The 51,654-nt window shown below is 49.4% G+C and overlaps 1 protein-coding gene across 1 annotated transcript; it reads right to left on the bottom strand.

Moving 5' to 3' along the window:
- Positions 1 to 45,653: 45,653 nt before the first annotated feature.
- Positions 45,654 to 51,346, bottom strand: LOC134562161 (serine/threonine-protein kinase pim-1-like). The gene is made up of 7 exons (XM_063419586.1): positions 51,330 to 51,346; positions 50,732 to 50,849; positions 47,543 to 48,148; positions 47,363 to 47,413; positions 46,813 to 47,179; positions 45,997 to 46,176; positions 45,654 to 45,760 (listed from the first exon to the last, which is right to left on the bottom strand). Exons 1-7 carry the CDS (start codon positions 51,344 to 51,346, stop codon positions 45,654 to 45,656), a joined length of 1,446 nt encoding a protein of 481 aa, XP_063275656.1.
- Positions 51,347 to 51,654: the final 308 nt, after the last annotated feature.

Genomic DNA, 51,654 nt, shown 5'->3' with positions numbered 1-51,654 from the left:
AACACCGGTTCCAGTTCCAGAGGGAGGAAAGACTGAATCTAGGTGAGACCGATCAAAAACCCAGATCATGGGGGGGAATGTATCCCAAGAGCAGTTACATATTTTATCATCTCTGCAGAGCATCATTGGCGCACAGCCTGCGGCTCTATCTAATAAGGAGCTACGAGCTCTCTTGAAATGGATTCGCCTTAAAATTCCACAATGTAAAACGGAACTACTGTTCCAAACGGAATTTTGGAAAGAGGTGAACAAAAATTATATCAAAAAGCCACAAAGAGAGATAAGATAGCTCTCAAATTATTGGCACCAGCACGAGCACTGCTGGAAATAATAACACAACATACCAGGGAGAAATCAAACCTCCCACGGCAGCAGAGAGGCAAAGAGGAACCAGATTCTCAGGCCTCTGAGCAGCAGCCACCCCAAACCTCGACCATAACCCCAGAAGGTGGAGAGAATGCTGAAGATCAGTCTCTAGCACTTCCCCTAACTCCACCACAATCTATAAGTCTGCCCCAAACTTCATCACCACCTCCAGGTAAATTACAACTCCTTATTCATCCTGCTTGGCAGAAGCACCTTGATATGATATTTTATGAACTTGGTTCCTCTGCACACGAGTATAAACCTAGAGAGAGACATGTAAGTGCTCCAGAGCCCAAACTTCATCGCCCATTCAACGCCCCACCCCTCCCCCCGGCAAGGAAAGCGAGGCGGCCTGCCCGCGGTCCTTCCGCGCTGCCCTCCCCATCCCCCACTGCAAAACAAGGGAGGGAGGGGGAAGGGCGGGGGAAGGAACACCAGCCACACCGCCAGGGCCGGGGGGGAGCACACAGTGCAGGCAGGAGCAGTCCGCAGACTCCCGATACGGGGAGGGAAACATCAACGGGGAGGAGGAGGGGTTCGAAACAGAGGAGGAAGAAATCGAATGGGGAGAAGGCGAACTTTCACAGTCGCCTTTTGTTGCCATGAGTTTTTCCTAGCTAGTGAGCGTTTCATATTAAGCAGAAGGTTTGTACCTTCTCACGCTCTTTTCATGTAAACACCAGCTATGTTCTATAATCATAGCCATTGTTTTCACATTCCATGCTGGGACAAACAAGACTGTGTGACAGTCTCCTTGACCAATGCGGTAGAGAGGTGGGGATACCACTCTCCAATCCACGGTCACCCTGCTACAGGTATATATTAGGTATAATAAACAAAGGGCGAGTCTTCTGCCCTGCATCCTCTGTCTACCCAGACCTGTCTTCCCCGAGTCTCATTTCGTGGTAGGCCTCGCGGTGATAGCCTTTGAAACGATCAGAGCAAGAAAATGAGGAGGATGAAACACTTCTGTGCGATTTTCGCGAAATAAAACTTACTCCAAAAAACGCAGGGCAGACTCAGCAGTTGCCCGTGTCCGCACAGCTCAAGCTGGAGGCAAAAGCGGACACGGGCACTGCCGTTGTGCTGGGGGAGGTCGTCAAGGGGCGTGAATGGGAGGGGTCGCCTCCGCGCACTGTGAAACCGGGAGAGGCTGAATTGGATCGCGTCACATGAACGTCCGCGGAGCCCACTGCTCTCGCCATGCAGCCGGAAGCGGGAGCCATTGTCACCACAATCCGGTTTGTGGCAGGGCCGCACCACATCAGTGCTCATGGGGGGACGGGAAAGGCGTTGGGCCACGTCACTGTGCGTGAGCAAAGGGAGGTGGGGTTGCAGAACGTCATTGTGCAAAGGGAGGCAGGAACGGGGCCAGAGCAGGGAGGGGATTGCCCCCTGGGCGCCATCTCCTCGCAGCAGGCGCAAGCAGCGCCATGCCCACCTCCTCTACCAAACATCACACAAAATCAACATCCCACCTTGGCGCACAACCAAAATTAAAAGCAAGTATGCAGCAACACGGTCACGCTGCAGCGATCCAATCAAAACACTACAGACTCACTGCACCCAGCCGGTGCAGCGACAGTGCCACCTGGTGGTGAAATTCTAAAACTGCACCCAGCCAGTGCAGCAACAGCGCCACCTAGTGGCAGAACCCCAAAATTACACCATTTTTTCCCGATTTCATACAAAAGACAGATTTCTGTAAGAAAAACGACTCCTAAGCAAAAACAACAACCTCCAAAGCAACAAGAAGAATTTTTACCACCTTTTAAAGAAGATACAGATTTTTATATCCCACAACCTGAAGAAGAAGAAGAAGAGGAGGAAGAAGAAAAAGAAATAGAAGAAGAAGACATGGAAGAAGAAGAAATAGATAGTGATGATGATGATGACATCATCAGAATCACAGCTTCACAAGGAATTCCACTTGCATCTCAAGCAAATCTACTTTCAAAAGATTTTATAAAGTAATTCTTCCTTCAACTCAGAGATTGTGCTCAGGAGTTCTCTCAAGATTCTCCTGCAGAATTTTTTCAACCTTTTCCTCTGGCAAAAGGCAGCTACACAGCAAAGCCAAAGCAATCTAGTCAACAAAGAAGAGCCTTTCCCAAGTGTGCTGCACAAGGACAGCAGTTCTTCTATGCTCAGCAAGAAGGGGGGAGGAAGGTGTCATATCGTGGCAAGAAGCACAGCAACTGACTCCATATCATCAATAGATTTATATAGATCCACAAGCATATGAAGCAACAGATTGGAATGAAATTAAAAAGAAAGCATTAAAGGAAAAACACTTTGATATGACTTTGAGATGCAGGAAGTATTGCAATGCCAGTGACTTTTGATGCACAGCGTCAAAACCCAAGATGGGAACGACTAAATCATGATGTAGTAAGAGACTTAATGAGAGCAATGGGTGAGAATGGTATTGGATCACCCTACTTCAAGCAGCTCTTGAAAGGTACATTCAACACATACGACTTAACACTGTATAATCTTAGATCCATTGCTTCAATGACTCTTACAGACTCACAAATCCTGATATGGGATGCAAAATGGAGAAGAGCCCTTGGAGATCTCAGAAACAAGTATCAAGGAGGGCCAAATGAAGCTCTCACTGTGGCAGAAATGGCAGGAGACCCACCAAATGACAACCCACAGCAGCAAGCCAGAAACTTACCACGAGGGGTGTTGACAGATATCAAAGATGCAGCACGTAAGGCAATCGTGCAAATCCCACCAGCAGGAGTTCCCGAGAGCATTTACACTGACATCAAACAAGGTCCTTCGGAACCCTTCACTTCATTCGTCGATCGCCTCACACAGGCAGTGGACAGACAAGTAAATGATGAAGGGGCAAAACCGTACCTACTTCAAAGTCTCGCTTTTGCAAATGCCAATGAAGAATGCAAGCGCATCATCAGCGCCATGCCAAGTCAACCCTCTCTGACAGATATGGTGGAAGCATGCAGCAAAGTGGACACACCTCAACATGTCGCATCAATTCAAGCAAGCCTTTTGGGGGAGCAGATCGACAAAATTCTCAAAGCTCAGAATGAGAACTTCAAGAAGTTCTTGCAGCACTTCATCAATCCAATTCTTCGGAAACAACGGCAACGAAATTTTCCAAAGCAACATGCTATAATTGCGGCAAACAAGGACATCTCAAGATACATTGTCCAGAGCTCGCAAAAGCCACGAAACAGATAGGCCTTTGTCCAAGATGCCGAAGAGGAAGACATCTTGCGAAGAAGTGTCGCTCCAAGACAGATATAGACAGAACACCTTTACCAGTTCCGGGAAACTTGAAGAAGAGCGCGAGCCGCCAGTGCGCAACAACACAAGTGATAGTGATGACTCCAAACCAGGTTCTGCAAAACACACAATTCTTGGGGAATGTCAATCAGATGCCCTCAAGTCGGGCAATCTGCAGGATCCCCAGTGAACCAGAATTGCTGCCGCCAGCGGCACGATGCAACTTGGCAGCTTCCAAACTAACATGTTTTTTCGATGGGAATCATGCAGTGATCTCCACGGGAGTCACTGGAACATCTTTCAAGAGACAAGAATTTTTAATCATAGGTAAAGATAGGAGCAGCATTCTAGGACTCATCATATACCCTTCCATTGTCTCAGCAAATCGTAATGAAGAATTGACAGTTTTAGACACACCTCTTCGAACACCACTGGTCATTCTGGAAAATACTTCAATAGCCAAGGCCATTGCTCTGCCATTCCATGATGCAAAACAGGTCATGCCAGTATTCGGCCAACAAGACTTTCCATCTGTGGAGCATGTGGAAATTCATGCTTCATGGGTGAAGCACATAGGTCGGGATCAACCCATCATCACCTGTGAGTTGTCCTATGGTAAGAAGATGGTCACAGTCAGTGGAATGCTTGACACAGGGGCCGATGTTTCAGTTATATCGTACATCTTTTAGCCCAGAGAATGGAATTTGATTGCACCACTGAGTTCTCCCTCAGGCATAGGGGGAAGCTCCTTGTGTCTGCAGAGTGAGAACGCAATTGTTGTTTCAGGACCTGGTGGAAGGACTGCAATTATCCGCCCATTCATTGTGCAAAAACCCATCACGGTATGGGGGAGAGATGTTTTGGCACAATGGGGCGTGAAATTAGACATGGATTTTCAGTAGGGGTCACTGTGGCACTCGCCACTTTGAAACTGATTTGGAAAACAGACAACCCTGTCTGGTGGATCAGTGGCCCCTTGAATGGAAAACACTGAGTGCACTCAAAAATTTAGTTCAAGAACAGCTGGAAAAAGGACACCTCAAGCCAATGAACAGCCCCTGGAACTCTCCACTGTTCGTGATTTGCAAGAAAACCTCAGGCTCATGGAGACTGCTTCATGACCTTTGAAAAATCAACGAGGTCATTGAAGAAATGGGTCCATTGCAACTTGGACTCCCAACTCTCTCAATGATCCCAAGAGATTGGCCACTTGTGATCATTGATCTCAAGGACTGCTTTTTAAATATCCCACTTCATCCAGATGATGCTCCTCGATTCGCATTTTCCATCCCAAGCATCAACAGGGAGGAGCCCCTGCAAAGATATCATTGGGTGGTTCTTCCACAAGGCCTCAAGAACTCACCAACGATATGCCAATGGTTTGTGGTGCGAGCCTTGTCCCCAGTGCGAGAGAAACATCCAGAAGCAAGGATTGTTCATTACATGGATGATCTGCTCATCGCAGCACAAACACAACAAGAACTGCAAAAAGCTCGTGACAGAGTGATTGCAGAAGTGCAAGGCGCAGGATTGGAAATCTCCACCTCAAAAATTCAGAAGATTGCGCCATGGAAATATTTAGGATGGAAGATCACGGAGCAAACAATCAGGCAGCAGAAGATACAGATCAGAACAGAAATCCACACTTTACAAGATCTGCAACAACTTTTAGGAGAAATCAGCTGGATGAGGCGAATCTTGGGAATCACGAATGATGAACTTGCACCACTGTTCAATCTTTTGAGAGGGGACTGCAGCATCAAATCTCCCAGAGCTCTCACACCTGAAGCTCAAGAGGCCCTAGAGAAAATTGCGAAGATTCTCGAACCAAGACAAGCACATCGCTTCGTAACATCACTACCATTCTTTCTTGCAATATTAAAAGAAATACAGTTGTGCGGGCTGATTTTCCAGTGGGACGTGTCACGAAAAGACCCGTTGTTGATCATCAAATGGACTTTCTTACCCTACAGATCCTCCAAAACAATCCTCACAAATTTGGAAATGATAGCTCAAATTATAATGAAAGATAGGGCAAGACTGTTGGCTATGGCAGGCAAAGACTTTGCTACAATTTACCTGCCTCTGAAAAGAGTAACTCGATTGGGCATTGCAGAAATCAGAAGATTTACAAATTGCATTGTTAGATTATCGAGGTATTTGTACAATTCACTTTCCAAGCCACAGATTGTTGAAAGCAAAAATAAGTTTAAGAGACAAACCAAAAAAAAGTGAGGTGCCGTTGGACGCCGTAATGGTGTTTACTGACGGCTCAGGAAATACTCACAAACCAGTAATCACGTGGCAGAATGAAACTACAGGAAAGTGGGAGTCAAATGTATAAACAGTGCAGGGCTCGCCCCAAATTGTAGAATTGGCAGCAGTAATGAGGACTTTTGAATTGTTCCAACAACCCTTCAATTTGATCACAGATTCAGCATATGTTGCAAATGTGGTCAGGAGAATTGAGGGGTCACTTTTGAGAGAAGTCGACTGTGGCAGTGAGCAAATTAAGTTTATTAAGTTTATTGTAATAGTTAGTTTTATATACCCTGTTCAGCCTCATGGGCATTCCTTTGTCTCCCTCAGTTGTGTTAATGCATGCACCCGCTGCTGTTATGTAACAGTCCATTATTGGTCCATCATTTTTCCTGCTGTTGTGAAACTCATCCCAGTTATCCCTAGTTGGTCCAATTTGATTTTCCCACCTGTGTAACCGCCCCGAAGACACTTTCCATTGGTTGCTGTAACTTCACCACTCCCTTTCTCCTATCCGGATAAAATCCCGGGTCGCCGAGTTCTCCCGCCAGAATTGGGAGTCAGTGACCAGGTGCAATAAATCCTGTCCCTACCTCAACGGTCTCCTCCCTCCCTGTCTCTGTCTGCGTCACTTTATCCATCGCTGCTGAGAAGATTCTCTCGGAAACCAAGAACCCCCTACAAGAATCAGCCCAGCCTGCGTTGCTCGCTGGCTGATCTTCCGTCACTGTACACGGTGTCTGGGCTAGTCCGAGGTGCAGAGACGCAGAGGTCTCAAGTGGCACCGTGACAGTCGACAATGAGATTTATACACATTCTTACTTTGCATGAGATCACTGTTGCAGGAAAGGAAACATGAATATTTTGTTTCACATATCAGGGCACACTCCTCTCTTCCAGGATTTTTAGGAGAAGGGAATGCACACGCAGACAAACTGACAATGCCAATTTCAAAGACTCTGCCAAATATCTTTGAACAGGCAAGGCTGAGTCATGCATTTTTTCATCAGAATGCACAAGCACTGATGGAAAACTTTTGCATCTCTAAAAATGAGGCTAAGGAAATCAAAAGTGCATGTCCGGATTGTCAGCTTGTGCAACCCCCCACATCCATGGGAGCAGTCAATCCAAGAGGATTGCAGAGTCTGCAGTTGTGGCAGACTGATGTAACAAAATACCCATCTTTTGGAAAACTTAAAAATACTCATGTTTCAATCGACACATTTTCAGGCAAAATTTTTGCATCTCTGCACGCAGGTGAAACAGCACAACACACATGCAGACATTTTTTACAAGCATTCGCATCACTAGGTGTACCGCAGGAAATTAAAACAGACAATGGTCCAACATATACAGGAAAGGTGCTTGACAAATTTTTGAAAAGATGGGGTGTCCGTCACACCTTTGGCATCCCACATTCTCCAACAGGTCAGGCAATCATTGAGAGAACACACCATACATTGAAGTCCCTTTTGGACAAACAAAAAAGGGGGGAGGCGGACGCAACACCTCACGTGCGCTTGAACAAATCTTTATATGTGTTGAATTTCCTGAACGGCTCTTTTACAGAGCCCACTCCACCAATCATTAGACACTTTTCAAAAAGCTCTCAGGTGAAATTGAAAGAGAATCCTCTGGTCCTGGTCAAAAACCCAGAGTCAGGAAAAACTGAAGGTCTGTTCAAATTAATAACTTGGGGCAAGGGTTATGCTTGTGTTTCCACAGGAGCTGGACCAAAGTGGATGTCGGCAAGACACCTGAAACCCTATCGGGTCCAGAAGCAAGCAGATGCAAGTCCTGGAAATGGAGAAGCAAGCAAGACTTGAGCTGGTGCCAAGACTGTGAACATCTCCTCGCCTGGCGTGCAAAAGACTTTGGGACTCGGGGTTCTTTTGGGACTTGGGTGGTGTTGGATCTCAAAAATTCCCAGGAAGAATGAGGTTTTTAAATATGGAGTTTGATCAGGTGTTATTCCTGTGCCTCATTCTCTCACCGATTGCCTTAGGCAATGTGGCAGATCTGCCAATGATACAACCAGGAGAAAATGTCTGGGAAACTCTGGCCAATGTGTCAGGGTTGGACACCATCTGTTTGACACACTCAAAGCCAAAGAAACCTTTCTCAACATGTTTAGTGGGCTTGCCAGTGAATGAATGGCCGATCCCAACAGCAGATGAATGGGATGCTTGGGTAGAATCCCTTCCTTAGGCCCCTTTTGAACCTCAGGAACTGGAAATTCTTGGATCGGTCAGAATGGGATTTTGTGTAAAATTCAGTCCTTTTGGGGTGACAGAAAACACAGTAATAGATGTCACACCGAATCAAATAATCTATAAGAATGCATCCTCTTGGTGCAATTACACCAAGGTGCGGAACAAATCATTCAGCCATGATGGTCCAGCGCAATTGCCAAAAGGGATCTTTTTAATTTGCGGGGACAGGATTTGGCCCGCGATCCCTGCACAGGTGACAGGTGGTCCATGCAGCATGGGGAGACTTTCATTGTTAACACCCAACATGACATTGTTGAGAGAGCAAAAATATAGAGGAAAAAGAGGCATCAAACAATATGATCCAAATTGTGATGGCTATGTTCACACCTGGAAAAAGGCTCAAAGAGTTTCGGTAGCTATATTTTCAGTGCATGCAGCAGCAGCAGCCTTGAAACAATTGGATCAGATGGGCTGTTGCTTGAGCAAAAACGTCCGATCCATCTCTCTCACACTGAGTGAGATGTTAACTGACACTGACAGTGTGAGACGAACAACTCTCCAAAACAGAGCAGCAATGGATTATCTATTCCTGACACATGGACACGGGTGTGAGGAATTTGAGGGAATGTGCTGTATGAATTTGTCAGACCATTCCAAATCCATCCATGAGAACATAAGGCAATTGCGGGAAAGTGTCAACAAACTTGGAGAAGTCACTGGATCATGGCTGGATGGGTTGTTCAATTGGTTTCATTTTTCATCATGGTGGACGGAACTTTTGAAAGTTTTGATATATTTTTTGTTAGGGCTTGTGAATCTTCTGATGTTTGTGTCGTGCTTGCTTCAAGGCATACGGTGGGCCATGAGAAGAGTTGCCAGAGAAGTGTTTTTAGTGCAAACAGGAGGGGAAGATGTCAGAGTTCAGGACATCCCTCTGGCCACTCTGAAGGGTTTGGAGACTGGACAGGTGGATTTGGGATCTGTACAAGGGGGTCAGCCAGCCTCACACAGAGCCCTGCAGGACACTGCTCTTGATCCCTGGCCATGGGAGTAAATAGTCACATTGTATGAAGAATCACAAGCTGAAAGAATTCAAAATAGGTAGTAGCTAGTTTATCATAGAATTTAAATGTAGAAGCTAGGATTTTTAGTATATGGGTCTGAAGAGACAAGATGGAAGAATTGGGGAGTGGCCCCTGTCCTCCTTGTTCTTGCTCTCATCCCTATCTTCTACTGAGTTGGATTTCAAGGATTGGTTTAGAGTAGAAATGACATGCTAACATAGGGAGTAGGTATTGGTAAAATTTTGTATATAAAAAGTACGTTTTGGATGGTGGTTGGGTCAAGGGTACCATACATAAGGTCTGGGACCCTCTGATCTGCCCAGGTCGGCCGCGTGTCCCACTCTGTTGGGGACGCCTTGCAGAGCTGGGAAAGAACTGAGAGATAATGAAAGAATAAACAACCTTGGAAACTGTCCTGGGGTGACAGGGCATTTTCATACTTTGTATCCCAATCGTGGTTTTTTCTATTCCCGTGCTCTCAGTTTGTTTTGTCTATAGCCGTGCCCCTCCCCCAGCTGCTTGCTGTGGCTTACTTACTGCTAGCTTTAGGCTCGCTTTGCTGGCTTTGCTCTCTTGCTTTTTGCTATTTTTCTCTTTTTGTTTTTCCCCTTCTTTCCTTCCTCCCCTTCCCTGAAGACATCGGACCTGCTTCGGACCTTGATTCAGGAATGTCAAAGGACTCCCCCGGAGTTTGCATCTGACAGAAGCTTTGGCACCCTCCCCAGCAGACTGCCCAAGCCATTCGGCCTCTCTTGGACTGGTGAAAACTTTTGTTGTCATCTTGGGCTGTTTTTCTTGTGTTGGGGAGTGTTTTTTGTGGTTTCTTAATAAACAAGTTTTTTCCACTTTTCCTCCGAGGAAATTTCTCCCTAACCCGGTGTCAGGGGCGGGGAGGAGTTGTGGAGGTTTGTTTCCTTTAAGGAGCTTCTTTGGAGATTTTTCCCCTAATTTGTCCTAAACCAGGACAATTATTTTTGGTGGCCCGTACGGGGAAGTTGACCATACAAAGTGGAAAAAACTTTATTCTAATATTTTGGTCTCAATTGTTTTGTGGGCATATTGGTATGTCTCTTTTTGAAGTTATAATGTCATTTGGAGTGAAAGCCTGCCTGTATTTCTGGTCATTAGGGTTCTTTGAAGTTTTAATACCTTTGTGGTCCCTAGGTTTATTTTCTTATCCAGAAATAGCTCCGGTATTGTCCCTAATGCGTAGCTTTTGTAGCAGAGGGGCACTAACCAGAATATTCTTCAGGCTGGGCTTGGTTGTGATGATTTGCAAGAGGTTTATAAAAATGTTATCAGTTCCTGTTGCCATGAGTTTTTCCCGGTTTTGTTGAGCGTTCATATTAAAGGAGAAGTTCGTACCTTCTCACGCTCTTTTAATGTAAACATCAGCTATGTTCTATAAACATAGCCATTGTTTTTACATTCCTTGCCAGGACAAACAAGACTGTGTGACAGTCCCCTTCACCAATGTGATGTGGAGGTGGGAATTCCTTCCTCCAATCCACAGGCCTCATAGTAAAAGTATAAGAGTAGGTTTTTGTAAATAAACCGGGTCTTCTGCCCTGCTGCTGTTGTTGCACCCAGATCTGTGTCTCCAGTCTGTTTTCCTGGTTAGGCCTCCACGGTGATAAGTTCCAGGAATGTATAGTTTGTGGTTGTGACTGTGTAATCAGTTTGTTAGGGGAGAAGCAGGGGAGGAGGCTTTTCAGCCTTTGCTTTCCTTCTTCTCCTCTGAATTGTTTACATCTCTATTAGAAAATGTTTGGTTCTCCCTGACTGCCAAGGACACCATCTTTCTGGCATTTAATTTAGTAAGCTTTCTTTATACTGTCTGCAGTTTATATAAGATGAAGGCTGAGATTTCTAGAGGGGCTGGTGAGACTCCTGATTTAGGAGTAAAACCAAGGGTGAGGAATTCTGAGTGGTGTGGGAAATGGGAGGATATGGGCCGAATTTTAAAGGAATTTTCTGATCCTATAGTCTGGGACTTTCCATCTGAACAAATTCAGAACCCAGCTGAGGTGGTAAAGTATCTGAAAGAGACGTGCCATGGTAACACTAAGGAGGAAAGGATCATTGCAGTGAGCTGAGCCCCGGCACATGCTTATCGCACCCTGCTAAACACTGTAGGGCAGCAGATAGAGGAAAGGGAACAGGGAGATAAATTAGTTACTGTCCCAGTCACTCAGGCTGCAGCCAACATCCAAGGCTCCAGGCCAGTCGTTAAATCAGAGAGTAAGCCCCAACCAATGGCTGTTGCTGCTAATACAAGAGGTGGAAAGTGTAAAAGCAAGACTGACCGAAGGGTGGAGGATGATGATGATCCAAGAGAAGGACCATCACCAACATCAGAGACCACACCAAGTGGCACAGATTCCGAAGCCAATATCGATTCCTCCTCCCTGAAGGACCTTCGAGGCCTTAGGAAGGATAATAGGCGACAGCCCGATGAATCTATAATTAGTTGGCTAGTCCACCTTTGGGATGCTGCAGGCGAGGCTACAATTTTGGATGGCACTGAAGCGAGGCATTTAGGATCCCTGTCACATGATCCTGTCCAAACCATGATGAGGGGGGCTCGCCCTCACAGCCTCTGGGAATGGATCCTGGACAGCGTAGCACAAAGATACCTGTGTGCAGATGACCTCTATATTCAGCAGACACGGTGGAAGACCATAGAACAGGGGATCCAATGCCTGAGGAAGATGGCAGTGGTAGAGATAATTTTTTCAGATGACATAACAACTAGGAATCAGGACTTCATACCATGTACACCTGTAATGTGGAGGAAACTTGTGCAACTTGGGCCACCTGAATATGCTTCTGCTCTAGCAATAATGAAGTGGGATGAGGTATGTGAGACTGTGCTTGATATGGCAAAGAAGCTTCGGGCATATGCGGATGCTGTACATGGCCCAACTCATGCCAGAATTGCAGCTGTGGAAACACGACTGCAGAAATTAGAAGACAAAATAGAGGAAAGTCGTAAGAAACTCAAGGAAGAGATTAAGGAGGACCTCCTCCAAATCTCAGCTGTACAAATTAGAGGCCCTAGTATCCAACGCAGACGTTCCTCTGTTGGGGAGAGAAGGTACACCCCACGAGCTGAGTTGTGGTTCTTCCTACGTGAGTCTGGAGAAAACATGAGGAGATGGGATGGGAAGTCTACTGCTGCTCTGGCACAACGGGTGCGTGAATTGAAGGAAGGTAGGAAAAGGGAAGCAGCTCCAGTTGCCTGTACTCGAACTGCCAGGCATAATGATGATGATGACTTGTCCGATCCCCTTGAAGGAACCTCCAAGACATATGTCTCAGGAAAGAAGGATAACCAGGCTTAGAGGGGCCCTGCCTCTAGCCAGGTAGAGGTTAGGGAAAACCGAGTTTTTTGGACAGTGTGGGTTCTATGGCCTGGCACATCAGAGCCACAGAAATATAAAGCTTTGGTTGATACCGGTTCTCAGTGTACCCTAATGCCATCAGAACATGAGGGAACAGAACCTATTTCCATTGCCGGGGTTACAGGGGGATCACAAGAATTGACTCAGTTAGAAGCCAAGGTGAGCCTGACTGGGAAGGAGTGGCAGAAACATCCGATTTTGACTGGTCCAGAGGCTCCGTGCATTCTGGGCATAGACTATCTCAGGAATGGCTATTACAAAGACCCTAAGGGACTCAGGTGGGCTTTTGGAATAGCTGCCGTGGAGGCAGAGGGCATTAAGAAACTGAACACCTTGCCTGGACTGTCAGAGAACCCATCTGCAGTAGGACTCCTGAAGGTAGAAGAGCAACAAGTACCTGTTGCCACCTCGATAGTGCATTGCTGGCAGTATCGAACGAATCGAGATGCTGTGATCCCCATCCACAAGATGATTCGAAAGTTAGAGAGCCAAGGGGTGGTTAGTAAAACCCACTCACCCTTCAACAGTCCCATCTGGCCTGTGCGTAAATCTGAAGGAGAATGGAGATTGACCGTGGATTACCATGCTTTGAATGAAGTGACTCCACCACTGAGCGCCGCTGTGCCGGACATGCTGGAACTCCAGTACGAGCTGAAGTCCAAGGCAGCGAAGTGGTATGCCACAATCGACATCGCTAATGCATTTTTCTCCATTCCTCTGGCTGCAGAATGCAGGCCTCAGTTTGCTTTCACCTGGAGGGGCGTGCAGTACACCTGGAACCGACTGCCCCAGGGGTGGAAGCACAGTCCCACCATCTGTCATGGACTGATCCAGACTACGCTAGAAAAGGGTGAGGCTCCAGCACATTTACAATACATTGATGATATCATTGTGTGGGGAAACACAGCAGCAGAAGTGTTTGAGAAAGGAGAGAAAATCATCCAAATTCTCCTGGAAGCTGGCTTTGCCATTAAGAAAAGTAAAGTTAAGGGACCTGCTTGGGAGATCCAGTTCCTGCGAGTGAAGTGGCAAGATGGACGGCGCCAGATTCCTACTGATGTCATCAACAAAATCACAGCTATGTCCCCACCAACCAACAAGAAGGAAACACAAGCTTTCTTAGGTGCTATAGGTTTCTGGAGGATGCACATTCCTGAATATAGTCAGATTGTGAGCCCTCTTGGTTACCCGTAAGAAGAATGATTTCTATTGGGGCCCTGAACAGCAGCAAGCCTTTGCCCAGATGAAGCAGGAGATCGCTCATGTGGTAGCCCTTGGCCCAGTCAGGACAGGACCAGAGGTGAAGAATGTGCTCTACTCTGCAGCCGGGAACCTTGGCCTGTCCTGGAGCCTTTGGCAGAAGGTGCCTGGTGAGACCCGAGGCCGATCACTGGGATTCTGGAGTCGGAGCTACAGAGGGTCTGAAGCCAACTACACCCCAACAGAGAAAGAAATCTCGGCCGCATATGAAGGAGTCCAAGCCACTTCAGAAGTGATTGGTACCGAGGTACAACTCTTCCTGGCACCTCAACTACCCGTGCTGGGGTGGATGTTTAGAGGAAAGGTTCCCTCCACCCACCATGCCACCAATGCTACATGGAGCAAGTGGATTGCCCTCATTACACAGCACGCCCAAATTGGGAAACTAAATCGTCCTGGGATTTTGGAGGTAATTACAAATTGGCCTGAGGGTGAAAGTTTCAGTCTCACTGGTGAAGAGGGAGAAGAGCAAGTGACCCGTGCTGAAGAAGCTCCACCATATAACCAACTGCCGGCAGAAGACACACGCTACGCTCTTTTTACTGATGGTTCCTGTCGCCTTGTGGGGATGAACCGGAAGTGGAAAGCAGCCGTGTGGACAACATTTGTTGTCATCTCGGACTGTTTTTCTTGTGTTGGGGAGTGGTTTTTTTGTTGTTTCTTAATAAACAAGTTTTTTCCACTTTTCCTCTGAGGAAATTCCTCCCGAACCCAGTGGTGGGGGAGGGAGTTGTCCTAAACCAGGACATCTAGGCGTCCAGATAGACCCCTGGGTAGGCTTCGCCAATTCAGGCCCATCCAAGAAACTTGAGGAATGGCTCCATCGGATTGGTGATGCACCACTCAAACCTCTTCAGAAGGTGGATCTACTCAGGGCCTATACCATCCCAAGACTGATATATCTAGCTGACCATACAGAAGTAAGATCTGGGCTCCTCGAATCCCTTGACCTGATGATCAGGAGGGCGGTCAAGGAGTGGCTTCACCTCCCACCTAGTACATGTGATGCCATCTTGTATTCGAGGTTTAAAGATGGAGGGCTAGGCCTCATCAAGTTGGCGGCACTGATTCCGAACATCCAGGCGCAAAGATTGTACAAATTGGCTCACTCTTCGGATGTGGCTCTGGTCCCGTTTCTGAAAGGTGAACATCTCGGAAGGACTTTTGAAAAATTGTGGTTGCGAGCTGGTGGGACAAGAGAGTCCATCTCACCGATCTGGGAGCCTATCCCTGAGAAAGAAGGAACGGTAGTAGGAGATGAGGCCTTGTCAGAGTGGGAGGCCCCCCGCTCCCGATTCCACTCTCCGAAACCTTGTGATTGGAGGAAGGTGGAGTTTAAAAGGTGGATACAGCTGGTTGTCCAGGGACACGTTATTGCAAACTTTGAGAATGATAACATCAATAATCGATGGCTGGTACAGTACCGCGGTATCCCTCATAGGAAGTTAATAATGGCGCTGCAATTAAGAGCTAACGTCTACCCGACACAAGAGTCCCTGGCTAGGGGTAGGCAAGATGTCTGCATTAGATCCTATAGACACTGTGGCACTGAGTATGAAACAACTGCCCATGTCATCGGAAACTGTCCAATAACTCAGAATGCCAGGATTAAACACCACAACTCCATCTGTGAAACTCTTAGTAGAGAAGCTAAGAGGGAGGATTGGACAGTGTTTGAAGAACCACACTTGAAGGATGAACAAAACGAATTGTATAAGCCAGATTTGATCTTTGTAAAAGGGGGAAAGGCACTGGTGGTGGATGTGACAGTCAGATATGAGCACAGCAACTCATCCTTGAGAGAGGCTGCTGCCAAGAAGGCTAAGAAATACCAACACCTTCTACCTCAAATTCGGGACCTTACAAACGTGACAGCCATCCAGTTTGTAGGCTTTCCCTTGGGAGCGCGGGGAAAGTGGTTTGAGAAGAACTCTGAGTTGCTGTTGGCCCTGGGTCCCTCTAAAGCGAGGCTAGGGAGGATAGCCTGGGCCCTAGCATCCAGAGCGCTCCTTTCTTCCGTTGATATCGTGCACATCTTCACTAGTAAAGCTCGTGTATCTGTACCATAAAATAAATTAAGGCCCCTTCCCTGCGTGGTGTAACTGGACAGTTGGAATTGGTTTTGGGAGGGAGGGGTTCGTCCGATCATACTGCGTCTTGCCCATATTTAGGCTGTAAATTTGAATTTGACCAGGTGGACGGGCCACCTTTACTTAACCCGGAAAAGAAACATAGAATTTTAATGTGTTTTATGGGTGTGCTTGGTGGGTGATTCCAGAGGATGGGGAGACCCGGTGTGTACTTCAAAGAGATTTAACCTTGAGGTAAGAATAAGTTATAGTGTAAGTTGTATGTTGCAGGAGGTAAAGTAGCAGGAGGGACATGAACTGACAAAGAATGAATTTTGGCAAGGAGCAAGAAAAAGGCACTGATGAAAAGGGATGATGCCAGTGCCCAATCATCAAGTGTACTATTTCTCCTGTCCTGACCTGTCCTGGTTTGAGGGGAAATGAGGTTTTTTTCAGGAAGCTGAGGTCAAACCAATCAGTGGCCAGGTTTGGATGTTGACACCTTGGGTGGCCACTGAGAGGTTGGACACGCCTCTGAGGACACAAGGGGTTAAAAGCAAGGCCTCCCAGACGGACTTCCTCTTTCCTGGCTCTGCTTTGAGCAGAGGAGCATCCTCCTCTCCCCTGCCCAGGCTGGGCGGGGGAGGGGAGCCAGGTAGGCCTGGCTGAGGTAGGCCTCGGCCCCAGGGGGTGGGAAAAGAGAGAATGGGACTGGACCTTAGCCAGCTCCATCCAGGATGGAGGGGTGGAGAACTTTGGAGGTGCTTTCCGTCCCTCCGTCCCCCTGTCCTGTCCCGTCTTCCCCCCACCCCCCAAGGGAGAAGGTGCCGAACTGTGTGTGGGAGCTGCCGGAGCCTGCCAGTGCCTGAGCCTGTGGCCTTGCTGGGAGACAGAAGCTTTTAACTCTTTCTAAGGCAGAGAAGAACTGTTTCCAGACATTAATTCTCATGGCTGGGGGTTTTAGAAGAGAGAGGACAGCCTGGGACCGAGATGGTAACGGGAGATGAAAAGAACCCCCTTCGATTGCCAGAGTGAAGAGGAGTGGCCCTTTGGGCTGGACTTTTCCTGCGTAATGTTAGCCATAGATGGACCCTGGACCCTCCTGATTATAAATAAGACTGTGTTTGGGTGGATGCTTTTTTGGCTCAAAACCAGAGATGTTGTGGCCTGTTCTTGGAAATCCTCGGCCCCAGGGGAAAATGGGGGGGACCTCTGTCCCAATATGAGAAGATGGCTAGTTTTTGGTACGTGGCCAAACATCCTTAAAAGAGCCCTGTTGCGGTTTTGGTCCATGGACGGCGATGATAGCGCTGGACATGGAAAGGAGGGTGTCGCCCTGGTAGACTGCCCCCGGGCGGTGCCATGGGTGACATGGGAACACGGGATGGTGGACCTGTGTTTCCTGTGGGGGGTCTGTGGTGCGAGAGAGACTCCTCTCTCCCTGGATGGAATGAAGATTGTTTGTTTTTTTAAGGGATGATGATTGTGATGGGAACCCAGGGTCGTAGAAGGTTTAAGCAAGTAGATGAGGGTAATGTGCTGGTGTCAACTGTGTGAGCACGCATGGGATGGAAATTGGGCAGAGGAGAAGAAGTGTTCGGGGGGGTTTTCATCTCTGCTTTTAGGTGGCTGGGTTTTCTTTTTCTATTTTCTGTTATGTAGTTTAATAAAGTCTTTTTCTATTTCAAGTTCTAGGCCTGCTCTGCTCTGTTCTTGGTCGCATCTCACAGTCACTCATTGGGTAAAATATACACTCATGGGTGCACTGGCATTTGGTCCAGCGTCAACCCATGACATGACCCCACCTCCTGCTGGAATGGAGACCACCCAGAGGGATGTGAAAGGACAGGCGATAGTAGTTAATAAAAAGTATGATTGGTCTAGAGAAGGCTTAAGGATTCTAGTAATGAGAGTATATAGACTATATGGGATCCCAGCATGACACAAATGGTATGGAATAAGGGGTGGAGATTGTACTGGGTCTGACCAAGGTAAAGTTCATACTCTTTACAGTGCTGTGCTTTGCATTGGTAGCTGGACGGGTGTTGATAACAGACCAGTGTTTTGACTACTACCAAGCAGCACTGTCCCTCTGACATTCCTCTCCACATCAAAGGCCATGGGAGTGGGCAAGATCCTGGGAGGGGACACAACCAGGCCAGCTGACCCAAATTAGCCAAAAGAATATTCCATACCATATGACATCAGCTCAGATATAAAAGCCAAGTGCGGGCCAAGTAGTTCTACAGAAACAATGAGCTCGTAGGTCTCTCCAACACAAGGCAGGGGGAAACTGCCCCAGCCCTGGCCTCCAGAGCGCTCTTTACCTCAGTTGATACTGTTCATATCAAGCAAGGCTGGCTCAGATGTGTAGAGTCATTATTGTTTATGCAAACTAAAAACAAAGAAGGAAAGTTAAAAGCTGGATTGTACATAAGGACAGTGGGAACGACAGATTTCTTCCAAGGATGTAGCGTTGCATTTCACCCACATTAGAGACTAAATTCTACTGATTTGGACCAAGGTGGATGGGCCACCTATACTTAGCCCAGAAAACGAACATAGATGAAAATATATGTTCAATAAATTGCCAAATGCCTCATCATCTAATTAGTGGCATGAATGAATCAATGAATGAATGAATGAGATTCCCACAGTCCCTACCCACTATCCAGTGAAACCACAGCCAAGGGCAGGGCCTTGGCAGAATCAGCAAGGAAAGCAGACCGTGTCAAGCCTGGCGCACTCTCAACAGTGTGGGATGACCCCCTGCTGGTGTCCCAGCCGTCGGTAAAATACCACTACTCTGATCATTTTGGTGAGCAGACCTGGCCTCCAGGGTAGAGGAGGGAAGGCCTCCCATGCCAGCGGCAGGCAGACCACGTCTGAGACCCCAGTGCATAGACCTGGCCTTCCGTGACCAGGCTTGGCATGCTGGGGACACGGGGTACAGCTGGTCCCCTGCTCCAGTTGGGTGAGGTGGCCTCCAATCCCAGCAGAGAGCAGACCTGCTTCTTGTGACCAGACCTGGCCAGAGGGGGACCCTTGTGACACCTTATTTTACTCTAGCACTAAGCACAGAGGCTTAGCATTGATTAGATTGGTGGGACTCATCCCTGGCATTCAAGCTAGGAGATTGCACAGACCAGCAAAACCTTTGGATGGGATAATCAAAGAGTTCTTAAGAAAGAGTGGTGTAGAAGCTAAGTATGCCAAGTTATGGATAAGAGCTGGAGGAGACAAAAAGCAAATCCTGTCAATATGGATTACTAGGCCAACAGTCACTTTACAAGTACCAGCAAGGGAGGAATTTTCTGAATGAGAAAGGCCAACCCCAAAATTTAAATATCAAAAACCGTGTGACTGGAGAAACAAAGAATTTTAAAACTGGAAACACCTTGTATCCCAAGGCCGAGGAATAGCACACTTCAAGAATGACACCATTAGCAATGCCTGCATTACACACTACAGAGAGAGCGTTTCCCAGGCCTGGGTTCTGGTGCCATCCCTGCCCACTCAGTGCCTGAGCGGCTCCCAGCGAGTCCTGCCACACGTTCCTCCCCTCACCTCCCTCAACCACCACACCCCCACTCCAGTCCCTGGTGACATCACAGTTGTCTCCAGCCTGCTCAGAAGCACAGAGATCACAAACAGGCACAGTGACTCCATGGTGACACGCCACAGCTCCTTCATCTTCCAAAGACTTGCGAGGTCCCAGGCAGTCACCAGCGTCCATGAGGACAACAGAGATGTCTCTACATGTTAAGGAGCCCATTTGGCACAGGCACTCACTGAGGTTCTGGGGTCACATCCCAGAGGTCTCCAAGCTCCTAAGGAACACTGAGGGCATGGGCAATCCCAGGGGTTCCATGGGAACATCCCAGGAGTCTCCCCTTTGCCAAACCACACTGACCTCACAGACTGTCACAGGGTCTCAATGGCAGCATCACAAGTGTCTCCAGGCTGCTAAGCAGCCGTGAGGTCACAGGAACTCACAGGGGTTCCACGGTGACATCCTAGAAGTCTCCATGCTGTTAAAAAGCTGCAATGTCACAGGCACTCACAGGATCTACAGCGATATTCTCCAAAGGTGTCGAAGGCTGCAAAAGAACCATGAGGTCACACGCTGTTACAGGGACCCCAGAGGGACATCCCAGGGCTCTCCAGGCTGCTAAAGAACCACTTTGTCACTGCCACTCTGAGGGCTTCCATAGTGACATGCCTGCAGCCCCTGTGCTCCTAAAGAACAGTGAGGTCACAGGCAATGACAGCAGCTCTGTGCTGACATCCCATCTGTCTCTAGGCTGCCAAAGAACTCGGATGTCACCGGCACTGACAACAGCTCCATGGTGACATCCCAGGTTTCTCTGAACTGCTGAAGGGCAGTCAGGTCAAAGGCCCTCCCAAGGCTTCCATCCTCTCATCCCAGAGGGACACAGGTTTCTAAAGAACCCTGAGCTCACCTGCACTCACAGGGCTTCCACGGTGACCTCGCAGAGCTCTCTGGGGCTTCTAAGCAGCCAGGAGGTCACTGGCAGTGACAGGTACTCCATGGTCACATCCTAGAAGGCTCTGGGTTGCTAAAGAGAGGTCAGGAACAGTCACAGGTATGCCATGGTGACATCCCAAGGCTCTTTAACCTTCCTCCCCTCTCAGTCACCCTCACCGCCGCCACTGTCCCTCCCCTGCGCCTCACCACGCCGCACTGCGCCCGCGGAGGGAAGGAGCGAGCCTTTAGGAGCCGCCACAATTACTGTCCCCTCTCTCCCTTCCCCGTCCCATCCACGGACCGGCAGCAGGTGAGATCTCTAAACGCGGGAAGCGGCTCTCTAAACCCGCCCTGCCCCTGCCTCGCCTCCCGCCTTCATTTCTGCCTCACTCCCTCGCCCCGCTGCGCTCCCGCTCGCCCCCGCCGCGGGTCGAAGAAGCGGGAGAGGCGTCAGAAAAACGCCACGGAACAGCGCCAAGACTCCAGGCGACCCACGCAGCAATCTCCCTCGCGAAGAGACACCACGCACCGCCCGCCGCCACCCGCAGCCCGTGCCCGGCCTCACCCGTGCGCCGCTGCCCCGCTCGCCCGACGCGCTCGCTGCCCCCGCGCCGCCTCCTCCTCTCCCGGCCCGGGCGGCGGGAAAAGCCCTTCCCGTGGTGCCCCGCGCCACCGCCCGCCCTCAGCGCGGAGCGCGGGCCGGCCCCGAAAGGCGGCGCGGGCAGCGAGGGGAAAACAGCGGGGAAAAAGAGAAATCGCCAGGAAAAAGCGGCGTGGAGGGCGGGCTGGGAAAGGGAAACGAACAGCTACCGCAGCCCCGCCCTACGGCTCCTGCTCGTAGCCGCGCCGAAAAATAAACCAGCGAAGAAAAGCAAAATTACCTCCTCTCGCAGCGCGGAACCGAAACCGAAAGGCGGCCGAGGGCGCCGGGCCCTGCGCTGCGGCGGCGGGCGGGGGAGCTCGGCCGGGCCGGTGGCTGCGGGCCGGGCGGTGCCGCCGGGCCGCGATCCCCTCAGCCGGGCCGCGTGTGGGGCTGCGGGGGGCGGCGGGGCGGGGCGAGGGGAGGCGGCTCGGCGGGAGAGCGGCGGGGCTGCCGTGGGGGCGGCAGGGAAAACAAAAATATCTTAAAAAAAAAAAAATCCGGCAGGGCCTTGTAATAAATGAGGAGCTTGACTCAGCCAGTACATCAAGCAACAATCAATTTATTAATTTATTAGTTCAAATGATAAAGTGTGAGCAAAGCAGCGCGGCGCTGGGTACAGTGGATGGGGTCTCCCCTCCAGCTGCACACCCACTGTTAATTCTTGCTGGGATTTATTGAGCGTGTTCATAAGCATTTCTCAGCAGGGTTTATTTTTGTGGTTTCCTCCTAGTTTCTATTTGTGAAGTCGGATTTCTATACTTTAGGTTTGAAAATAAGTCTTATTTCTGTACTCCATTCTGATCAGTTCTTATTTGTGATGTCGAGTTTCTATACCCCGGGGTTGTGAATCAGTCATGGTCATGTTCATCTTCCCTTCTCAGTCATACACCTGTGATGGCGATGTCCAGCTTCCTTTTCCATCATTGTAAATCAGCGATGATGATATCCAGCTTCCTTTTGCAGGACCATAAATCAGTGATGCTGATGTCCAGCTTCCCTTTCCAGGATTGTAGCTTGGGATAAACTTGCTTCCCTCCTTTGTTTAGGTGATTACAAATCCTTCTGTATTTTCTAACGCTCTAGTTCAAAACCTCTTATTACAATGCAGCTTAAAGCTTATCATAATTTTATTTTCAAAAGAAAATAATCATAATACTTCCACATTCTTCTATCCTGTATGGTAAAGGCCTATAAAACTCATATTAACTAAAACCCCTAAAACTTACATTGTGAAAGCTTTAAAGCTTACATTATTCATTTATAAGCAAGCAAAAATTTTGTTCAAAAGCTTCTTTCTATGTCTCTTCTGGCTGTTTATTAAAGCTGGTTTTTATAACTGTCCCATGGCCACATTCAATTGCATAGGCCACCTTTATCTACCTGACACGAAACACAACCCCACATTTCACGTTATCAAGAAATATAAGATGTGGTTGCTATAGTTATTACTCCTTAAGCAAGCAGCTATTTTGAGTTACAGCTGAAAAGGTAAAGATACTAAAGCTTTGTGATCAATAAACTGATTTCTTTGCATCCAAGCAATCAGTCCTGTCTCTTCCATCACCATCACACGGAGCCTGCTGGGATTGTGAAATTTTCAACCCTAAGGTGTAGAAATTCAACGTCACAAATAGAAACTAGGAGGAAACCACAAAAATAAACCCTGCTGAGAAATGCTTATGAACACGCTCAATAAATCCCAGCAAGAATTAACAGTGGGTGTGCAGCTGGAAGGGAGACCCCATCCACTGTACCCAGCGCCGCGCTGCTTTGCTCACACTTTATCATTTGAACTAATGAATTGATAAATTGATTGCTGCTTGATATCTTGGCTGAGTCAAGCTCCCCGTTTATTACAGGATGTGCTCCTGGAATCCCAGTGAGGGGCTGTGACACAGCAGTGCCGTAGCTCACTAAAGTCACCTGGGATGTGCCCACTGAAGGGCTGTGAGAGCCTCTGAGAACAGCGGCTCTTCATCATCCCCACACAGCTCTGGGATGTTCCCATGGGAGCCCTGCGGGCGCAGGTGAGCTCAGGCATCTTAGGAAACCTGTAACCACCCAGGGTGTAAGGATGGAGACAGGGTCCCCATTAATTACATGGAAGCTGGGCTGAGCAACGCAGAGCACAACCACTATGGTGAAATGATACGTTCTCCTCTTTATTCCTGAAATGGCCGGTTAAATACAGATAATTTACAGTTACAGGTGTTTTCTAATTGGTATTCAGCATAAAAAGGAATGCAAACAATCTCAGTTTAAGGTAGTTACCATAATTTGACTATAACTATCCTGTCTAATGCATAAACCCACCTTAATCTAAATTTTAACGGCACCACAGGCTTATTTACTTCCACATAGGCCTGAGCCTGGGCCCCATTTTGGGATAGCTCAGATCTCATTCCAAAATACCTCATGTTCATGTTCTCTAAGAAATTCTGTTACATAAGGATGGAAGCCCTGACAGTGCTTTTGCTGTCCCTGCCCTGGAGCAGTCTGGAGACCCCTGGAAGGTCGGGGCAGGATGCTTTGGGCTGACAGCTTTGCCTTGGAATGGGGTCAAGGCAGTAGGAAAATGTCCCATTTACAAAGCTCTCAGTTGTATTGAGAGGGGCACAGTGTGATCTTTTAGATTTGACTTCTTGTGCATCTCCTTATGGCTGCTGCCCCGGAATGAAAGAGCTGACCTAAAAGTGACCCAAAGACCCAAAAGTGACCCAAAGATTTCACAGAAGAGCTGCTGAAGTGCCCTGGACAAGGCTGCCTTCCAGACAATCCCTTTCCCTGTAAATATCAGTAGCTTAGAGACAGAACTGATGTCACGATGCTCATCCTCTTGCAGCCTCTGAGCTCAGTGTGCTCAAAGACATTGGAGAGCCCTGGGGTGTCCCCTGGGATTGCTGGGGAGCTCAGTGTTCCTCGGAGCACGGACAGCACTGGGGTGTGGCAGTGCCCCTGTGTGACCATGGGTGACAGGACAGCTCTTTGCCAGCCTGGAGGGCCCTGGGGTGTCAGCATGGAGCCCCTGGCAGATGCTGGGACATCAGGGCCCCTCAGCAGCCTGGGGACAGCCCTGCTGTGCCAAGTGACACCCAGTTCCAGCCTGGCAGGGAGCTGGGGGTGCTTTGGCAGCTGGCAGAGCCCTGGCACGTCCCCGTGGAGCCTCTGGCGTTGCCCCTGCCCTCGGTGTTCCTGAGGGGCACGGAGAGTGCTGGGAGATCTTTCTGGAAGGGCAGGGAGTGCCTGAGCCCAGGGGGCTGCGTGGCACACAGAGACCCCTCTGCTGTGGCTGTCAGTGCCCGCCAGCTGCGGGGGCTCTGGAGGATGAGGAGCCCTGGGCTGGCACGGGGTGCCAGCGTGGAGGGGCTGTGCTCAGCTGGCATCTCCTGCCTCATGGGGCTGCAGGGCCCTCGCCTCCCCTTGCTCAGCCCCACCGGGACGGGAGAAATGCTGCTGAGGCCTTGGCCTTGAGGAGCTGCAGCTTGGCCCAGCTCTGCTGGGGCTTAGCACAAACACTGGCTGCTCCCTGCCAGGGCTGCTGCCTCATATCCTCCTGTTTTTATTTTTTCATTTTCCCAGCCTTGGGAAGATTGTTTTTGTCTGAATGGCAAACACTGGGTGCAGCTGTGCCTGTCCTGGCTGGGATGTGGGAGAGGGGCTGCTCTCCTGGAGTCTGGAGTCCTTTCCAATTGTCACTCAGTTCTGCCTGGAGGGAAAGTTCCTCTGCAGAGATGGTCACTCCTTTAGGAGTCCTTTTCTGGGATGCTGGATTTGAGTTCAGTTCTAAGTGAAGTCTTGTGGAGCTGGAGCCTGGTTAAGTTGAAAAGTTCCGAGGTGTTATTGCACCACTGAATGGTTCAGTTGAACTCCTCAGTTCCATTGCTGCTGAGCTGAAGTGCTGTTAAGTGAAGAGCTCTGCAGCCTTTGGGCCAGGTCCTTTTGATCCTTTCTCTTGACATCACCTTCACACACACACACACTGCCAGAGACAGACAGTTCTCATTTGGTTGCATTTTGGATTGCCTGACTCTGCATTTTGGATTGTTGCTTTTCCTGCCTGTGCCTTCAGCCTTATCAAGGTAGAAGCTGTAAAAGGAGGCCTCAGAAACAGAAGGAGCAGCAGAATTTAGAATTATCTGCAACTGCAAAGCTGGAAAGAAGGAAAAGTTGCACTAGTAGAGCAAGCAAGGACATGAAACCATAGTCTGAGTGTTAGGTTTGGCTAGGATAGATCTTAAGACCGCAGAAAAATATGCTTAGCAAGACAGTAGAAAGTTTTGAACTGAATAATGGGATATTGTTTATTGTCAATAGAAAGCATCCAAGTTAGCATTGTTTGAAGCAGGTGTACGTGTGCTGTCAGTGACTGGCTAGAACAATTGTCTGGAAGCTTTAGCAATATGCTCTGGGCTTGAATGTTTTCAAGATGCCCTGGAACAAAGAGATCTTTGCCTGCTGCTGGCAGCACGTGAACTGTTGCCATATTTAATTGTCTCAGCCTTGGTGAATCCAGCCCCGGCCTCTATCGCACAGGAGCTCCCCTGTTCACAATTTCTATCCCTGCAGGGTCAGGTTATATACAGTTTTTGCCGGAGAGGGCATTGCTTCATACTTCTTTGTCCTTTTTTCACTCTTTCTCCATATTAATGAAATTGTGTCCTCATTGCAGGACGGTTGATTGGATTTCCGAGGAGAGATGAACACTTGATTCGATTTTGGGGAATCTTGTATTGGGATGCACACCCCGGATGATGAAGTCTAGATCCATCTCTTCTCATGGCCACCCTCCTTTCTGCTGTAAATCATGGTCCTTACCCAAGTTTCCAGCAAGGGCGTTTTTCAATTCTTAATCCTTTTACTTTATTTCCAATCACGGGTGACTTCTGCTGTATTCCCCCTAAATGCAGCTGTATTTATATCATCGATATTTCATGAACATGGATGATTATACATTTATATTGCATGAACACGAATTACATCATATATTCCACTGGGCTGCCAGCCCTGAGGCCCTGGCAGTGCCTGTGCCCCCAGGGCTCCTCAGCAGCTGCAGCCCCCTGAGATGTGCCCATGGCTCTGCTGGGAGCCCCCGGGTGGGGCTTGGTGTTCTTTGGGGACAGGGAGAGCTCTGGCGTGTCCTTTGGGGACAGGGAGAGTGGGGACAGTGTCTGTGTTCTTTGGGGACAGGGAGAGCTCTGGCGTGTCCTTTGGGGACAGGGAGAGTGGGGACAGTGTCTGTGTTCTTTGGGGACAGGGAGAGCTCTGGCGTGTCCCCACAGAGCTCCTGTGACAGCGCGGGGCACCCGCAGAGCCCTGGGAAGCCCGGAGATGGCCGGGCTGTGCCCGGGGAGCCGGTGTGCCCGTGCGTGTGCCCTGCCAGCTCCTGCCCAGGGTGGAGGCTGCAGGGGAGGCAGCAGGGAGGCCCTGGCAGTGCCCGGGAGCTGTGGGCTCCTGGGCAGCCCAGAGCCCCGGGGATGTCAGCAGGGAGAGCCTGTTCCAGGCTGGGATCTGCGTGGGCTGTGGGCGAGGGGAGGCTGCTGGGGGGTCCCCAGGGAGCTGCTGGGGCTGGGTGTGCCCTCAGGGGTCTTTCAGAGCACGGAGGGGCCTGGGTGAAAAGCACAGCTCACTTTTGTTAAGGTGTTTAAAGTTTAACAAAAAACTTCATTAATAAATAAATATAATAAATTTAAAAAAAAATAGACTATTAGAGACATTTAAAAAAGCAAAAGTTACACAAATCTGGGTGCCTGGCATTTCCATCCCAAGGCATGCCTTGCTTGGGAGAAATGCTGCTGAGGCCTCGGCCTTGAGGAGCTGCAGCTTGGCCCAGCTCTGCTGGGGCTTATCACAAACACTGGCTGCTCCCTGCCAGGGCTGCTGCCTCATCTCCTCCTGTTGTTTTCTTTTCATTTTCCAAGGCTTGGGAAGATTGTTTATGTCTGAGTGGCAAACACTGGGTGCAGCTGTGCCTGTCCTGGCTGGGATATGGGAGAGGGGCTGCTCTCCTGGAGTCTGGAGTATTTTAGAATAATTATTCATTTCTGCCCATCATCTTCACAAACCCACACGAACCCACAGACACACACAGAGACAGTTAATCCTCATTTTGCTGCATTAGACAATGTCCAACTCGCAAATGTCTGCAGTTGCTTTTGCCATGCCCAACCTGTGTTGTTTGGGTGTTGGATTGTGCTGGAACTCCCGGTGCCTGCTGGCCCTGAACGAAGGCACTGCTGGTGCTCCCAGGTTGGGCAGAGGAGCTGCTCAGGTGAGCTGGGGGCTCTGCCTGCCCGTCAGCCCCTCGAGGCTGTCCCAGTGCAGCCCCCTTGGCTCTGCTGGCAGCCTCAGCCAGTGCCAGGCACAGCTCCGGGCAGAGGGAGCCAAGGGCACACAGCCAGGGCAGGCAGCTCTCCAAAAACGAACCAGGTTTCCCTCTGCAGAGCCCAGCCTCACCTCTCACTGTGTGTCTCAGACACCCCTGTGCCCTGAGGCTCCAGGTGTCCCCCAGCAGCTCCAGCACCCCGTTCCTCCCCCTGGCCTCTCCAGAGCTGCAGCCCCTGCTCTTGTGGCTCTCCCCGGGTGCATCCCTGGCTGCCCCCCTGGGCCACGGCCTCATCATCCCCCCATAGCCTGCGGCCACCCCCTGCACACCCCAGGGGCTTCTTCCTGCTCAGCCCCCCCTGCTCCGCCAGGGCTCCATCCCTGTCCCTAAAGCCACGGCCAGTCCCCTCTGGGCCAATGGGGACATCTCCTGAGGGGAATGTGCTGCACTGTGAGAGTGGCACGCAAACAGCGACACGGAGGCAGGAGGTCTGCAGGGAAAAGCCTGGTCCCCAAAAAGAGAACGAGCCTGTTTATTTCTTTCATTTTTATGCATTTGTGGGTCTGGTTGTGGATTGGCTTCTGGGGTAACTACCCCTTCACCCCGCTGGCCAGACCAGCTGTCAACCAACGTTATTTTCAGGCTAGAAAGATGGAAACAAAGGACAGTGAACAAAAACAAGAAAGGTTGTCTCCGGTCTAAAGTGTGAGAAAGTGAAAAGCTGACCCTTAATATTGTACACAAACTAAAGAACTGACTCCATCTTATGAACACCAAGAAGGCTTTAAAAACACTCAGAAAAACCAGGGCAACACTGCACTGGTCGTTTTTCTCTCTTTTTTCCTTGGGACAGGTCATTGCCTCCTGCCCATCGTGTGCTGTGGCCACTCCGTGTCCATCTGCAAACCCCTGTGGTCACTCCGGGACCCTGCTGGGCAGCAGAGCCGGTGCCTGCAGGGCAGCAGCTGCCCGGGCCAGCGCCTTTCCCTCTGCCCTGCTTCTCACAGCCAGGTGTCTTGGGTTGAAAAATGGAACCAAAAATGTGTATTCTATTTTCGTCTGTTGAAACCGGTTGGGAGATATTGTTCTTTATCTCTTGTAACACTAGGGGTAGAAAGAGGGCAGATGCCTTCTGTTAATGGGACACCTGATAACACCAGATAAGGCAGTGCCTTCTTATCTCTTCCTCCATTCATCCTCCTCTGAGGGACATCACCTGTGAATGGGCCATTTAAGGCCTCTCACATGACTGATAACATCACCTCATTCCACCGTGAGATGCTCCACCCAGTGGGAGGAGCCAAAGCCTTTCTAGCAGCATAAAACCTGCAGTCTAATCATTAATCTAAACTCTAATTTAGCCGGTTTTCTCCTGAATCCTTGGAGGAAGATGGGACCCATCTCACCAGCACTGGACCCGTTTTCCTACAGGATCATCTCTACTCCACAGAACAACATCTCTTACTCCAGGAGGATTTATTTGGTCTGCCTCCAACAGCCTGACAACAGGGTGTCAGGTTGTGTCTCTGACTCTGTCAGAGTTTTCTGGGACTTTTGTTTGTTTGCTTGGTTTCTTTGTATTACTGCATTTGTATTTTTTAATGTTCCTAGTAAACAACTGTTATCCCTATTCCCATCTTTTTGCCTGAAAGCTCCAAATGGCAAAATTGTATTAATTTGGAGGGAGGGGGTTTTTACATTCTCCATTCCAAGGGAAACTCCAGTTTTCCCTGGCAGATCCCTGTCTCTCCAAACTAAGACACCAGGACATTTCCTGGGGCCCTCTGCTGGGACAGAGCCCTGGGCCAGTTCTGCTCTGAGGCGTCCCCGGGGCATTGCCAGGGCTGGCGACTCCCTCGATGCAGAAACTGGAGGCAGAGTGTTAGAAGAGCACATCACCTTATTGGCTTTTTGCAAATATTAAAATGAAAGCTGTATGTACAATGTTGAAAAATTCTGCTGCATTAATATAGTTTCTCTTATTTCTGCTATTAATGAAACTTAGAAATAAAGTAGTGTTATAAGTTTGTGATAAATGTTTCTGGGGTGTTATAAGTAACAGCTCTTAAGTTTGTATGTTTGGGGAAATTGTTATAAGTTTGTGATAAATGTTTCTGGGGTGTTATAAGTAACAGTTCATAGGTTTGCATGTTTGGGGTACATGTTAGTAGTGTCTCTGCAAACGCTGGAACTGTGACAACAAGAACAGCTCCCCAGATGCCATCATGCAGGCAGCATCAAAACCACGAGCCTGGATTGGTAGGGGCAACGGACCAATCACTCGACGCCCTGGCAGAATGATTGGTCCAGGATGACTCTCATTATAAACCAATCAAACCCTAGACAACTGGCCAGTCAGAGAGAGGATCCTGAGCGCCCCAATCAGAGGAGGACAGGAGCGGATAAAAGGGAGTGTTGGAGCTCTGCCAGCGTTCTCTGGCGGACACAACCTATGCCAAGGAGCATCCGGTGTACTGAATTGTTACACTGTTGTTTTGTATGTGTTCTCTGGCTTGTGGTGAGGAGCCTGGGCTTATCCTGGGCTCCCATCTTTGGTAGTTAATAGAATAAACGAGGAATATTTTTTTTATTTTTCCATCTGAGTCCTGGCCTCGTTTGTAACAATTTTGGGGACTCGTCCAGGATAAGCCACACCCAGAGGCGGTCCCAAGGAAGGACGGATTCAAGGAAGACGCGTCTGAGAAGAATCTTTTTTTCTTCCACCTTGGATTACGGATTTTCTGGGGACAGTGAGAAAGGCCGCTGGTTTTCCCGAAGAACTACCAAGGACACAGCAACTCAGACTGAGAGGACCCTCCGAGAGGGAGCGGGGCTCGCGGTGCACAGGTCGGTACCGTGAGTGGGGACTGGCATAAGGGGATGCGAGACTGTATGAGTGAGTGAGTGAGGCAGGGGCTGGTAATCCAGACCCCCGAAGTGGGTGCAGACCTCCAACAGAGGGGAGTGAGTGAGGAAGGAGTGTGTGCGGTACCTCTGGGGACCCTTAAAGGCGGGAGACGAGGGAGTACTCTCCTTTTCGCCGCCCTTACCCGTGCAGGCTCCCGTTTCCCTTGTGGTTCTAAAGGGAGGGACGCAGCGTGTGAGGTTGCTGGACTGACCCCTGGGTGGGACAGGAGAACTCCGAGGGGTGGGCTTTAGAACTAGGGTGCCTTTGGGCTCCTACCTAATAGGAATCCAAGGGATATTCATGGGTAGGGGAGTGGCAGAGGTAGAGTTCCAGAAGTCCACCTGGAGGGTTATTCCTCAAAGCAGATCTACTACCGGTGAGGGTCTGTCTGTGGGGAGTTAGGACCCTTAAGACTGGGAAAATGCTCCTACCTGGTGACCAACAGGTTGTGGTGGCCGCCGGATAGGGGATTGCCCCCTTTTTGGCAGGGGAGGGGGAGAGGGCCCAGTTTAAGGGGAATTAGGACCCTGATTATTAGAGATCCAAGGGGGATTTATAGTCAGGGGAGAGAAGACTCACCTCACAAAGGGAGGGTGAGAGCGGGTTCCTCACGGTGTGGGGACCAAGTGACGGGGCCGCCGGCTGTGGGAGGACCTTCGCACTCACTAGGAGTGTGAGGGACGGTAGAACCTGTCAGAATAGGGAAATTAACCTTTTCTTTCCTCCAAGAGTCTGAGTTAATTGAGTTTTAATTTTGAGTCTAAGACTACTTAGGCACATTTTGTTGGCAATAGCTGCTTTAAGTAAGTTTTTATGTGGATAGTATATTGTGTGTTGACTTTGTAAGATTTTATTTGAATTGCAATTGCAGGAAATCTAGTGAACGAGGTTCTGAAGTAAGGGGAGACCAAGAGTCCTCAGACTGCTCATTAGAAAAAGGAGAACTAGTTCAGTGATTGTGAAGAGTCCAGTGAAGTGAATTTCTGAGTGTGTCAGGGCAGTGTCGCCATTTTGTGAATCCTGGCTGTGAGGCAAAGTCGCCATTTTGAGTTTCTGAAGTGCGGCAAGGTGACGTCGCCATCTTGTGACTCTTGTGATTCTTGGTTGCCAGGGCAATGCCACCATTTTGTGGTTGTTCCAGTCAGTGTTAAGGCCCCCCTCCTCCTTTTAGTAAGCAGCCATCTTTGAAAAGTTCTGTAATAATTTCATTTATTTTATACCTTTTAAAATTAATTACTATTATTTTTATTAGCTACTATCTTTATTAGTACATTAATTGGCCACCTCTATAGACATTTTTAAAGAATAATTTTTAAAGTCAAATAATTTGAAAATTATATTATTATATCATTTATTTTAAACTAGTAATTATTATTTTTCCCACAAGCCTCCATATTTAGTTTTCCCACGAGTAGCCATCTTTAGTTTTCCCATGGGTAGCCATATTTTTTTTTTCCCCCACGAAAAACCATATTTGTTTTTCTCACAGTATATTTGCTTAAGCAAAGATTGCAATTAACATTATCACATTTGTACAGTAACTCTAACAGTATTTAAAGGTTTAGTTGAGATTACCACTTGAGTATTTAAGATGGGGAAAAGTGTAAGTAAGAATTCAAAAAGAACAAAGGAAGAAAGAGAAGTAAGAGGTATTCCTCCAAATAGTCCTCTAGGAGAAATGCTAGAAAATTGGGAGGAAGATAGTAATCTAAAGGATTTGAACAAAATAACAATGATAAAATACAGCATGGAAATTTGGCCAAAAGAAAGTATCCATGAAGGACTTGTTTATTGGCCCTGGGATGAATCTAAAGAAAAGTGGCTATGTGCTGCTCTAAATAAACATGTAAGATTAAAGAAGTCTCAAAACGAAGAGGAAATACAATATGCAGCATGTTGGTTAGAGAATGAAATTTGGGACAAGAAGGTAAGAGTATATAAAGTCTCAAAGGAACCAGAAAATGACAAAGATAAGAGAACAGAAAAGAAATGGGATCCCTTAGATTGTCTTCCCCCACCTCCACCATTAACTCCACCTGTAGCGCCTTCCCCTAGCCCTTATACATCCCCTCAGATTCAATCTCCACCTCCCTTAGCCCAACCTCTACAACCCTCATTATCCCTAGCCCCTCCTCCAATCTATCCCACAACACCCCCAGCTGTGCCTCCAGTCCTTTCCCCAGCATCTCCAGCCCCACCTTCAGCTCTTCTCCCAACTCCTTCTGTGGCATCCCCAGCTCTTGCCTCAGTTCCCCCAGTCACACCTTCAGCTATTTCCCCTGTATCTTCAGTAGCACCCCAAGTTCCTTCCTCAGCCTCACAGGTAGGGACCCTGGTCCCTCCCACAGTTCCACCTGTTGAGTGCCCAGTTCCTCACCCTTCAAACTCTAACCCAAGTCCCCTGTTCGCCTCAACAGTTACTCCATCGCCATCCTTAAACCCCACTATGTCCACAACCTTTTCTTCAGCCCCTCCAGCCACTCTTCCAAATTCCTCCCTGATACACCCTACCAATTCAGTTCCTTCCCCTACACCCACTGCAATTCCCTTACCTCCTCCCAACTGGGAATCGAGCCAACCGAATACTGTATCCCCTAGTACATTCCGAGGAAATAGTCAAGCAGAAGGGCCTTATTGTAACACAAGGTCAAAAGTAACAAAAGTAGAGAGGCTCTTCCCTCTTAGGGAAGTCCCAATGCGTGGAGTAGTAGGAGGCATTGGATTCGTGAATGCACCCTTGACAGCCTCAGAAGTGAGAAACTTTAGAAAGGAAATAAAGACTTTGTTAGAAGATCTTATTGGGATTTCAAATCAGTTAAATCAGTTCTTGGGTCCCAGTGTTTATACCTGGGAAGAGTTGAATTCAATATTAAATATCCTCTTTTCCCTAGAAGAAATTCAATTAATTCGAGCAGCAGGGATGAGGATATGGGAGAGAGAAAACCCAGTTGGTCCACGAGGAGAAACTAAGCTGCTGCATAATCCACCAGACTGGGACCCCAATGATGAACTTGGAAGAAGGAACATGAGGGATTACAGGTCTTTGATAATAAGAGGGATAAGGGAGGCTGTCCCGAGAACAAATAATGCCAAACTGGCATTTGACAGCCAGCAAGAAAAAGATGAATCACCTAGTGTGTGGCTCGAGAGACTGAAGAGAAACTTCCAATTGTATTCCAGTGTTAACCCAGAAAGCTCGGAGGGGCAAGTGTTAGTAAAAGTGCGATTTGTAACTCGAGCATGGGCAGATATCAGAAGGAAATTAGAGAAATTAGATGATTGGCATGAGAAAGGACTGAATGAGTTGTTAAGAGAAGCACAGAAAGTCTATCTAAGGAGAGAAGAGGAAAAAGCAAGGACAAAAGCAAAGGTGATGATAGCGGTAGCTAGGGAAAGTGTAAGAGACAAGAGAGATGAGCCAAAAAGAGATGAACCAAGGAACAATAAGCCAAGAGGACATGGACCGAGAGGAGAAGTAGAGAAGAGAAGGGAGTCAGACAGAGAGAAGAAGTTACCCTGGGCAGACAGTGACTCTGGTATCACCTGTTATTATTGCCAAGAGAAAGGGCACATACAGAGATTTTGTAGGAAGAAAAAGATGGATGAAGCCATTGCAAGGGAACAAGACACCTTAGAATGGATCCTCAGAGGAGATGGAGGAGATGACGACTAGGGGTGTCGGGGGCTCTGTGCTCTGGGGGAAGAGAAAGAAGATTGAGATGAGCCCTGGGTAAAATTAGAAATTGGCCCCCAGAGCGAAGAATATGAATTTTTAGTTGATACTGGAGCTGACAGATCGAGTGTTTGCATGATTCCAAAAGGATGTGTAGTGAGTGACAGGAAGTGTAAAGTTAAAGGTGCAGAGAGCAAACCATTTGAAGTATTGATTATAGAACAGGTTCCTGTGAAAGGGAGCTTTAGAGAAAGGTGTGTAGATATGTTGTACATGCCAAAAATAGGCGGTAATCTTCAGGGCAAGATTTGCAAATACAACTAAATATTGGTGTAGTGCCAGAAGAAGGTCGGATGGTGGCAAAAATGATGGTTTTAAAACAAGAAGATGAGGGAGAAATAGATCCAAGGGTATGGGCAGAAGAAGGGGGTCGAGGATTACTGGAAATTCCCCCAATAGAGGTCAAGATGAAACCTAATATACCCCCAATTAGGAAGAAGCAATATCCCATCTCAGCAGAAGGAAAACAAGGGTTGAACCCAGTAATAAAAGAATTAATAAAAGATGGAATCTTAGAACCATGCATGTCCCCTCATAAGACACCAATTTTACCAGTTAAGAAACCAGATGGTACCTATCGCTTAGTGCAAGATCCGAGGGAAGTAAACAAGCAAACCATTGCTCGTTATCCAGTAGTAACCAATCCCTATACGTTATTGAGCAGAGACCCATCAGATCATGCATGGTTCAGTGTTATAGATTTAAAGGATGCCTTTTGGGCCTGCCCCCTCGAAAAACAAAGCCGAAGTTGGTTTGCCTTTGAATGGCATGACGAGAGCACGGGAAGAAAACAACAACTACAGTGGACCCGACTCCCTCAGGGGTTTACTGAATCCCCTAATTTATTTGGTCAGGCATTAGAAGAGATACTGCAACCATTTGTTCCAATTGGAGAAGTCCAAATTCTACAGTATGCAGATGATCTTTTAGTCTCAGGAAAATAAGAAGAAGAAGTTAAACAGACAACCGTTAAACTGCTAGATTTCCTAGGCAAAAAAGGGTTGAAAGTCTCTAAAAAGAAGTTGCAATTTGTAGAGCCCAAGGTTCGGTATTTAGGACACTTAATTGGGAGAGGTTATAAAAAGTTAGATGTAAACTGAGTACAGGGCATTCTATCATTACCAACACCAAAAACCAAAACAGATATAAGAACATTATTAGGTCTAATTTGGTACTGTAAAATGTGGATCGATAGGCACACCCAATTAGTAAAATTTTTATATGAAAAGCTAGTAGGGAATGAACCTGTGACATGGAGTGAAGAAGATGAAGAGAAACTGAAGGAACTGAAAGAGAAGTTAGTTACAGCTCCAGTGTTAAGTTTGCCAGATTTAAATAAGTTGTTTGAGTTATATGTAAATGTAGAAGAAGGAGTAGCTTATGGAGTTTTAACTCAGGACTAGTGTGGAGTTAGGAAACCGATTGCTTACATATCCAGGTTACTAGACCCAGTTGTGAGAGGGTGGCCTACTTGCCTCCAAGCGGTAGCAGCTACTGTAGTTCTGGCAGAAGAAAGCTACAAGTTAACATTTGGAAATAAAATTAAAGTGTACACCCCACATGACCTCAAGGCAATATTGAACGAAAAAGCCAGTCAATGGAGCTCAGATAGTCAATTGTTAAAATATGAATTAATATTAAATAATATTCAGAATTTAGAATTGGCCACTACAAGAGTGCAGAACCCAGCGCAATTTTTGTATGGAACATCTGAAAGTACATTAGAACACTGGTGCCTTGAGATCATTGATTTACAAACAAAAATCAGAGAAGATTTATCGGAGTATCCACTGCCTGAAGGAGAAGTCCTCTTTGTAGATGGCTCCTCGAGAATAGTAGAAGGGAAATGAGTGTCAGGGTATGCAGTTATAAATGGGAAAGATATGACAGTAGTAGAAAAAGGGAAATTATCTGCAAAGTGGTCAGCTCAATGTTGTGAAATTTATGCATTGTTAAGAGGACTTAAATGGCTTGAGTACAAAAAAGGCACTATATACACAGATTCCAAATATGCCTATGGAGTGGAGCATACCTTTGGGAAAATATGGGTAGAGGGGGGCTTTGTGAACTCAAAGGGGAAAACACTAGTTCACGAAAATCTAATCAGGGAAGTGTTAGAAGCCCTAAGGAGCCCCTTAGAAATTGCAGTAGTCCATGTTAGAGGCCATCAAAAGGGAAATTCAAAAGAGGTCCAAGGCAATAACTTAGCAGACCAGATAGCCAAGGAAGCTGCTTTAGAAGACCAAAGTAAAGTTTTCTATTTAACCAATCTGGGAGACAAAGATGACAAAGAAGTACCAACATTTAGTGAAAAAGAACTAGAAGAGTTACAGAAGCATGGAGCGGTTTAGAATGAAAAAGGGGAATGGAACATGCCCGATGGGAGGCAAGTGTTGAATAAGGCACTAACTAGGAAAGTGTTAGAAAGCCTCCATGCCTCAACTCACTGGGGAACTCAAGCACTCTATGACCATTTTATGAGAACTTATGTGTGCATTGGAGCCTTTGAGGTAGCAAAATCTGTAACTCGGGATTGTATGCTTTGTCAGCAAGTAAATAGGAAAGTAATGAAGAAAATGTCACCAGGAGGAAGAGAGCTAGCAACAAGACTGCTTCAAAGTATCCAAGTAGATTTTACTGAGATGCCTCAAGTGCAGAGATATAAATATCTATTAGTTATCATAGACCACTTAACATATTGGGTGGAGGAGTTTCCAACAATAAAGGCAACAGCTGAAGCAGTTAGTAAAGTTTTTTGGAACAAGTAATCCCAAGGTACGGAGTTACAAACATCATAGATTCAGATAGAGGCCCTCACTTTACAGCGAACATTTTGCAACAAGTAACTGAGGCTTTAAATATTACCTGGAAGTTCTATACCCCCTGGGGACCGCAGAGCTCAGGATGAGTCGAAAGAATGAACCAGACATTGAAACTAACACTTACAAAATTAACAGAAGAGACAAAAATGAACTGGTTGAAATGTCTACCTTTGGCTCTGATGAGAATTAGAACACAGCCCAGAGCAGATTTAGGGATCTCTCCATATGAAATGATGTTCGGTTTGCCCTTTTTGACTGCCAGAGATAATTTTGGAACCTATGAAGAAGGGGAGCAGAGTGTTCGAAAGTATGTACAGACTATTAGTAAGACCCTGAAGGAATTAAGAGAAAAAGGTTATCTCCCTCAGACCACCCCCATTGATTTTAAAATTCACAGATTCCAACCTGGGGACTGGGTTTTGATAAAAACTTGGAAGGAACAACCGTTAATCCCGAAATGGGAAGGTCCTCCTGGTCACAGAGACTGCAGTACGTACCCAAGAAAAAGGATGGACACGTGCTTCCAGAGTAAAAGGACCAGTTTCCGCCCCAACTGAATAGACAATAGTAAAAGCAGCAGATACTAAACTGATTCTGAAGAAGAAGCCACAAGAGAGCCACAAGAGAAGAGTAAAAAGTTTCTTTACAACAATTAAAAGTCTTCTTTTAAAAAGCTAAAATCTGAAGTTTATCTGTATGACGTAAATCTAAGAGTTCTAAAAAGTTGTTTGTTAACAATCTATGGTATCAAAATGTTAGAAATTTGATCTAAATTCTGGTATTTTTCATTGCAGACCCTAGAGCCTAAAAAAATAGAGCATCCTCCCATGCACCTAGTAATCTGACCCCAAAAGAAGAAAAAGAAACAAATCGATACAAAAAGGGAATGTGAGTTCCTGGAACCAGGAGGAGAATAGTAGCCAGTAAGACCGCCACGGGGGGCAAGGCCGGGTCAGAACACACTCTTGCCACACGGAGTGGTAGATCCTCTAGGAAGAGAGCAGAGGAGAGAGATGAGTGGGAGAGTGTTCTGTGCCGGACCCCCGTTGATCTGGGCCCTCCTAGTGATAACTATTACAAAAGGAGATGGGTCCTGCGACAAGTGCTGCTTCCCCTTATATGCAGGAGACTCTCGGACAGCCGTCCTTAGAATACATTCCAATCCAAGCCCTGCTTGTATTGACTTTTCACGATTAATAACCTGTAAAGAAGATGGCGAAATCTATTGGCTTTTCGAAAATGTAGGGAATTTTAAACAAAAATTGCTAGGAGAATGCCCTATGAGGAAAAAATGGATCTGCACTGAAAGATCCTAAGCTCAAAGAAACAGGAAAAAAGAAAATACTATGAACCAGATTTAATTAAAGAAAGAGAGGCAAATGGGATAATTAAAATGGGACCTGAAATTCAAGTGTATGGAGGGAAAAATTTGTATTTAGATCTGGCAGAGAAAATAAGTCATGAGTTCAATGTCACTAACTGTTGGATTTGTGGAGATACCAGAATGGGTATCTCCCATGAATGAAACATGAGAACCAACCAGAAAGCCCAGAAACAGCGAAAGAAATATATGAAAATTACCAGAAGATGCGAGAAATAAATCAAGTTTATGAAGAAACGGTTTAATATAAAAGTTCGATATTAAGTAGTTGATGCGGGCAAAAGGCCCGATCAAATTCTTAGAGGGGGGAAATTGTTAAAAGTAGATAAATGCTTCTGGGGTGTTATAACAGCTCTTAAGTTTGTATGTTTGGGGAAATTGTTATAAGTTTGTGATAAATGTTTCTGGGGTGTTATAACTAACAGTTCTTAGGTTTGCATGTTTGGGGTACATGTTAGTAATGTCTCTGCAAACGCTGGAACTGTGACAACAAGAACAGCTCCACAGATGCCATCATGCAGGCAGCATCAAAACCACGAGCCTGGATTGGTAGGGGCAACGGACCAATCACTCAACGCCCTGGCAGAATGATTGGTCCAGGATGACTCTCATTATAAACCAATCAAACCCTAGACAACTGGCCAATCAGAGAGAGGATCCTGAGCGCCCCAATCAGAGGAGGACAGGAGCGGATAAAAGGGAGTGTTGGAGCTCTGCCAGCGTTCTCTGGCGGACACAACCTATGCCAAGGAGCATCCGGTGTACTGAATTGTTACACTGTTGTTTTGGATGTGTTCTCTGGCTTGTGGTGAGGAGCGTGGGCTTATCCTGGGCTCCCGTCTTTGGTAGTTTATAGAATAAACGAGGAATATTTTTTTTATTTTTCCATCTGAGTCCTGGCCTCGTTTGTAAAAGTATCACTCTGGTCCCCTTGGTTCCATGTGGCCCCACAGTCTCACTCTGGTCCCCTTGGTTCCATGTGGCCCCACAGTGTCACTCTGATCCCCTTGGTTCCATGTGGCCCCACAGTGTCACTCTGGTCCCCTTGCTCACACCAGGCCCCGCAGTGTCACAGGGCACCTTTGATTTTCTGGGGCTGCAGTGTCTGTTCTGCCCCTGAGCAGGGTCAGCACCAAAGACACAGACACTAAGTTCAGCAATGGTGTGATTTATTCTAATGCAAAACTGCAAAGAATCACAAAAGGAGAAGCTCAGCAATGCACCCAATCATCACTACCAAAGATTGCCTGCAGTGATTAAGAAAGAGACAGCAGCAGTCACCCTCAGACTTTGCCATCACCCAGACCCACACATCAGCTGGGGCAGCTGTCACAGCCAAGGACTGCAGAGCCACTCCCGGACACTGGGAATTCCTGCAGGGGCCTCCAGCCACAGGTGAGGCTCCAACCTGGCTGGGAGAGGGCCCAGCTCTGACAGTGCTGAATAAACAAACTGACAGCACTTCTAGTGCAGGAACATCTGGTTTCATTCTCCTCTTGGGTTCCTCCCAAAGCCTGGCCGGGGCTCAAGGAGGAACCAAGGGAGCTGACTCTGACCATACAGCCCCAAACAAGGCCAGATGTCAGATTTCATGGCCTTGTCCGATTTCTAACTACAGAAAGGTCAATCCATGTTTAAGTGATGAGTGATCAATTTATCACAGCACTAATGACCATGCATATTTCATTATGGAGCAGATACAAAGATAACCTTTGGTTGGAAGGTTCATCCAGAGGTCACCTTTGGCTCAGGGCCTGTTGTCCAGGCCTCACTCAGGGCCTGTTGTCCAGGCCTTGGCACTTCAGGGACATGGTTTAGTGCTGGGCTTGATACTGCTGGTGAACGGTGGGACTGGATGTGCTCAGAGGTCTTTCCCAACATGAAGGATTCCATAAATCCAGGATTCCATCTGCTGGATTCATCCAAGCCATGTTAGCAGCATTACTTTGGTCAAAAAGTTTCCTCTTGCTCAGCTCTTGTGGCCTAAGGCTTCAGCTCCTTCAGCTCCTGGTGCTAAGCTGCTCATGCTGAACGAGATGACTCGGAGAGAAGAACAGAGTTCATGCAATTCCTTCATGGACACTGAGAGGGGAGGGTGTGGAAACAGGAGCATTGTTTGGTGTGGCCTCCCCTCTGCCCTTCACACCTTTCAGCACTTTGAACCAGCCCAGAGCTTTCTCCAAGAGTGCAATGGAGCAGCTGTTCCTGCTCCCAGCTCTGGCTCTTCCCAGGCTCTGACCTTGCCTGCTTTTGTCCCTCTTGCTGTGCCCTCTGTTCCCCTGTGCTCGGTGGCTGCTGCCCAGGACTGTGGGACTGGCACAGATCCAGTGATCGAGCTCCTCATTTCTCTACCCTTTCTGCTGCCTGGACACAGCAGCCTTTTCCATCTGGAAGCTGCACATGGAGAGGGAGTCCCCACCTCTGTTCCTTGCACAGCCCCCAGGAGCCCAGGGCTGCCATCTCAAGGCCCTGCTGGCCCTGAGGGCTCCCAGGTGCCTCAGGCTGCTGTGACACCCCTGCACACGGGAGGGAAGAGTGGCAGGGCTGTGCTCAAAGTCAGCTCCATGTGCTGCTGCTGCTGCTGTGGGGGTCATTTGTGCAGCCCTGGCCCAGAGGGAGGGATCAGCTCCAGGCCCTGCTGCTGCTCCCTGGGCTCAGCCCCAGGTTGGTTGTTGCTGGCAGTGCCAGCAGAGGCGGTGGCTGCAGCAGCGGGTGCTGACAGTGCCCCAAGCCCCGGGGCCGCAGGGGTCCCTGGGCTGGGGCTGGCAGGGAGCTGCCCCTTGTTCTCCCTCTGCCCTGCAGAGCTGGGCTGGGCACAAGTGGGGCAGCACAGCAAACAGGGAGCCTGCCAGACTCCTGCAGCCCTGTCTGCTCAGAGTTTGGGCCTTGGAGCTGCAGGTGCACAAAGGCAGCTGCTTCTGCTCCCTCTGTGTGTGCCCGTGTCCAGCAGTGCTGCTCCATCAGTCTGTGCCCAGCAATGGGGAAAAGCCTCAGCCCTGCAGGGCCAGGAGCTGCCGGGCTGTGCCTGAGCAGCTCAGCCAGCGGGAAGGGAGCTGCTCCACACGGGAACCAGCAGCAAAGCACTGGAGCACCTCGTTCTTGGCCACAGCCCAAATTCTGTGAGGGAATAACAGAGTTATTCACGTGCATTGGTGCGTCAGCACTGCAGGTGCTGTGCCTGCAAACACATGGCTCGAGATGTGCAAAGGAATTCTGCAACTCTTGACTGGATCAGGATGTCACCAGTGCTGAACTCCAGTTTAGCCCAAAGCAACCACTTTACACCTCTGCTGGTCCCTGCTAGATCTTTTTCTTCAGGGTATCCAGACAGAAGCAAACAGAGGAGGAGCCTACATTTTCATTGTTTATCCAAAATGTCTCTCATTTTGCTGTACATTCCTCTTTTAGGATGTGTTATCCACTTAACAAAGAAAAGAAAAAAGGAAAAAACAGGGAAAAAAGAAAGGGAGAACAAAAAACAAACATGGAGTGAAAAATCTTCTGTAACTTTAGATTAAGAGGTAGCTGATCTTCTTAAAAAGACAACTAAATTACTTAATTTGTGAATGTTTTGATGGCATAGATCCATCTCACTGACCTCAGTATCCTTTTTTAAAAGTATATGGGTTTTCTTTCCAATATTAAGTTATTTGAAATTGTTGTTGAAGCATTAAGAAACTGGCCTATGGATTGTGCATGACTGTATCTTGAGGGTAAAAAATACTACAGTTTGACACTTCGACCTAGAGTTGCAACTGAAAGTTGTAAATCCCAGTGGATTGTGTGGCAGCAGCCTTTCCTCGAGGATGTGCAGCATCACAAAGACTTCATCAGTGGGCTTGGGGGTGCTTGGAGCTTTGTCCTGTTCCACTCTGGGATGTCATGAAACAGGACTTCACCTGCCAACATGCCAGGTCACGTTCTGCCACCCCAGCTCCTTGGACCCTGTATCCCCCAAAGCAGACACAAAGTGTTTCTGCTGCCACCCCCTTGACACAAATCCACAGAGCTGGGATTTTCCCAAGTCTCGTGTCTCAATTGCTCCATATTCCTAAAGAACCAGCAGAGTCCATCCCGATAAATACAGTGAGTTACACGGATGGTGTAACTTCCTGCCTAGAAATCCTGAAACTGCTTCTGAATGATGCTCCCTTCAGCTCTTGGACACCTACTCACACTGAGCTGGGAAAAATTGCCCTGGCCACTGGCTTACAAGTGAGTTATTCCAAACTTAGAACTCTGTGGGAAATCTCTATTCATCCCTATCCTTTTAGTATATCCATACATGGGGGTGTGCATGGATGTGTCTTGTGCAAAGAGGAAGGAGTGTGCAAGCAACGTGACTGACACTTTCACTCTGTGTTCATTCCATACCCATGGGTACAAAGACATTATGGAAACCCTGGCACACACACACCCTTCTGTCCCTGCAGACAGACACATCCCAGAGCCCCTGGCACACACACACCCTTCTGTCCCTGCACACAGAGACATCCCAGAGCCCCTGGCACACACAGACCCTTCTGTCCATGGGTACAGACACATCCCAGAGCCCCTGGCACACACAGACCCTTCTGTCCATGGGTACAGAGACATCCCAGAGCCCCTGGCACACACAGACCCTTCTGTCCATGCACACAGAGACATCCCAGAGCCCCTGGCACACACAGACCCTTCTGTCCATGCACACAGAGACATCCCAGAGCCCCTGGCACACACAGACCCTTCTGTCCATGCACACAGAGACACCCCAGAGCCCCTGGCACACACAGACCCTTCTGTCCCTGCAGACAGAGACATCCCAGAGCCCCTGGCACACACAGACCCCTCTGTCCCTGGAGGACGCAGCACAGCGGGTGGAGCCGGTTGGTGGCAGCGAGTCCCTCACAGCAGGCCAGACCCGGCTCCAGCCCTGCCAGGCCCTGCCAAGGCTCAGTGCCGGCTCCTCTGCAATGGGAAAGCCCTTCAGCCTTGTCCCTGCCCACAGGGGCACTGCTGGCCTGGCAGCACAGCTTGTTTTCCCCACAGGCTGCAGGAGATGAGAACACAACACTGGCAAACACTGCCTGGAAGCCACAGCTCTGGGTGCTCCCCATTGTCACCATGAGATTCTCCCAGTATTCTGAGCATTCGTAGTAAAGTAGAAGTGTGCACCTTCTCACGCTCATTCATGTAAACAAGGAGATTGTGTTTTGTAAATATTGCTATGGTTTTGAATGCCTTATCCAAGAGAAGGGGAGGTTGAATGACAGTCCCTCTGACCAATGTGGTTGAGCAGTGGGAATGCCACTCTCCAATCCATGGGCACCTTGCTAAAAGTATATAATAGGAAGTAATAAACAAAGCAGGAGATTCTCCCTGCTGCTCTGATCTCCCCAGATTCGTGGCTCTGTGTGTCTTTTCAGGCGAGGCTCCCAGCGACACCCCATGAACCTCAGCCCTGGCACCACTGTCTGCCCCAGGCTTCAGGGGATGCAGTGGGAGCCCGGCTGGGCTCTGCCCTGGGGCCATCCTGCAGGGAGAGCTGCAAACAGGGAGCATTTCCTTGCCACAAACAGCCAAGCCAGGGGTGCAGGGCAGCTGCTCCAGCCCGCACTGCACTGCTGTGTGCTGTGCCCTGGGGCTGGGGCTCCCCGCAGAGGGGACTGCACTGGTGTGCCAGAGGAGACAAAGAAGCTTCAGCTTAACCTTAGTGAGGTGGGTGGGTGGGCTGGGAGAGTGGGGAGGCTCAAGGGGATTCACAGAGCTCATCCTGCTGGAAGGACAAGGAAAAGGGAGTGGGAACTCAGCACTGAGGAGAGCTGAGGGCTGGACAGCAGCTCTCACTGACACTAAAATGCCACAGGACCTCGGAGATATTGCTGCTCTTCAGCCAGTGACAGGATGAGGCCCTAAACCTGGGGTTTGGTCTTCTTGTGGTGAAGGCCATCAAGAAAGGCAACAGAGTGACGGGGACTGTGATGGGCTGGGAACACACTGGGGGAAAGGAGGGAGCAGTTGTGAAATTTAGAAGTAGGTGGAGGAGAGAAATCTTCAGGGAAGGGCTGAGCTACACCTTGGGCAAGCTGATAAATGTCATTTGGGGTCATCCCAGATTGATTGCATTTCAGAAGTTCTTGATCAAGTTTAATTTTGGAGGGTGTGATGTTTTCCCTCGGAGATGTACACTCTGCAAACTTGAGCTGCATTGCCCAAGTGCTCAAGCAAGTCTCTGCTGCAGGTCACACCATTTCTTCTTTGGCTGATTCTGGCCTGGGGCTGAGCTCCAGCAGAGCCCTGGCAGAGCCCAGAGCAGCCTCAGCATCCGCAGAGCCCGGCTGCAAGGAGAGAAATAAGAACCCGCCCGTCAGCTGAAGGCTCCTGTCCCCCTTGTCCCAGTGCCCGCCGTGCCCAGGCCATGCTGGCCGTGCCCAGAGCGGTGCCCAGAGCTGCCCATCATTGCTGCCCTTGGCAGCAGAGCAGGAGGGCAGGACATGTGCCCAGCCTGCAGCCAGCCGTGGCACATCCACCTCCTCAGCAGCTGCCCACAGCAGGATGCTCCTGTGCTGGCTGCCATCTTCCAAAAGCTCTGATCCCACCCAGGACAAGAAGACGGGACCCACCTGACGCCATCCACCGCTGGAAGAAAAGCTGCTCCCAAACGATGTCCTCAGCCTTCTCCAAGGGCACGGCCCATCCACGGCACAGCTGGTCCCAAGCACTTCCCCATCCAGACTGGACACCACCTAGAATGCTTCCTTTAGAGAAACAAACAGGAAATTAACGAAAATAGACTACAGACAAAAAGGGAAAATGAGGGAAAAGGCACAGTGGATACTGGGGGCTGTTGGCAGGGCCAGGACCCCACACCCATTTCACACCCACCCCAGCTCATGCCCCCCAGCCCTGCCAAAATGCAGCTTGGCAGCCCACTGAAAAATCAGTTGCTTCCATTCCAGCAAAAGGGGGAACCTTTGTTTCCCGGCCAGCCTGTGCAATGCCCAAATCTGGGAGCATCCCCCTGTGTGTGCACTCATCTGCAAATTCACTGTGGAGCCTGGCTTTGAAGAAGGTGCCAGAATCAAAGTCCATCATCTTCAGCTTTGTGGTGGCCTGGTCGAGGAAGAGGTTTTCATCCTTGATGTTGTCCTGGCTGTCTCCAGCAGCAGCAGCCCCACCTGGCACAGCTTCTCCAGGGGCTGCTTCTCTTTCCCTGGGGGTGAGACCAGGCTGTCAGTGTTCTGCCCAGGGCCCCAGCTGGCAGTGACCCAGGACAAGCCAAAGCAGCTGGGATGGCAGCCAGCAGTGCTGGGCAGAGCAGCTCAGCTCCAGCACAGGGGCTGTGTCTTCCCATCTGATGACCCCTGTGCAGTGACACAGGCAGGACAAAAAAGTCTGGGTCCTTTGCTTCTGATTGCCAAGGCATGTGTGGAGCTGGAACTTACCAGGGCCCTGCATCGCTGTTTCTGTGGCTCTCTCCCTTCTTCTATGGCAGATGACTATCCTGCATCCAGGGATGACACAACAGGTCTTCTACTGAAGGCCGGTCCACATCCAGCATGGATAAACACCGCCGGATGACATCTTGGCACTCTGGCGAGAGAAACCAAAAACTGCCGGTCAGTTGGAGAAGGCTCCTGTCTGCCCCACTGTTCCCATTCTCAGGCCATGCTGCATTTGCTCAGAGCTGGGCCTAAACTTTCCCAGGAACTCCCTGTTTTGGAGGAAAGCAGGACAGCAGGACACGTGCCACCTCCTCAGCAGCTGCCACAGCCCACTGCTGTCTCCCAGCACTGGCATTTCCCCCGTGCCCAGAGATGAGGATTCACCTTGAGAGAGCCGTGGTGGCAGCGAGAGCTGATGGTCCCAGCTGATCTTGTGGCCCCTCCTGAAAGGGTGCTCCCCACACACCATCTGGTGCAGCAGGATGCCCAGGGACCAGACGGTAGCTGGCTGTCCATAGTACCAGCCAAAGTGGTTCCATTCCGGGGGGCTGTATGACGGTGTTCCTATGGAATACAGATGGAGTTCATCAGGGGGATGCTGCTGCTCCCAGAGCCTGGCCCCAGCATCCCTGGGTGTGCAGGGGCTGCCCCAGTGGCACGTGGTGTGACCTGCTGCCCTCTGGCCAGCACCTGGGACTTGTGTACAAACTTAGGGTTGGAAAAGAAGCCACTGGTGTCGGAAGGTGGCAGTGGAAGCCCTGGCAAGGCCCAACCATGACAAGCAAAACCCACTCAGTGCTGGGCAAAAACCATGCCTTACTCGTCCCTGCCTGCATTGCCCCAAAAACCATTATGAACCCAAAGCAAACCAGGCAATCACAGCAGTCCAAGCCCTTTCTCACCTGCTCCCCAAACTGGCTGGTGCACATGTTCTGGCTCCCCTCTCAGACACCCCCACCCATGGGTGCTTCTGTTGGGCTGGCTGCCCCAGCCCCAGCCCCAGTCCCAGGCAGAGTGGCTGGCAAAGGCTGCCAGCAGGGCTGGAAGCTGGTCCCCCCACCCACTTGTGTTCAAAAGCAACTGGGCTGAAGACTCAGTGCCATGAGTGGCGGGGAACCCCAGTGCCACACCCAGGCTGGGCTGTGAGATGTTGGGCCAGGAGATGTCTGCAATGGGGAGCACACCCCTGCGAGGGCTCACCTGCAAAGTGAGTATAGGCTGTGTCTTGTAGGTAGGTGCCACAGCCAAAATCAATCAATTTGGCCTGCCCGGTGGCCAGGTCAAGCAGGATGTTCCCTGGCTTGAGGTCGCGGTGCAGGACCCCGCAGCTGGTGCAGTGCCGCACGGCCTCCAGCACCTGGCGGAACAGCTCCCGCGCCACCTCCTCGCACAGGAACCGCCGTGCCCGAATGAAGTGCTGGAGGTCCTGAGAACGCTCCGGGCGCTCCATGATGATAATGATGTCTTTGGGGAGCTCCAGCCACTCCAGCAGCTGGACGACACCAGGGAAGCCAGTGGAGACCTTGTGCAGCAGCACGATCTCCAGTGGTGCGCTGGTGCCGTTGGGCTGTGGGAGGAGCACAATGTTGTCAGTGGGGCTGAGGCCGTGCCAGGGGTCAGGGACCCCTCAGCCAGCCCGGGATGCTCTGCGCCCTTTGCTGGCCCCACACCCGCTCTCCCTCCAGGCGTCCTGGCGGCTTCCACCCTGCCCGGCATGGCCCAGCTTCTCCTGCTGGCCCCGCTCACTCACCAGCTCACCCCAATGCCGGACACGGTTCCGTGGCACCCTTTTGATGGCCACCTGCAAGCCAAGGGGAGCAGCAGGCTGAGCTCACTGCCTGCCCTGCCCAGCCCCAGCCTCCTTCTCCTTCGCCCTCCTCCTCCTCCTGCGCCCCTTCCTCGTGCACCCACCACCGGCCCTGCCGCTCACCGGGGCACGGTCTGAGAGCCGTGTGGCCGCCCAGACGCTGCCGAAGCCGCCGTGGCCCAGCAGCGAACCCAGGCGGTACTGCTCCTGGAGGGCCTGCTGCGCCTTCCCTGCCGGCGAGACGCGGCTGTCAGCGCTCGGCCCGGGGCCAGGAACGGCCCCCGAGCGCCCCTCGAGCGGCCCGGGCTGGGCATCCCCAGGCATTTGCTCCTGGCAACGGGACAGCAGCGGCTCAGGGCCAGCGGCCGCGCTGCCAAGCGGAGGAGCTTGGGCCGGGGAAGCCACAGTGGAGGCGGCGGGAGCAGCCGCACCGCCTGTGTCCTCTGCGGGCCCAGGGACGAGCTGGGGCCGGGGCCGGGGCCGGGGCCGGGGCCGGGGCCGGGGCCGGGGACGGGGCTGGGGCCGGGCTCGGTAAAGGCGCAGCCAAAGGCCAGCAATGCTGCCCCAGCCCCAGGCACTGATGCCCGCCCAGCAGCGCCATCGCCAGCACTGCCAGAGCCGGGCGAAGGCGAGACCGCGGCGGGACGCCCGGGGGCAGGGACGGGGCAGCCCCGCCCGGGGCCGGGGGTGGGCCCGAGGCATGGCCCGGCCCAGCAGGGGAGAGGGAGACTGGGTTGGGAGGGGGACACTGGGAAAGGGAGAGGCTGCGGGACTGTGGGAGAGGGAGAGGGGAAGCACGGGTTGGTCAACAAAGCCGCTTTTTTCTTTTCTGCTGCTGCCGCTGCTGCCGCTGCTGCCGCTGCTGCCGCTGCTGCCGCTGCTGCTGCTGCAACTGAAGCTCCAGGGCCGTTTGTCCCCTTGTCAGTTTTTTCCGTTGCCCCCTCTGCCTCGCACCGAGCCCTGCACTCCCCGGGGCAGCCCCTGAGCCTGTCCAAACACGGGAACTTCGCCGTTTTCAGTCAGGGCCCAGTCTTGACTCCTGCACAGTGACAGAGGAATCCCCTTGGCTGTTGCTGTGCATTGTCCCTGCTGAGGGTCAGACACTGTCACAGCACATTCCCTGAATGCAGAATTTGAACCTGACCCAAGCACTGCACTTGTGTCTCCGGCATTGCTTTCCAAGAAAAACGGGAAGGCAAACTGGATGTAGCTCATGGTATTTTACAGTGTCTAAATCTTGCCAAGTCTTGGATGTCAGAGGTGAGACCCATTTAGAATTAATGAGATGAAGAAGTAGTTTAAGATGGAAAGTGGGACAGAGAAATAAACAGAGGAAAATATCTTGGGTTGTTTCTTTCCACTTTCATTTCATTTCCGAAAAGCTGTTTCAGCTTTCCCAGAATCTTCTCCACAGTCCTGTCTGCTCTTTCCAAGAACCTTTCCCAGAGAACAAGTTGCACCATCTGTCACAAGATATCCCACCCATGCAGCTTCTCTTGACTTTCCACAACATGTGTGAAGCAGGAGTCTTGCAGCAAAGCAGGAGAAAGGTTTTGAGAACTTGACAACTTTTTCTTTCCTTTCCCCATGTGGGCTGGGGAGTTGTGCCATTGGGAAGGTTTTCACTGTTCCTGTTCTACCCGAAGCAAACAGGACGGGCTCCCAGGGGTACCTACTGGGAGTCTGTTATCGTCCACCCAAGCAGGAAGAAGAGGTGGACAACTTCTTCTCTAAGAAGCTGGAGAATGTTTCAGGATCACCAGCCCTTGTTCTCGTAGGTGACTTTAACCTACCAGACATCTGCTGGGAACTCAATACAGCAGCAAAGAGGCAGTGCAGGAAGGTTTTGGAGTGGATGGAGGAGAACTTTTTGTGACAGTGGGTGAGTGAGGCCAGCAGGGGAGGGACTATGTTCGACCTGTTGTTTGCAAATAGAGAAGGGCTGGTGGGAGATGTGGTGCTTGGAGGCTGCTTGGGCACAGGGATCATGAAATTACAGAGTTCTCAATATGTGGTGAATTCAGGAGGGACATCAAAAAGATTTTTACATTGGACTTCTGGAGGGCAGACTTTGGCCATTTTAGGAGACTTACTCAGAGAGTTCCTTGGGAAGGAGCCCTTAAAAACAGAGGAGTCCAGGAAAGGTGGGTGTGCTTCAATGCAGAGATCTTGAGGGCACAGGAACAGACTGTCCCTGTGTGCTGAAAGATGAGCTGACAAGGCAAACGTCCAGCCTGGATGGGCAAGGAGATTTCAAAGGAACTTAGGAACAAAAAGAGGATGTATCATTTTTGGAAGGAGGGTCAGGTGTCTCAGGAAGTATTTAAAGGATCATGTAGGAAAGAAATATTAGGGAGGCCAAAGCTCAGTTTGAAGTCATTCTGGCAACTTTTGTAAAGGATAATAAAATATGTTTTTACAAATATATTAATGGCAAAAGGAAGGGAAATACAAATCTGTTTTCTTTATTGGATGTGGGAGGGAACTTAGGAACTGCAGATGAGGAGAAGACAGAAGTGCTTAATGCCTTCTTTGGCTCAGTCTTTAGTGGGAAGACGGCTTGTCCTCAGGACATGTGATGATGTCAGCTCCTTTTCCTGTGAGGAGGAATCTAACATGGCCCTGCTTCCAGCGCCGCCCTGAGATCCGCCTCCTTGCTGCATCACTTGCACCCTCCCTGCTCTGCCTTCGGCCCCGCCTGCCTTCTCGTCTATTGCCACGGCCCTTGGGTCTGGCAGCTGAGGCACTTCCTGGTTGCTTTCATTCTGCTTGGGAGCTGGAGAAGGCATTTCCTGCCCTCTGCCCGCACGGCCGGCCAGGGACGAACAAAGGGAAGCTGTGTTCTCACTCTCGGAATGCGCGGAATGCAGACCAAAGAACCACATTATTTTAGACAGCCTTTTTATCTCTTTTGGCTCGGAGAGGGACGATTTTGAAACAGAAAGACAGAGAGACGTCTTTTCTGTGGCTAAAATTGCAGTTTTACAGTTCGCAGTGAATGTTTGCAAGGTATTTATCGCTTTTTTCCAAATTACACCTAATTCTGAACGATTCTTTGCTCTTTTTCCTTGTAAAACTACAGCGTCTCATATTAATCTTCCTTTTTCCTTCCATCCTGCTTCACTAAATAAAAGTGAGGGCTGATGTAATTTCCCTTTCTTCTGAGCCCATTGGGTCGACTGATTTATATCAGAGTCTTTAAGTTTTTCGCCTCTTTTCGAGACAATGGATGCCAAGAGCTGCACGGCAGCTATAAAATCTCGGTCCATTTGTTTGTAAACTTGTGTATCCATCCGCGTCCGCCGCTCTTACCTTCTCTCCGCTGACAGTGGGTGGCACTGTATCCTTTCCGAACAGTCCAATCGGCAGACGCTCCCCAGCCTGCCCCGCGAATTTCAGGATAGGGGCCCGCAAGCGACGAACTCGCCTCCTAAAACCAAAACGGGGCTTCTCTCATTTAAGCTAGTCGCATTCAAGCTAATCGCATTCAATCTAATCGCATTTAAGCTGATCACATTCAAGCTAATAAACCAGGCTCAGTCCCTGTTCGGGCAGCATTTATAAGCTGAGGCCTGGTAGACCGGGGGCTAGAGCAACGTGAGTCCGACCACTATGGTTATAAGCACGTACTCCGGTTTATTTCCCGAGATGGCGGGTCATATACAGAGAGAGTCGTTTACAGTTAGCAGGTGCATTCTGATAGGCAGTGAGAGTGCAGAAGTATGTAAGCTATTGCAGTTTAAGGCAGCCACCGTGTCTTCTCAGTAACTGTTCTATGCTATTAGCACTCCTACCTTAACACATTCCCAATACCAGATAACCTTATCTGGTACTACGTATGTTGGACGTACGAGGCCTACTAGGCCCAGGCCTGAGGCCTGGTCTTAGGCCCAGTTGTGGATAGCTCTACCTAATGATATAAGCCATCCTGCTACACTGCTGAGCCACTTGGATGTTCAAAATCCATGGGCCCAGATGGGATCCAGCCCAGGGTGTTGAGGGAGCTGGCAGATGAGCTTGTGAAGCCACTCTCCATCATTTCCCAACAGTCCTGGCTCACTGGTGAGGTTCCAGAGGACTGGAGGTTGGCCAATGTGTTGTGTGACCCCTACACCATAAGGGTAGAAAGGAGGATCCTGGTAATTATAGGCCAGTTTGATATGGGAAACATATCTAAAATTCAGAATTTTAGAAGCATTTAATGTGCTTAAGCAGATGGAGGGGAAGCAGAAATA

Source organism: Prinia subflava, chromosome 26 (genome assembly GCF_021018805.1).
Source record: "Prinia subflava isolate CZ2003 ecotype Zambia chromosome 26, Cam_Psub_1.2, whole genome shotgun sequence".
Taxonomy (NCBI): Eukaryota; Metazoa; Chordata; class Aves; order Passeriformes; family Cisticolidae; genus Prinia; species Prinia subflava.
This window is presented reverse-complemented; position numbering and strand designations above follow the sequence as displayed.

Excerpts from the sequence above, each read along its gene's own strand:
- LOC134562161 (XM_063419586.1), bottom strand. Across the intron at positions 48,149-50,731 it reads CCACTGTCAGCGGAGAGAAG|TCTCCCTCTCCCCTGCTGGG; the intron begins GTAAGAGCGGCG and ends CTCCCAACCCAG. Across the intron at positions 45,761-45,996 it reads GCCACCACGGCTCTCTCAAG|AGTGCCAAGATGTCATCCGG; the intron begins GTGAATCCTCAT and ends TTCTCTCGCCAG.